The 72,089-nt window shown below is 43.7% G+C and overlaps 1 protein-coding gene across 2 annotated transcripts; it reads right to left on the bottom strand.

The window, feature by feature from the left end:
* Positions 1-24,113: 24,113 nt before the first annotated feature.
* DIRAS2 (DIRAS family GTPase 2) lies at positions 24,114-58,217 on the bottom strand. Of its 2 annotated transcripts, none has more exons than XM_083187641.1 (2): positions 58,088-58,217; positions 24,114-30,927 (listed from the first exon to the last, which is right to left on the bottom strand). In XM_083187641.1, the coding sequence occupies exon 2, from the start codon at positions 30,887-30,889 to the stop codon at positions 30,290-30,292; it is 600 nt and encodes a 199-aa protein (XP_083043767.1). In that variant the 5' UTR covers positions 30,890-30,927; positions 58,088-58,217; the 3' UTR covers positions 24,114-30,289. The 2 variants fall into 2 exon arrangements, with proteins under 2 accessions (XP_083043767.1, XP_083043757.1); XM_083187631.1 differs by lacking the exon at positions 58,088-58,217 and adding an exon at positions 57,780-58,028.
* Positions 58,218-72,089: the final 13,872 nt, after the last annotated feature.

Genomic DNA, 72,089 nt, shown 5'->3' on the forward strand with positions numbered 1-72,089 from the left:
CTGATTCCTAGAACATTCACCAGTAAGCGGTTACTTAATGTATTTTCAAGCCTGGGTATTAAATGTGTGATAGGAACCAGGTTTAACCCAAATTGCAGTAATCCTGAAACCAGGGATGGAACTATTGAGTGGTTGTTTAGGTACAAAAATATAATTTGGGCCCTCCTCCTCCACTCCAACCTTAGTTCACAATATGCTACACAGCATTTAGGCGACAGGGAGAGGGTGACAGTATAATGCAGGGGAAGGCAGAGGGTGACAGTGAAAGCAGGGGTATGAGAAGGGCAGGGGTAACCAGTGGATGACAGATAGAGGCAGAGGGTGACAGCATAGAGCAGAGGGAGGCACAGGTTTTAAGCACAAGGCAGGGAAGCAAGGGGGGCACTGTGTGAAGGAAGAGGCAGAGTGTGATAGTGTGCTGCAAGGAGGTTGAAATATAGAGTAAGACAATGACAACAAAAGGCAAGGGAAGCAGTGGGTGACAGCGGCAGGCAGGGAGGCAGAGGGTGATGGGAAGCAGTGGGTGGTATGGAGAGGATGACAGGGAGAAGCAATGGGTGGCAGGGGTACAAGCACAATGTCCCGCCTAGTGCAGAGAACAGGGGACATGTATAGTGGTAGGGACAGGAACTCAGTGGTCTCTACTCTGTCTGTGCACTTTGTGAGTTCCAGGTGTGAGCTGCCTTTAATTCAAAGAGCAGTGAATGTGCAAAAATGTACAGGGGTGTATTATTTAGATGCAGTATATGGCTGTGATCTATAATGCAGATAGGTTGGCATAGGTTGGCAGAACTCTTGCAAAGTACATTTGGGGTCGATTCTGGATCACATGCAGTGGATGGGCAGGGTTTGTGCATGAGCATTTCTGCGCCTGTGCAAACACTGACTGCGTACAGCCGCAGTGAATAATTCACTCGCCGGGCCATTCGCAGCAGGGCAGGAGGGACGAGACAGACAGGGGACGGTGGCAGTGCTGGGCCATGGGAACACCCAGCATTTTATGGGCTTCCCCATGAAAATGCTTTAAAAAATATGGCAGTGGACCACCTTCTGGCACAGCAGCCAGTCTAGTCTCAACAAATGAAAAGGAGACACCACTCCTAAAAACCATATATCCCACAAAGTACAAATGGAGACACACTAGCGCTGATAATATATAATGTTACTTCCCTTTTAACAGGGTGTTTCCAGAAGTTCCTCCCAGAAATCACGATGTATCCTCAAATGCAGGTTTTCAAGTGTTAATAGTGTCCATGCAAAGAAGAATACATAAAATACAAATGGTGAAGTACGTCTTAAACACAATTCTTCTTTTTCCACCCGTGTTTTAGAGTATAGGTGTTGATTGCCCTTCCACCAGAATTGTGAGGGAAACGTGATATGTACCCAACTCACATTAAGGATAAGTAGATAAAACCTATCAAGGTATCTTTTGGTGAGATCGTACCCCAACTCACAATAGGGAGACGTGATTCTCTCACAAAAAGGTATCTTTTATAGGCCCCACAGGAATGGAGATATGATGCATACCACAACTCACTCAGGAATAAATATTGCCGCTCCTATAAAGGTTTCTTTACTTGTCACACAGCATGGTTTCAAAAACAGGGGTCTTTAATACACTTTTCTCCACAAACAAAATGACAGTTAATATCGCCAGAACTCCCAGATTTCAGATAGGGCAGATATAAAACAAAGTCTGCAACCTGGTAGAAAATCTGGAATATCATCCCAGGGTGTATATGACAGAGAGCCACAATCGTCCAATCTGATTCTGGTTACTCCTCGTCTGCTCCAACGCATTTCGACCCAAAAACTAGGATCTTTTTCAAGGTGAAAAAGATCCTAGTTTTGGATCGAAATGCATGGAATTTAGTTAACTTGTAAAGGTTAGTACTTGCATACTGTAGGTTTGTGATGATGATGAAAATGTTGTTTCATTGCAGTTGGTAAATGGCATAGTCATAAAACCCAGATTCAGACATGCAGGTATGCAGAGGTGAGGTAATGATCCAAAGAAATTAGCAGGCAACCTGACTTTTGGCAGAAGGCCAGCACCAGAATCCTTGAGGAGATTGACTGCTGGCATCCTGAATGTAAGTATGCCAGGTGGGTTACTGTTAGTCCAGGGGAGGGAGGGTTAGGGTTAGGCACTTAGAAGGGGGTGTTAGGGTTAGGCACTAGATGGGGGTTAGGGTTAGTATGCAGGATAGAAGAGTTAGTTGGGCAGGGGGAAGGTAAGTATACTGTCATGCTCATTGGTATGTGCATCGCATTACTTAGGATGTGCACCGAAGGCAGAAAAAAATAAACAGCAGTGGGCAACCTTGGCCGTCCACTAGTACAAAGAGGTGGCTGGCACCTCACAGGCAAGAAACCACTCACGTACAGTAGTAACTGCAATCCCCCCCCCCCCCCCCCCTCACCACAGCACACAAAGCGCCATCCGGTAAATAATGCAGTCCTGATCGGGTGCCATGGAAGAAGGCAATACTTGGCGATCACTGCAGCAGGTGATTATGAGGAGGGTGCCAGGTGTGCCTGGGCACACCAGGCACCATCCCTGTGGTCGCTATCCCATCTATCAGGATGCCAGTGTTGGTATTCTGATGACTGCCATCCCCACCGCCGGTTTAATCGTACACATCCACTTGCATGCTGGGTGCATTTGAACTTTGGCGGGACAGCATTTAGCTGCCTAGCAAGCAGATCTGAATCAGGCCCTACGTGATTTAGTAAATCATTAATCAATTTAGTGATTTCCCTTTCTTGAAAGGAAAACCCATTATCCAGCTTCAGAACAACTGGTTAAATATGAAATGGCAATATGGAAACCATCTACTATAGAAGTCATTGATAAAATCAGACACAAAAGAGCATTAAAAGCATGAGCTGTTTTGTATTTGGAAACACCCTAAGCCTACCATTGATCGTTAACCAAATATTCCATTGACTGCTTTCAATTTACACAATACGGTGACTTCTGTCCTTTGTTATTCCTGCAGTGTTTGAGTTAACACAAATAGTACATCCATTATGTTTTGAAAAAAAGTTGAACGTAATAAGATGACTGCAATTAACTCATTTATCCTGTCTGCCAGTGCAATAGTGAGATAGCAGAAAGACCTTAAAGGTAATCCTAGGCCAGACGCACATTATTTCTTCTTTGCTGAGGATGAATCCAAGCATAGAAAATAGAATGAGTCACAGACCTTTCTGCCCACAGTATTATCTCTATGGAAACCATGGTTGCCAGGTGGGGATTTTTGTCATAGTTCATCACAATCACAATCACTATATCCAATTTAAGAAATCAAAGGGGAAGAAAGAAGAAAATGTTATGTATCACAGTGATATGTGACTCTTATATAATATTATATTGTTTACCGTGTCAACTTGGCAATAGCATTATCGTAAACATCTTTCACATTAAAATTAGCAATTTATATCTATAATGTATGATCAGGGTGAGGCAGAATTGTTAGTGGTACTTTCTAACTTGGCCTATATGAAACGGTTTTTGATCCATATGTGTAATTATGGGGTTTAATTCAGTGAGGATCACAAAAGCAAAATCTTTTTTTAATGGGCAAAACCATGTGTACTGCAGGTGGGGCAGATGTAACATGTGCAGAGAGAGTTAAGGCCCCCATACACTATGCGATTTGGGCACAAGTTATGGCGAATCGGGCTGGGAAATCAGGTGAAATCGCATAGTGTCTGACAACCGATCTGATGCTCGATCACATGCGCAACATATTGGAGATCATATGTGCTGCACATATAGGGTGACATTCTATGGGATGAGATTTGCGTTTTTTTGCGTTAATTAGTAAAAAAAATGGCGATATCGCATTTTTCCTTCAAAACGCATATTTAATAGGATGCGCTAAGGGACAGAAATCGCATATTATGTGCGTTAATGCATGCTGACCAAAAGTGCAAGATAAATTCGCATTTTTATCGCATCCAGATGTTTTCGTAAAGAAAAGTACCGTATTTATCGGCGTATAACACGCACAGGCGTATAACACGCATCTTCATTTTAAGAGGGAAATTTCAGGAAAAAAATAAGGGTAGCTCAGAACTTTTTTGGTTAAATTTTTTTTTATCAGGGGTTAATGCTCGTTGCCAAGGGGGGTTTATTCCCGTTGCCAGGGGTTCTAGCTCGTTGCCAAGGGGTTAATACGTATGTGCCCACCCCAGCCACCCGCCCGTACGCTGCTGTTGCTGCCCCTGCCTTACCCTGCGCAGAGAGAGACAGACGCTAGAGTGATTTTTCACTTCCAGCGTCTCTGACAGGGAGCACAGCTCTGCAGCCGCGTTACCAGGAAGTGCAGAGCTGCGCTTCCTGTCAGACGCTAGAGGTGAATTATGACTTCTAGCATCTGTCTCTGTGTGCAGGGGAAGGCAGGGGCAGCCGTAGCTGACGGGCTGGTGGCCGGAAACATAGGCGCACCGGCAGCTATTGCAGTGCTGCCGGCAGCCTAGTGAGAAAAACATGGCTTCTTAACATTATATCGGCGTATAACACGCATACATCATTTGCCCCCTATTTTCAGGGGGGAAAAAGTGCGTGTTATACGCCGATAAATACGGTATACAAATCGCTTATTTAATGCAATGCGTTTTCGCAAATCGCACTTTTAAGCTGACTAATATTCGCCCTTATTTCAGACCAGGTTCTGTTTGGCAAATTAGCCAGAACCCTGCACAGATCGCAATGTTTTGTGCAGGTTTCTGGTGTAAAAAAAAAACGGTTAAAAAAAAAAAAATGAGTGCGGGGTCCCCCGCCAGAGCATAACCAGCCCCGGGCTCATTGAGCCGGTGCTGGTGACATAAAATCAGGGTCCCCGACAAATAGGGGTCCCCTTGATTTCATGAAACCAGCACCACGCTCAAGGTCCGGCGCTGGTTCCCAAAATACTGGGGACAAAATGACTAGGGGTCCCCCGTATTTTAAGAACCAGCACCGGACCCAACCAGCCAGCAGGGTAATGCCACAGCCCGGGGACACTTATTATATAAGGTCGCGCGGCCAAAGCATTAACCCCCTGGCTGGTCAGCATGGGCAGGGGTCCTGGGGAAGTGGGGATCCCCCCAATGAAGGGGTCCCCCCCCCTCCAGGACTTACCAGCCCATGCTGATAGTCCGGGGCTGTCCCCGATGCCCCTGGGCGGTGGGCATCGGGCTGATGGATTGTGTAAAAAAAAGAAGAAAAACTATTGTTTTCTACTGGCGAACTATGAGTCCCAGCAAGCCTAGCCCGCATGCTGGGACTTGGAGAACCACAAGTCCCAGCATGCGGGGCATTAAAGGGCCCGCTGGCACTTGTAGTTCTACAGTACAAAAAATAGTTAAAGAAAACACACTGACACCCTGAAAAATAAAACTTTAATACACACATAACACACACACACTGATGCTTACCTACCTTGAGCCCGTAGGTCGGTCCCTGGATCCTGGGTCCGGGCTCCGGGGCCCCAGGGCAGAAGAGTCCGGTTCCGGGGCCTTGGTCCTGATTCCGGGGCTGGTCCGGGGTTCCGGGGCTCCTGGGCTGAAGAATCCGGGGTCCAGGATCCGAGGTAGTCCCCAGGGGTACCTAAGGAAGGAAATCCTACTCACCTGGTCCCTGGCGACGACCTCGGCATCCTCTCCGGCAGAAGCGCTGCTCCCATCTGGTACCCGGCTCACAGGACTTACACAGGCGCAGAGATGTTTCTTCCTAGGCGTCTCTAGTCATTAATGGCAGATACTACCGGCAGGTCACAGGGTGTGCCATGGGGTCCCCTGTGGCACCGTCCTTTCCCAACGCCTTCATGTGGGAGGTGGAGGGCAATTTATTCTTGACTAACCCTTTGACCACTCCATCTGTGTTCTTATACTATAGGTATATTGACGACCTCCTGCTTTTTTGGCAGGGAACAAAAGAAAGTATCAGGATCTCGGCGGGTGTTATTCAAACCACCTTATTTGCAAAGGCCACTGATCGAAATACACTGTTAAGCCATGATAGCTTTCACCCTATAGCTACCATCAAGGGGTTGCCATACTCCATACATACGAGAAAGTCGGCTCCTGATTGGCCAGAAATCATTCTGAATACAGACGCCGAGGAAGAAACATCTCTGTGCAACTAGAGCAGAGTGAATTAATATGGTGGCTGAAAAAAATGAAATAATATTAAAAGTTGGGGAAGAATGCGGTTAGGGCAGCCACCATATTAATTCACAGAGTATTCCATTATATTTGTTTTCCACATATCATGATATATTTTTTTAGTCATGTCTTCATTATTTGCAGTTTTATGTCATTGTTGTACTCATGTTTTAATATGTAACGCTCTTTCATTTCCAGCAGCCGGTCTGTCCCGCTACCAGAAAGTGTCTACCATCCAGCACAATACAGGGATATGCGTCTCACGTCATCTGCTTAAGGTATGGCTTGCGTTCCAAGCAGTATCCAGGAAGTGACGTGACGGTACAGCCAGTTCCGGTGCTATGCGACACCGCTGAGAACGGGAAGCCCGCGCTGACTGATTGGAAGGAGGGGCGGTATCACTCACCTTACTTAAGGTAAGCCTTTGTACTACACACTTGTTCACTGCTTTATATCACCTTGACAAAGAGGCGTAAGCCTCGAAACGTTGGTGTCCTGACTTAATACAAAATTATTTTAAGAAGACCTCGGAGTGCCGCCTATTTCTTGTGTGTCGATATCGTTTATGCCTGGAAGGCACCGGGGCTGCTGTCGGGAGGGGAGAGTGCCGGACCGCACACTACAGCCTACCAATTGAACTCCCTCGAGTTCCCCGGAGTCAAGGCACCCCCGCATTGAAAGGCAACGTCTTGCCTATTTCGGTGAATTACCCACCACCCTCACCCTCACCTGCACGCTATCAATCTACACAGCACGGTGAAGTTCAGCGGCGGCAGCATTACATCTGCATCAGATCACTGGATGTCATCCCCGCATATTACCACCTCCACCCCCATGGATAGAAGCACCTCAGTCAGCATGAGCACTCACACCCCAGGGTTTCAAGGTCTACCCTTGGATAAAAAGGAACATTTCAGTTACTCAGAAGATGAGACAGCGAAATTACTTTTTGCACAGAGCCTCTCAAACATGGAAGATGGCCCAAATTCTGAGAATTTATACCGACAGTGGTATAAAATAAAAAAAGTGAAGTAGATTTTCTCCTACATGGGATATCGCTATCAGACTATCTACGTGACAGCATGATTCCGCGAGGATTCCGAATCCGAAACACCCCCACGATAGGTCGACATAATGTCGACTTCTGCAGGAAATGGATGGGAATCTTAAATAAGTGTAGTCATGACCTTATGGTCCTTGTCGTGGAAGAGTCCGGCAGAGAATTGCAACTTGCTCAGGACCAAGCAGCCAAGTTTGAAGCTGAGTACAAAACATCCCTGATAGCAGACAACAGTCAGGACTGGGTTAACAAACTCCAAACCCAGATTGATATGTACCAAAAACAATTAATACAGTTCAAACGTAATAAATACCAAGTGGTCAAAGAAGATTACGAGCACAACATGGTATATAGATGGCTCACTGGTACCTCATCAGAACGCTCCTTTAATCGCTCACAAAAATCACGGCCGTTCCGACATGCAAACAGCTCCACGTCTAGACACACTGTACACTCATCAAATAGTGACAGTGATTTCATAGTGGAATCGGATGCCCCAGATTCAAGAGGCCCTTTAGGCCCAGCTACCAACAAGAGAGCAACCACCAGAAAAGCAAGCGGCCGACCACCCGTAGGGGAGGCTAACACGCGAGGAGCAGCAAGAAAAGCAACCGCAACACCGAGTCAATAGTGTATAACCTATCCAAGAGAGAATTCACGGACACTGAAATGCAGGTGCTCAACCATGGGCTATCTTTTGTACCCACCACCAAACACAGTGACCTCAAGTGGAAAACCGAATTACACCGGTTTGGTCGCACTCTTAGATTGAAAGAATATTTTCAACATCAATCGTCCAATTCGTCCAACCCTGTACCTGCCCATCATGAGTTCCTGAAAAAACGTAGTGCCTCCACATTTGACCCTCCATCCCATAATGCGTCTATTGCTTCATATTTGAGGTTATTGGATGATTCCATCTCCAGATACCACCTAGCACCCCATCCGACCCATGAGAACCTGAACAGATCTCAACAATCAGCCCTCAAACAGTTGGGAGAATATAAAGATGTAACATTCAGACCAGCAGATAAGGGCGGTGGCCTCATAATTCAAGATTTATCTGAATATAAATCAGAAGCATATAGACAACTCATGGATGAAATGACATATGAACTGTTATCAAGTGATCCAACTGACACGTACAAAGCTGAGATTGATAATATTCTGGCCAAGGCGGTGGAAGAAGGCCTTATTTTATCAAAGTTATGTGAGGCATTGACACAAAAATCCCCAAGGGTACCCATCTTTTACACGGTCCCTAAAATACACAAGTCCCTCTGCAATCCGCCAGGACGTCCCATTATCAGCGCACCAGATTCCATCTATATTCCGATTTCACAGTTTTTGGACTCCATTGTCCAACCCATCATCATGCAACAGCCATCACACATTAAAGATACCACTGCATTCTTGAATGCCTTATCATCTCTTACATGGGTACCAGACGGGGCCAGACTAGTCACCATGGATGTGGCTAGTCTATATACCAGCATCCCCCAAGAGCATGGTCTAGCAGTGATGAAAACATTTTTGATGTCACAGAATATGCAAGACATCCAATTAGAACTGTTCATGAAATTGATGGAGTTAACACTTACAAAAAATTACTTTTTGTTCGATGGAAAGTTTTTTCGTCAAAAAACTGGGTGCGCGATGGGCAGCCCGATATCGCCATTTTTTGCGAACATCTATATGTTCCAAGAGGAACAGGAGATGTTCTTTACAGATCCAGTAACATCCAGTAAAATCCTCATCTTTAACAGATATATAGATGACCTGTTCATGGTATGGGATGGCAGTGAACTTGAATTACACCAACTAATCAAGAAGATCAACTCCAGGCCTTCAACCATCAAACTTACATACCAGCAATCCACCAGTGCTATTCATTTCCTTGATGTTATGGTCAAAATCTTCAACAACTCTATACAAACAGAACTATATGTCAAACCTACGGACAGGAACACGACTTTAAAATCCAATAGCTTCCATCCATTGGCCCTAAAAAAATCGTTAGCCAAGTCGCAGATGATGAGGGCAGCCAGAATTACCAGTCAACCGAATCTACTACCAGAAGTTCTGGACACGTTTGTCACGAAGTTTGTGGAAAGAGGCTACCCACTAGAACAACTACAAAGTCAAAAAACAGAAGTGTTAAACATGGACAGAACCATGTTATTGACCAAGTCCACAAAAGTGGCTATCAACAAAGATGATGAACCGATGCCATTCGTCACCAGATTAACGCCTGCCAGCAAAGTACTCCCTCGAGCAACTCGGGCCCTTTGGCCCATTGTCAAAACTGACAAACAATTAACTTGTTTCCAGAAAAAACGTCCGATGCTTTGTTACACCAGAGGGCGCAATATTAAGGATGTGATAGTACACACAGATATTACAGGCTTTGATCATCATAGACCGGAGGCACAAATTAACATCCTTACTAAAGCCAAAGGATGCTACAAGTGTGTCAAATGCACTACGTGCTCAGACATGAATAGGGTCCATTCATACAGGGGTTCTAAGACCTCTAGTTGTATCCCCTATGACCTCCACCCATCTAGATGCATAGCCAGTAAAATATAGCTAATACAGCTTTAAAAATATTATGGTAATAATTACTATTTCTGCCCTAACCGCATTCTTCCCCAACTTTTAATATTATTTCATTTTTTTCAGCCACCATATTAATTCACAGAGTATTCCATTATATTTGTTTTCCACATATCATGATATATTTTTTTAGTCATGTCTTCATTATTTGCACAGTTTCTACCATCCAGCACAATACAGGGATATGCGTCTCACGTCATCTGCTTAAGGTATGGCTTGCGTTCCAAGCAGTATCCAGGAAGTGACGTGACGGTACAGCCAGTTCCGGTGCTATGCGACACCGCTGAGAACGGGAAGCCCACGCTGACTGATTGGAAGGAGGGGCGGTATCACTCACCTTACTTAAGGTAAGCCTTTGTACTACACACTTGTTCACTGCTTTATATCACCTTGACAAAGAGGCGTAAGCCTCGAAACGTTGGTGTCCTGACTTAATACAAAATTATTTTAAGAAGACCTCGGAGTGCCGCCTATTTCTTGTGTGTCGATATATATATATATATATATATATATATATATCTCGATGAATCAAATAGTATATATATAGTCATCTTTACCATAAAGTCAATATGGTAATGTAGGAGCCGGACTGGAGGCAAAAGCCTGGGGGTAGGCTCCCCTGACAGGGTTTGGAGGGAGCTACTAGCTAGACAGTCATAGAAGGGGTGTCTAAGGAGAGGGTCATAGGGGGAGGGGCTTAACGGGGTGTAGTAAGGGTATATAAGCTGAGTGCAGGCAGGAAATAGGGGTCACTGGGAGATTTTTCTGAACAGCTAAGCAGCGTGGCATCTCCCATGGCTTCCCCAAACGCTGATGCTGAGGTATCTGCAGCGCTGGCTGCCCTCAGGGAGGCAGCAGGTACCAGAGGGACAGAGTGGCTGCAGCAGCAGATGTCAGGTCTGCTGGGGGGACTGGGAGCAGCAACGCAGGAGGCTGCTCCAGCGGGCGCACGGCCTCGGAGGTCCAGGCCTCCGGAGCGCTTCAGCCCATCTGTGTCCCCCAGGGTTCAGCGCCGTTCAAGGAGCCCCGTCAGGGACCCTCCAGGCCAGGCTGCGGGCCGGGCACCTTCCGCCCGCAGGACCAGGTCTGGGAGGAATCCTACATGCAGGCGGAACCCTCCGCGTGGGGGGGATCCCCCCACGTGCGCGAAGATCCGGCGGTGCGTGGTTCTGGACCGGGAGCGGCGGGGCATGCGGGGCATGCTGCTGCCCAGCGCGGGGTGAGTCGTGCCAGGGGGGCAGACGTACAGGCTGCGGACCGCAGGCCTGGTACACGGAGCGAGAGACGCACAGCTGGCTCCGCCCCCAACGCGGTCGCGCCGGCTGGTGCTGTACCTGAGGGTCGAGATGACAGGAGAAGAGAGATGGCAGCGTCTGCAGATGATGGAGAGATACCTGGTCCTTCCCCATTGGCTGGGAATCGTCAGGACACTGGACCTGCGGCTGCTGGGTTCACAGCCCCCAGGCAGCCTGGTGAGTCTGTCTCTATGTCTATTAATGCTTTAGCACAAAGTCAGGGGGGGGGAGGGTTAGCCCTCCAAGGGGAGATGAATAGGGGCTTTACTGAGCTATTGAGTGGTTTTGCAGATTGGTTGGTGGGTTTGCGGCAGGGGGCGGGGCCGTCGCCGGCGGCGGCATGGGCGCCACAGAATTCGGGCACACCAGCTAACATTAGTGTGCCAGTCAGTAGTAGTGTGCCGGTTAGCAGTGGGGCGCCGGTTAGCAGCGGGGTGCCGGTTAGCAGTGTGGTGACGGTTAGCAGTGTGGTGCCAGTTAGCAGCGGGATGCCGGTTAGCAGTGTGGTGCTTGGGAGCAGTGGGCCAGGGGCTGAAGGAGGTAGTGTGGTGACGCAGGAGGAGAGTGGAAGGCTTAGTGACACTGCAAAAGGGGAGGTGTATGTATGCTTTGAGGGGCCATTGGGGGCACACCTGAGGCAGGAGGTGAGGGAGAAGATTTGGAAAGGGGAATACGTGGATATATTTTCACTGCTCCCATTAGAGCGTTTTAATCTGGATAGGCCCCGCAAGGAGGAGAAAAAAGAGGAGGAGGAACGGCGGCGGTACCGGCTGATACCGCGGTCATTCACGAATTGGTTACAAGCCTTTGCTATTTTAGCCAGCGTGATTGGGGATAAGGCACCTGACAATTGTTCAGGCTTATTTTGTTACATGGATGCGATAGGGGAGGCATATAGGGTGTACGGGGGCTTGGCCTGGCTCAGGTATGATGAACAGTTCAGGCAGAGGAAGGCGGTTCGCCCCAACATTCGTTGGGATCATAAAGACATTGCTTTATGGTTGAAGGTAACGGCCCCCATAAAAAGTGGGCAGCCCTTTCGTGGGGATGGGGGGGGGGCCGAGAGAGACCACAAGTGGGATGGCCGTGCAGAAGGGGCTCTGCTTTGCCTTTAATGATGGGGCATGCCGGTTTGGAGCAAAATGCAAATTTAAACATGAATGCTCCTCCTGTGGAGGGAACCATGGGGCAAATAAATGCTTTAGAGGGAAGTCACGAGACGGTAGTTCCAAAGGGGGCGACACCGGTTCGGCTGGAAAGGATGCTGGGTTATCTGCGTAGGTATCCTGACCAGCAGACAGCCTCCTTGTTGGAGGAGGGGTTTAGGGAAGGTTTTAAGATACCTTCTGATGTGCAGGTTTCAGGGAGTTTTAGGAGGAATTTGAAGTCTGCTAGGGAGCATCCTGAAGTGGTACAAGAAAAACTGCTTAAGGAAGTGCAGCTGGGTCGTATGGCGGGACCGTTTAAGGCGGCACCATGGCCAGATTTGATAGTCTCTCCGTTGGGGGTGGTGCCAAAGAAGGAGGCGAACAAATTTCGTCTTATTCACCATTTGTCCTTCCCAAAAGGGGCGTCGGTCAATGATGGCATTGACCCCGACATATGCTCGGTGGTGTATACATCGTTTGACGCGGCTGTTCAGTGGGTGAAGCGGTTTGGGAAAGGGGCCATGTTGGCAAAGACGGATATTGAATCGGCATTCCGTTTGCTGCCTGTTCATCCAACTAGTTTGCGTTTGTTGGGTTGTTGTTGGGATGGGGAGTTTTTTGTTGATCGATGTTTACCGATGGGGTGCTCCTTGTCGTGTGCTTATTTTGAGGCCTTTAGTTCCTTTTTGGAGTGGGTGGTTAAGGATGTCTCTGGGTGCAGTTCAGTTATTCATTACCTAGATGACTTCTTATGTATAGGTCCTGGGGGGACCGGGGTATGTGACTTATTGTTGAGGACTGTTGAAAGGGTGTCGGCAGACTTTGGGGTCCCGCTTGCTCCAGGCAAGACGGAGGGCCCTGCGACGGTGATCAGTTTTTTGGGTATAGTCATTGATACTGTGAATATGGAGTGCCGCTTGCCTGAGGAAAAATTGTTGGGTCTGAAGGCCGAAGTTAGGAGGGCGTTGCTGGTGAAGAAAATTAGATTGAGGGAATTACAGTCCTTGCTGGGTAAGTTGAATTTTGCGTGTCGCATTATGCCGATGGGCCGCATTTTCAGCAGGAGTTTGGCAGCAGCAACAGCAGGGGTGGTACTTCCTCATCATTTTGTCAGGTTAGGCAGTGAGTTGAAAGGGGACTTGCGGGTGTGGGCATCTTTTCTGGAAACCTTTAACGGCAGGGCCTTGTGGATGTCAGACACTTGCGTGGCCACAGAGTTGGACCTTTTCACAGACGCTGCTGGGAGTGGCGGTTTTGGGGCTTATTACCAGGGACATTGGTGTGTGGGCCAGTGGCCGGAGTCTTGGGTGCAGAGAGGCTTGGTAAAAAACTTAGCATTGCTGGAATTGTTTCCTATTCTGGTTGCAGTTGTCGTTTGGGGTGAACTGTTCCGCGATAGGAAGATTTGTTTCTACTGCGATAATTTAGGGGTTGTCATGGCTATCAACCAATTGTCGGCATCTTCACCGCCAGTGGTTACTATTTTGCAGCAGTTGGTATTGGAATGTCTGGCTTTGAATTTGTGGGTTGTGGCCAGGCACGTTCCCGGTGTCTCTAACGGCATTGCGGATTCTTTATCTCGTTCACAGTGGGATCGTTTCCGGGAGTTGGCGCCAGAGGCGGACAGGGAAGGGACCGGGTTCCCCAGTCGGCTCTGGGCTCTGCTGGACGGGTAGTCGATCAGCTCATCAGGGAATCCTTGGCCCCAAATACATGGTCGGCATACAACCAGGAATGGTGTAGCTGGATAGAATGGCGTGAGGTAGTAGGTCTTAGAGAGGAGGATGATGAATTGGCTGTCTTGTTATACATAGGCCATTGTAAGGAGATTGGTTGGTCAGTGGCAAAGATCACGCGCTGTATGGCAGGCTTAGCTTTTGGGTTTCGTGCAGGTGGGAGGCCTGATGTCACAAAGAATTTCCTGATTGCGCAGGCTTTAAAAGGCTGGAGGAAAGGGCATGTAGTGCAGGATCAGAGGAGGCCGGTGTCCTTCCAGTTGTTGCAGAATATGGGCAGTAAGCTAAGAGAGGTCTGTAGTTCCAACTTTGAGGAAAGGTTGTTTGGGGCAGCTTTTTCGCTTGCCTTCTTTGGGGCACTGCGGATTGGTGAGCTCGTGAGTCCAAGCGTCTCCAGGCCAGGAGGTTTGTTAGGAGAGGATGTGGATTTATACGTGGATAGGGTGGAGCTAGTGGTGAGGAGGTCTAAGACGGATCAATTAGGGAGGGGGAAGAAGTTAGTTCTTTTCTCTGTGCCGGGCTCGGAAATGTGCCCGGTGGCTCGGGTACGGGTATTTAAGGAAGTCAGAGTGGGCAGAGAGAGGGATCCTCTGCTGATGCATGTGAATGGGTCCTTTTTATCTCAGTTCCAGTTCACTAGCGTGTTCAGAGCAGTCCTGCGGACGTTGGGCCTCAAGGGGGAGGACTACGCGGGTCACTCTTTTCGCATTGGGGCCGCAACTGAGGCTGCTAGGATGGGTTTGGGAGATGAGATAATCAAGCGTATTGGGCGGTGGGAATCATCTCGTTTTCGTTCCTATGTTCGGTTAGGTGATTGTTGAGGCTGACGGTGTTCTTTCTATTTCAGGGCATTCCCCGTGCCTGATTTGGATTCTAGGACATTCATATGTCTTTTGGGGAGCTTTGCGGGCTGATGTCAGACCGAACGGCCGCCAGCTAGGTTTGGATAGAGAGGAGGCAGTGGTTCGCTGGCTGGGCAAGCGCGGTATGGTATGGAGTGGAGTGTTGCAGGAATTTCATCGTTTTGTTCGGCTCGATAGGGCTCCCGACATACTAGTGTTGCATGTGGGAGGGAATGATCTTGGGGGCAGACCATTTAGGGAGTTGATACGGGATATCAAGTTTGATTTCTTACGTTTATGGGCAATGTTCCCGGAAGTGATCACGGTTTGGTCGGATATTGTGCCGCGCCGTTATTGGAGAGATGCAAGGTCGGCTGACAAGATCAATAAGGCACGGATAAAAGTCAACAGGGCAATTGGGCGTTTTATGGCTAGAAACGGCGCGGTGGTGGTGAGGCACAGGGAACTCGAGTCTGGTACCGGTGCCTTTTGGAGAGGGGACGGTGTGCATTTGAACGCTGTAGGGATAGATGTGTGGTCCTTAGGACTACAGGAAGGAATAGAAACAGCGTTCCGGATGTGGGGGGGTCGCCCGGGGTCAAGGGTTTAACCCCGTGCTTGGTGGCGGAGGGGGGTCCTCGAGGTTGGTGGCATTGAGGCTTAATTATGCGGCGGGGAGGGCCCCATGAGGGGGCTGGACTCCCCTGGGTGAGATTAATTAATGAGCACTGGGTGTTGACAATTGGTGCCCTCGAGCCAATCGCTATCGGCTGGGGGTAACAACTCCTGGAAGTGCTCAGAGGTGTGGAGAGATTTATTGAGGGCCTCGGGGACCACCTTCCGTGGGAAATGTTTTGGTTTATTGTTAAATTTGTATGGTTTAAATAAAGATGGCTGCTGTGGCCAATTTTATCCAACAAGAGAGTTATGTCATTTGTGGGGGGATAATTGGGCACAGCGATTGGACAATACCCTGTCATGTAGGAGCCGGACTGGAGGCAAAAGCCTGGGGGTAGGCTCCCCTGACAGGGTTTGGAGGGAGCTACTAGCTAGACAGTCATAGAAGGGGTGTCTAAGGAGAGGGTCATAGGGGGAGGGGCTTAACGGGGTGTAGTAAGGGTATATAAGCTGAGTGCAGGCAGGAAATAGGGGTCACTGGGAGATTTTTCTGAACAGCTCCCACCCACCCTCCCTAATTTTATAGTTTTTTAGGAAGAATTATTGATAGGATGTCTTTTTGTCACAGTGGCCTGTGCGGAGGGGGGTCCTCGAGGTTGGTGGCATTGAGGCTTAATTATGCGGCGGGGAGGGCCCCATGAGGGGGCTGGACTCCCCTGGGTGAGATTAATTAATGAGCACTGGGTGTTGACAATTGGTGCCCTCGAGCCAATCGCTATCGGCTGGGGGTAACAACTCCTGGAAGTGCTCAGAGGTGTGGAGAGATTTATTGAGGGCCTCGGGGACCACCTTCCGTGGGAAATGTTTTGGTTTATTGTTAAATTTGTATGGTTTAAATAAAGATGGCTGCTGTGGCCAATTTTATCCAACAAGAGAGTTATGTCATTTGTGGGGGGATAATTGGGCACAGCGATTGGACAATACCCTGTCAAGACAAATACATATTTATTTGATATTAAAATGCATGTATTTTCTTCAAATTCGTCACAAATTGTTAATATGTTGTCTTATGAGTCATTACAATTTGTCATTTGTTAATCATAAAAAATTATCAATTTGTAAACTTTTTTAATATAAGATGATTAAGTACAGTAGTTAGAGCTACAGAGAAATATTGTTAGAAAATTTGTATTTAAACATTTCTCCCTAAGTAATACTGGGCATTGCCCTTTAAAAACCATTTAGAGCTTACTGCCAATATGGATGAGAAATGTTGATACGCTAAATATAAAAAAGAAATCTGTTGCGCAGGTGGCAAGCAAGTGTAGTCACAAAGGAACAGTATGTGTTTGTGAACCGATTCACCACACAATATCTGTAGAACACAATCAGGATGCCAGCATGAGGCTTGCTGTACAGACACCCTGTAATTCTTTCAGTAACAAGGATGTGTGAGGGTTTGCTAAAAATAAAAAGTTGGTATGTTATCCCTTTGGTCATCCAAAGATAGGAAAAGCTTGCGCCAAAAAAATTATATTTAAAATTTAAATGTATAGGCCAGGGGTCCTCAAACTATTTTGCTCTGGACCCCATCAGACATTAAAAATAATGACAGAACCCTAGCAAGTTACTGCAGAAGGTCATCACATCACATGTGTAGTCAGCAGACAGCACATACATCACAGCATTGTGGAGGCACCAAATGATGGCAGGGGTCTCTGAAGTAACAGACAATTCAACAGATTTTTCAGACTCCTTGAATCACTGACTGAGATTAGAAAAGTCATCAGCCTGAAGGTCAGCAACATGGAGTCGCGACCCCATGTCGCGCCCCAAAGTCGGGACCCACTTTGGGGTCAGGACCCACAGTTTGAGAACTACTGGTATAGGCTAAATAGTCATATATATTGTAATCTAACCAAATTAACCATGTTCATTTTGTATGACCTATTAAAATGTGCAAAAAATGTATAATTTCAAATTATTGGGGGTAGGGCGCCAAAAGGGATCTGTGCTGCATCTCGCAGGTGATTTCCACTAAGGTAAACAGGGACACATCTTTAGCAAGTTTATTCACCACAGATCAGACTGCTAGGAAATGGGGACTCTCTTACAATATAACCTGTATTCTAAGGAGAGAAAGCTGGTGGGATGTTATGCAAATACAAAAAAATATTTAACAATCTGTACAATTTGTTGTATGTAGGGGGCCATAACAAAAAGTCTAATCCAGGGTCAGCTAGTGAGATCTGGGATAGATTTGCATGCTCCAAAACTTAGGCCTCTCTGGCACTGTCCTTGACAGGTTTACATCCTACATCACCAACTGATCCTTCTCAGTATCCGCCTCTGGCTCCACCTCACCACCTTCCATCCTTCCTGTTGGTGTCCCTCAGGGCTTTGCCCTTGGCCCACTTCGGTTTTCCCTGTACACCTCCTCACTGGGTGCACCCATTCACTCTTTTGGCCTACAATTCCACCTCTATGCTGATGACACACAACTCTACCTCTCATCTCCTGATCTGCCCCCACTGTCCTTTCTTAGGTTTCCAGTTGCCTCTCTGCCATATCCTCCTAGATGCTTGAGTGCTCTCTCATGCTCAATAAGGATAAATCTGAACTCATAATCTTTCCCCCAGCCAAAGTAACACTCCATGCTAATATCTATGACACTTTTAACAACACCATCATCTCCCCTGTTCCCGAACACCGCTGCTTGGGTGTCACTCTTGATTGTTCCCTGTCATTTGCATCCCACATCCAAGCTCTGGCGCATTCCTGTAGGTTCCAGTTAAGTAACATTGCTTGCATCAGGCCATTTCTCTCCCAAAGTACAACTAAACTTATCAACCACTCACTGCTCGACTACTGCAACATTCTCCTCACTGGCCTTGCTCGCTCCCATCTAGCTCCACTCCAATCTGTAATAAACTCTGCAGCTAGGCTTATCTACCTCTCCCTCTGCTCCACTTTTGCCACAGCCCCTTTCACAAAATCTACATTGGCTCCCTTTCCCTTTTGGAATTCTCTTCAAACTCCTCACACTCACTTACAAGGCCATCTCTATCCCACAGCTCCATACATCTCCAACCTCATCTCCCTTCATACTCCGTTCCGCCCTCCATGGTCGACCAATGACCATTGGCTCTCCCCTTCCCTGCTAACTGCTTCCCATGGTCAAGTTCAAGATTTTGCCCGTGCTGCGTCCCTTCAGTGCTCCCCTGCTCCATTGGACTGTACCCGACATTACAAAGCTTCAGACGGGTACTGAAAACCCACCTATTTATCAAAGCGTACCCTCCTGCTGCATAACCTAGTCCTGAGGCTGCTCTCCAACCCCCTACCTCATGCCTTGACCATCTCTGCTTTGCTTACATTCTGCCATCAGGCCACCTCCCACTTGCTTGCACCTCATGTTATCTTTCTGTCTCCTTTTCCCACTATATTGTAAGCTCTTCAGAGTAGGGCCCTCCTCCCTCTTGTCGTCATAGCCCTCTTCTTCTCACAATTCACTTACTGCTCTCTCCTACTCAGCGATCATCTTTTCCCGCATAATCCTGTGCTGGTAAATGCTCAACTCCTGCCTATGGCTGCCAGCCCATAGTAGTATACTGACTTCTCCCTCACTAGATACATCTAAGCAGTATTGCATATTGTATTGCGGTGTTCTTTGTTACCTGTACTTATTTTTGTTATTTTTTGGGGTAATTGTTTCCTAGCACGGTATGCGATGCGATATTCGGGTAAATAACCCAGAATGTACAATTAAATATTGCATAGCATCGCATGGCAGCAAATGGCATGCGATGCAATGTGATGCGATTTATAATTGTACATTTTTAAATGCACCACCATTGTCAACGCCACCCCCACTATCAACGCCAACTCGAAGCGTGGCGAGCGCAGCGTGCCCCTGCGGGGCGGCGGTACACGTCCTCCGACCTTTTCATACCTCCACTATCCATGTTGGTGTGGAGTCGACTATAGTGTGGCGAGCGCAGCGAGCCACCGAGCCCGAAGCGTGGCAAGCGCAGCGAGCCCCGCGAGGGGCCGCGGAATACATGTTAAGTAATCCGCGTCCACTCGCGGGGCTCGCGGGGCTCGCTGCGCTCGCCACGCTTCGGGCTCGGAGGCTAGCTGAGCTCACCACACTATCTAAAATCAACTCCACGCCGACGTGGATAGTGGGGGTATGAAAAGGTCAGAGGACGCGTACCGCCGCCCCTCGCGGGCTCACTGCACTCGACACGCTTCGGGGTGGCGTTGATAGTGAGGGTGGCGTTGACAATGGGGGTGCATTTAACATTGTAAGCACCATGGAAATGGGGGGCGCCGTGCTAGGAAACAAGTACAGTTTTTTGTTATAGGCTGGCGTGATGCATCCTTTACCTGTAGTTGCGGGATGTGCTCCCGAGTTGCAGACCCGCTGCAAATCGAGATGGCAACACAAGCGTGCACAGCATGGAGGACAGAATCGAAAGCGCATCCTGCAACTACAGATAAAGTGTGCACCATGGGAGGATGGGATGCCAGTCTCCTGTGCCACCACCCTGTAACACTGACTTAGACTCTTTCCATCTGCAATCATAGCCTGAGTTACGAGTGTTGTTGAACTATTGCTGCACATCGTGCAGACCCCCCCCCCTCCACCTCCTCACATTGCATCTACCTATGTTCACACCATGACACACCACTCACTGGTATTCAGTCATTAAAACCTATTACAGGAGCTACTAGCACAGGTCTCACCACCCACTCTCTCTCTATATTGTACCTTAGAGGTTTGCCTCCCTCTAATAGAGACCAGCAGCTCTAGTGACCGTTACCCCACCCCCCACTACCTTGCTTTGAAAAAATGGGCAGACTCACACAAAAATCCCATACCTCAAGAACTCGGAGGCGATTACATTTAGCCCCAAATCTTGCATTTGGTCATTTCAGTGAAGGTTCCGCTCTTTCATTCAGTGACCACAATTTGTCATGGTGTATACATAATTATCTTTTGACATTCTATATATTCCTAACATGGCATAGAACGTTCCCTATTTTGTGTCTTGAAAAGTATCCTCTATTGTCATTTTTTTTACTTGTTATTGTTAAATAGTCCTGTAATTTGTCAAAAAAATCATATTTGTTCTTTTTCAATATAAGGCTATAAAAATCAATATGTACCTGTTGCCTCCTGGTGTGGGTAATTTCTTATTACCACACAAGTCTTTGTGTATAAAACTGTGGCCTTACTTTTTCCCTTTTTATTTTGCTTTTATGCAACAATCAAAACCCATTATGGTTGGACAGGCTGATTGTATGAGATCCTTTGTCTGGCCCTGATTGTGCAGTTCCTATAAGCTTTTTGGGTGCACCATATGAATGCCATTAATATGTCTCTGTATCCTCTGCCTTTACAGTTTCCATGAGCATTATCAGCTTTGTTGGGACCCAGTACTGGTAGAGGAGTGTGACAAACATGTGGAGGTGTGCCTAGACTCCTTCTTTGAAAAATGAAGAAACAATAGCCTATGTAGCCACGCTCATCTATACCGTTGGCCGGCCATCCTGGCTTTCTTGTCTCACCATGAGAAATGTCCTGTTACGGCGCACTAAGGCGTAGTATGGCGAAAGCATGCAAAAGTATGTAATTGCACTTCTTCGCAGGTGGGTGGCGATTTCTCCAATAATGAAAAATACATTACAGTGCCGTGGTTGGATATGTGAAACGCCATTGCCATTTTCCAGCCACCTTTGCTTTCACTTACTTGTGTACTGTATGCCGAGCATAGCTCCATATTGTTGGGCTCCTTCATGGCCAATAGTCTTGGCCCACCTCCAATTTGTAAATATTCTATGTAGCACCGTAAGGGTGGGCTAAGCTTGAAATACCCCCATTGAGTCCCTGGGTCTGAATGATAGACTATATACAATAGCATGTTTAAAAAATGGTGGCGGGCAGAGACCATAACTAGAATTACAACAGCATTCACATTAATACAGTTTTTAATACAATAATATTGTATAAATTGTGATAAACCTCAAGCGTAGCCCCAAGCACCATTGGAATTTACCAGCCGCCTTATTACAAATGGTTCCCGCAAAAAATCGTTTTGTTTTGTACCACTTTTCAATCAGGCAGTCTAATGTTCAATGCAGCTCTGTGACATACTGTACAGTACTGTATAGTAACAGCAGAAATGAAAGCATGGGTGAATGAGCGATATGATCCAAGAGAATTTAAAGCAACCGGCCATGCATCCATGTGGAAGGCAGACTGTGCTGTACTGTATGCTTACATTCATAGTTATTGTGCATGATATAGATGTATGAAGCAGTGATAAAGAGGGAGAAGTGGCCCATGGCAACCAATCAGCACTGAAGTAACATCTGTAATGTGCATAATATAAAATTACACAGAGCAGCTGATTGGTTGCCATGGGCCACTTCTCCTCTGGCTCGCTTCTCCTCCCTTATCACTGCTTAATGCATCTATCCCTGTAAATGTTGCATTTTTAGTATCATATGGAGGGTAAATTAATTTACTAATCCATTATAGAAGGCTGAGAAATGTTCGGTTCTCCTGTGTAGATCACTCCTCCCTTGCAAGGATATGTGCTTGACTAATGGATTTAGAATGTAAGCTCAGGAGCAGAATCCTCTTCCCTCGTGTGCTTTTCCTTCTCTTACTTAAACCATCTTCGATATCACCAAATCCTGCAGTTTTATACCAACCTGATACTTATTTCAGTGTTGTCTACTGATGCAGCTATGTTTTTGTACCCTGTACTCATTCTTTATTTTATTAAAATGTAGGACACTGTTTTGAGTATTCGTAATTCAGCACTGCAGATCCCTTGTGGCACCATATAAATAAAGGATAATATTAATTGATATTAGAAACTTTCCAGTTTTGTATATCATGGGACTGGATATAATGCTGCTTATAGACAACAGCCCACCTTTTAAGCTTGGAAAATGAAGCACATCATTTACTGGTACAGGTTGAGTATCCCTTATCCAAAATTCTTGGAACCAGAAGAATTTTGGATAATGGATAATTCCGTATTTTGGAATATTTTTATATTTGAATGAGGTATCTTTAGGTACAGTATCTTGCATTTATGCTGTATAAACACATAAAACACATACAATTCACACAAATATATTTTATTTGTGCATGAAACAAGGTTTTAAAACATGAAACAAAGTTTGCGTCCTATTTTAGACACTGAATTTGAATGCCAACCAATCATGTCCTTGCACATATTTAGTGCCAGTTACCTGTTATTTCCCCAGTAGTGCCAGTTACAGATGTCCCAGGTAGGTTTTTAGCAAAAAAATAAAAGGACATTTTGGAGATTATGGTTTTTGGATTCATTTGGATAACGGATATTTGGATAAGGATATTCAACCTGTAGTCCCAAATTGTTAGTTTATATTGATGCTCATGAGTAAACTGTAGCCCATTCTTCAGCAGTGATATAACGTCCATCTTCAAAATGCATAATCTCATTGTGCTGCAGGTCAGTTCTATAAAGAAATGTGAATTTTTCTCCCAAATCTGTGCGCCAATAATGATACAGATGAGCATCTGTTGCTTTAAAATTACACTCCACTGATTTCTGCCTGCACTGGAGCACATTTCTTGCAAATATGCTCTTGTTTACCTATTGTGTGGATTTCTATTTATTTAATTAAAATTTGAACATTCTAATTAGTCCCTGCCCAGGGAAGCTTACAATCTATATTCCTTACCACATGTACAAGCACATACATTCATTCTAGGGTTAATTTTGTTGGGAGTCAATTAGCCTAATTGAAATGTGGGAGGAAACCGGATGACCCAGAGGAAACCCACGCAAGCAAACTCTGCACAGCTAGGACCATGGTGGGAATCAAACCCATGACCTCAGTGCTGTGATGTAGTAATGCTCACCTTTACACCGTCCATGCTGCCCAGATACAAATATATTTAGGGTGAGGTCTTGCTGGAGCTTGGCATTATGTGAAGCAGGGCAACCTTCTGGGACTTATGTTAAGTAAACATCAATTATGTGCACCCATATATATCTTCTGTCTTTCACAGCACTATCTGCACTTTTCATGCAGCACAAGCCCTGAAGATAAAGCCGCACCGGCTTTGAAACGTCGGCAATGCTTGTATAGTTCTGACACTATCTGTATATAAAAATTGGATACTTTGTCTACAGCTGATTGAGTGCCGCCTGTTTCTTTGTGGGTCCCTCCTGGACTCTCTAAAGGACTGTCAGGATTCCAACATCATAAATATAAGTATGGGTATGTGGGTCCCTCCTGGACTCTCTAAAGGACTTTTGCTCTGTGTGTATATATATATATATATATATATATATATATATATATAATATATTACCCGTCCATCTTCTTAACCAGTGTCAGGATTCCAACATCATAAATATAAGTATGCGTACAGAAGGACAAACCACAAAGCCAAAGTATTTTGTGGCAATAAACATGACACTTATTAAATTAAAAATATAAACATGTTCTTTTTACAATTTACTGTGGTGACTATATTTTTTTTTTGCAGTAGTTTTTCTAGTTCCTTGTTAAACCAAAGACATCTTATACAGCAGCTAACATTATAATAATTTTCTAGAAACAGGAAATTGTACTTTAAAGCTTTATTCTTGTATGAGTCTTTAAATTTATAACAGCACTGGAAACATAGAAACATGTAGGCACAGATGACTTTTAATCTGTATACTGAGTAAAATAGATGACATTTCAACAATACAATCTGAATGCTACCATGTAGTATAATAAATATCATGCTCTTGTGTTAACATTTTAAATTCATCTTACATGTTCAATATATCCAATGGTTTATGTACATAATAAAGACCTTGTGTAGATTTGCATACATTCCATAAAGGGAAAAAACATAAAATATATTAAAGCTGTATATTATTTTATATTTTCTACAATTTATTGTCTTTACTACCAAAATAAGCATTTTGTACCAATGATAGCATAACAATCATTTTGACCAGCATACTCTATGCAAAAAGTACTCAAAAACTACAATAACCATACAAGGGTAAAAAATATGATAGGATTTACCGGTTCATATATAATATTGCTTAGTGGCCTTGCTTGTATCCATGCAAGACAAATATATAGATGGCTTTACTAATTGATTTGATTGCGAATGAATGTAATTGTGTATGGATGTCCAGAATCTCATTATTATTTTAAATGGTTAATCTTCTAAAAGCATGAATAAAAAAATATACATAAAATATATAAGTTATGAATCCCGTTGAAACTACTTTCATCATAAAATGTTTTGATGCATTTTTACTTTTGTTAAAGATCTGTTCTTCAAACTTTTACATATTTATTTACATAAGTGCTCCAAAGTATTACAAATCCTTTGTATTTACTAACGATATTACATAAATGATGTCAATTTTGCTTCTGCTTTAGGGAAACATAATAGGAGGAACTATCCCACGTGAAAAAAGTGTCATAAAGTACAAACTGATTTGGAAATATTAAGGATAAAATTACCTTTTATACAAATAAGACTAATGTAGTTACTTAAGTATTTCGTACTTTGCCCTATTGCATATTACATGGGGGTGGAGCAGGTTTGAGTATGATGGTGCATATAACACCCATTAATATTTTGCTATGGGGACCATACATTTCTAGTTATACACCAGGACATACTGTAAGATATTTACATATGTAAGTTCCAGAATATTATATTATGACTTATACAAATGCATACCTCCCAACATTCGTTTGGGAGGGAGTCGGGACAGCTTGCACGCAGCTGCCGCGACGCCACACTCCCATTTTCACCGCTGTGGGGCATGCTCAGCAGCTCCGTGAGCTGCTGGCTATGTCCCCAGCCCCTTTGGATGCAAGAATAGATGCTGTGCTTTTGAGAGCACCACCAACCTAGCACCCTGTTATGAATATCTTATGTTGGTCTTTTCTAGATTATAACCTATATCTACCATTAATTGTATCTGGCCTGTGACATTCCTTCCAGTTATTGTAAATCGCATGTGCATAGCATCTATTCACGGAGGACAGGGAGGGGCTCACAACTCCCCCTGCTCCCCCCCCCCGGGACACTGCCGGACACTTGAACGTCCTAAAAAAAACGGGTTGTTCCCGCGATAAGCGGGGTGGTTGGGAGGTATGACAAATGGCATGTGAAACAAATGAATCCTTATTGAATGTGTTATACAGACATATTAAGACGCAGTGAGAACTGCAGGAATTGGAGCCTATGCAGATTTATGCTCTCTTTCACCTGGAGAGGCAAGATGGTGTAGGGTAGGGACATTCTAACCGAGACTGAAATCCGTGATTGCTTATTTGCGTATTTGTGAACACATGTAGACTGTCAAAGTGAAAGTATACACTTATGAACTGTGTATTACTTATGGGTGATCAAGGACATTTGAAAATATACACTAATGATGGCAGTCACCAGCATTTGCAAACCGCTTGTGATTGGCCAATGTGAGTGCACCAATAACACAGTGCTTTCTTTATTGCTTGTGGATATAAAAAGTTTATCTGTGCATGAGTTTTTACATGCAAAAATGTTATATCATGAGAAGGAGAGTTGTTAGAGCACGAGATGGAGAGTTGTTAGACCATGAAATAGAGAGTTTAAAGTATTATAGGAGACCAGTGGTTCTCGAACTTAATACTCACAGACTCCAAACGGTTTCCAGGTCACATAGCTGGGCACAGGTGTATCACCAACTGTCACATTTCAAAGATCCACAGGTGACCTGGAAAATATGAACTGTGTGGGGTCCTGAGGACCGAGTTTGAGAACCCCTGTAGTACTGTAGACTAATAGTGAAGGTGTATTTGATAAACAAAATAAACTGTTAAAAGCTTGAATGTTAGGGTATGTGACAAATACCAAACATAAAACAGGTGTAAATGCTAATGAGCTAAATTGTGCTAATGAGCTAATGAGACCTACACATAAGAGTAGCAACAGTGCACATGAATACAATTTGGGGGTTTTCAGCAAAGTTGTGGCCAACTCTCCATCAGCCTCATGATGATAAGTCAATTCTTTTGGCCAACAAAAAGTCATTTTTGTATTTGGCAAAGAAATAACTGGTGAATGACAAATGCCTTTTCTGGTGTGAATTTTACCCTTTAAGGAACAGAATAACAGCAAGTTAGAAGAGCTGAAAAGTGCTTCTTATTAGTAAAATAGTGTTAGAAATAGCTAATGCATGGTATCTAAGCACAGCTGTTTCTTGAACCTGTCCATTAGGGTAGTTATGCTGCAGAAAAATAGAGTAGCCATTAATTGGTAACATTTTAAAAGTACCACAAACTTACCATCTGTTGCCTTTTATAATATAACATACAACAGAACAGTTCTCTAGAGTCAACCTATCAAGTGCTAAATGATGACTAATGTATCCGGAATATAGAATTCTGTTAAATGGTTTAAATCTAGCAATAGTTTTTGGAATAGATTCACACTACAGGTATAGGCCTACTGTAGCAACTTTTTCCTCATTGTGCTTTATTAGATCTCATACTACTAAACAGAGCTGTATGCTGTATGCTGAATGCCATGCTACAAAAGTTTTTAAATAGTAATAATTAGTATTTATTACCTACTGTGATCATCAGTTTGTAGCAAAGTATTTTTTATGTCTGTGTATTGTAACTCCAGAACGTTAGTAAAAAAAAATTGTGTCTGTAATTTTTCAAAGTGTATGGATTTGCCTCCCGTGTACAGATTTAATATGTCAACACCAAACCAAAAAATAACATTAATAAATTACTTTAATTTACCGTTCTACTGCTATCAGCTTCAAGATGTAGTATATTAAAAATCATTTTATTTCATCAATCATCAAACTTTACCATATGTAAATGTACTGATGGTAGTGCTACTTATCATTATACTATGATAGTGCTGTCCAAATGGTGGAAGTAATAGTGACATCTTTTACTCGCTGCAGTACTTTCAATAGATTAACTAGCAGCTACTGAGTTACAGGTATGTATTCACTACATGAAAGTGTTACCACTGGTTGAAATCACCCGTGGCTTCATCAGATGAAGACATGAGACTTCTGGGTATTTATTATGGGAATCGTGGGATTGTCCCAAGCAGTGTAGAGGGAAGACTAGCCAATAGAGAAACACAATCGAAGTAAGGACCTGATATGCTATCATAAGAATTTATAGTTGATATGTGATGATGCAAAGGAAAGTGCATGGCAGACTATTATACAGTAAATGAGTCTTTTCGGTTAGAGGCAGGGATATTATGGAAACAGGACTGAGGTAGTTATGCTAGCACGGGTCGTTATAGCATAGCAATAGGTCAGTGATGGTCATGAGACTGTTATACTATTTGAGTGGTATATGGTGACCATCAGGTCGCCATGCTGAACATCAGATTGTGCATAATGGTCATGGCCATGGTGCGCAAGAACCTTTTTTTCTGGGCACATGGCATTTTATTGTCTGCATTAGCTTGTGCTTTGTAACATGGGCACAGGAAAGTGGTTGCCATGTACAGTAGCTGGTAGGTTGAGTCCATATATTTACTCTTTTACCGCACTTTTCATTAAGGGGACCAGCTATACAGATCCTATGTACGTTCTAACTGTTCATGCCACAAATGACGTTTATTATCACTGTACCTTATACCGTGTTATAGACAACACACTGACTATGCCTATTTTCTTTTTTTTTTTTTTGTGCCCCAAGCTATAAGGCTTCAAACAACGCAGCACGCCAAAAAGTTGGACAGCACTGTCATGTCAGAAAGTCTATACTATATTATTCACTTCATTTACTTAAATCTAATTCTTGATGACTTGGCAATACAGAATGACACAAAATGTTGCCAGCCAAGGTAAACTTAGACTGATATATCTAGCCCTTAATGGCCAGTCTAGCAGCTCGCAGTAAGACAAGGTTAATGTGATGATGCTAGCATTATACATTTAGGAAAATAACAAATAACCCTTTCCAGACACACAGTAGGCATTGTACAGGAGGCAAATTGTAGTGTCATGTTCTAGCTAATAACCTGTTATGGTACTTCCTTTAGTCAGAATTCGAATCAGATGAGTACAAATTCCTACAGTCGTAAATACTTAAAATATATGTACAGCAAAATGCAGGATTTCTTCAATGTATAAAATGCATGTGCTTTTTCCCATATATTTCTGTTGAATTTTGGAAAACTAATAATAATAATAATAATATTGATAATAAATAATATATATAATAACGAGGATCAGAGCTGAAAGACTACAGTTTTGTCAACAGCTTTCTGTATTATACAGTATCGGAAGTATTTTACAGTATATCTGAATTGCATGTAAATAAAAAGTTGCACAGTTACTTTTTCATTACATGCTAAAAAGACTTAAGCCAATATTCAATTACTGTACCTCTGATAAATGATCTGGGGTAATTTAGCACCACAGGGCTATTTTAATAGCCAAATAAGACGGCTATCAAGGATTTTGTTTCACCTGATTGCCTTTTTTTTTTTTTTTTTTACATCCAAATTGGTTAGCCCATCCCCCCCCCCCCCCCCCTCCCCCAACTGCGAAACATCTTGGAAAATACACCCGTTGGTTTTTCGCTGGTATTTGAATATTGGCCTAAGAATGCTCTCTGAAGTAAAGCCAGTCGTACAATGATCAAATAGACAACAATAACATACCTTAGGGGAGATTTAGCAAATCTTCGGTGAGAGATATAGTGGGGAAGTTTCTTATATCCAATCAGCTTCTGTTGTTATTCTAGACTTAGATGTAAAATGACATTTAGAAGCTGATTGGTTGGTGTGGGGAAGTTTTTCAAGTTACTTTATCTCTTTACAAAACTTTATAAATCTCCCATGTGGTATTGGTTAATTTCCACAATTTACAAATTTGCAGTGATATTTGATAATGATTTTTTTCAAAATACATAGGAATTTTATCTGATTACTAGATTGCAGATGGAAAACAACTGCTATCCGCCTGTGTACGGCCATTTTATGACTTCACTAATAGACCCCAGTGATGACTGAAGTGACCTGTTGGTGTGCCCGGATCTGCTCTGTATCTGATGACTAGGGATAACTACCTGACCAACCGTATTGCTGGCTTTTCACCAGAGGTTTTCCAATCCCTTTAACATGTAAGAAATTGGGAGAATCTAATCTGGTATGTAAAAAAATTAAATAATAAAGGAATATTATAAATGGGACAAAATCATGTTTCCCTGTTATATATTTATAAAATAGATCTTAAAAATGGATTAAGTTGCTGCTCATATTTGCTGTCATGCATGAACGTTACAGATCACATATTTATAATTTGCGCTTAATATTTCCTCAGTAAAGCCAAATGTATGACCAGTTGCAAAAGCTGAAACCCTGTGCTTAAACATTACACAGGTGTCTTATTTTATCTTGTATTCTGAAATGCATGTTTATTGCATGCAATTTTATATATTCAGTCTGTATCTATTAAAAAAATGAATCTACATTTCCTACATAATCATCATTTATAGCAAATTACATGCTGGAAATGATCATTTAGTCCCTTTGGATACCAACCAATGTGGAATTGAAATGAAATTGGAGCTAAAATATTTAGTTCTAGGGAATGGTACTTCAAACTCTTTGAGGTGACCTGGGGAAATGATGTTCCATTTGCTTATAGGTGATATATTAGTGCATTTGCAAGTGTTGTACATGCTGTTTGTCGATCTTCTGCAGTGCTGCTAGAGTACAGAACTACTTCATTGTACTGACATTAATACTGCTTCACATGACTACACATTTCCCTTTCAGCTTTTCTTTCCGTTTCTGCTGCTTGCTCTTTTTGCCATCTATTTGAAGACTCACAGTCCTGCGTTTCTCAAGGTTTAGAAGCTCTTGAAACAGCTCTTTCACATTGTGGTTCATCTTGGCAGATGTCTCCATGAAGGCACATTTCCATTTTTTTGCTATTGCTTCTCCTTCCGTGCTTTCAAGTTCCCTGTTATGGTTTTCGTCACTTTTATTTCCAACCAGCATGATGGGGATGCTCTCTATATCCCCTTTTATCTGGCAGATCTGTTCATAGATTGGCTTCAGTTCTTCCAGGGACTGCCTACTTGTGACTGAATAAACCAAAATGAAGGCATGTCCTTTGGATATAGACAGACGCTGCATAGCAGGGAACTGGTGGCTTCCTGTTGTGTCAGTGATTTGCAAAGTACATATACTTTTATCGCAGCTGATCACTTGTCTATAGGTGTCTTCAATGGTCGGTATGTAACTTTCTCGAAATGTGCCTTTGACAAACCGTAGTACCAGGGAACTTTTACCCACTCCTCCAGCTCCAAATACCACCACTCGGTAATCATTACTTTGTTCTGGCATTTTTGCAGATGGTTAAATGCTTTTCTTGGGAAAAACACCTAAGATAAAAAAGATAGATGTATTATTATTTTGCTCTTGTATTTTTTTTTTATGCATTTCTAATAACAGAAAAAGGAAACTTCCAAAAGTAATAAGTAAGAAAACACAAATCAATACACGCATTTCACCTGTAGATTACGATGTAATTAAATAACACTGAAGCAATACACATAGGTATCAATTCAGCTTTTGTGAAAATGAGAGACAATACATTTCTGCTACATCCTGGCTGCTCCTGTAGCTTGCGAGTTACCATCTCAAATGTAATTATTTTCTCTTCGATCACATAATAAAAGAAGGTTATTGATGGAGCCCCTCTCATTCAGCTGGAGGCTGGCACTTTAGCCATCGGAAGGGGGGTGCGAGTGTCTCCGACAGAGCTCCCCGTCAGTCCCCGCCACCTCCCAGCCAGTCACCGTTAGTCCCCACTGCCTCCCCGCCCCCCCCCCCCCCTCAACCCTGCCCATCAGATGGAGCAGCTCCCATTGGAGCTGTTCCAGGTGGTAGAATCGCCATTCCCCTGCCGTCACGAGCCTACGCTGCACCGCGCATCCTGTTCCATCGGAGCTCTACGCCACCCTCAGCAGCATCCCCGCAGCCCGCCCCAGCTCCCCCCGTTCCCCGGCCATCTCCCTGAAGCAGAGATGGGCATGGAACCCCCCCCCCCCCCGCCATGCTGAATGAGAGGGGCTCCATCTGTACATATTATCTTGATATTATCTTGGCACTCTCATTAGAGCATTGGTTTAAATACACCCCCCCCCCCCCCAAAAAAAAAAATATATATATATATATTTACTTTTATTTACTTATTCAAGAGGTTTAAGTTCCTACAATGAAAAGCTGTATTAATATTCAGTTCAATATTTTGGACAAAGATAAAGAATACAGTAAGAAAAGTGTTAATTCTTAAGTATACATTTCATCAGCCACCTAGACTTTTATGTTTGCAACATTTCAGTAGTGTTTTACCATTAACTGAGCTATTTATAACTTTCCCTGACAACCAAGCCACTAACATAATGTTTAGAGAAATATATATTATGGTTTCCATCTCTGAATCACGGGCATAGATATATAGTGAGAGCAGGGTCTGCCATTCCTATGGGACCTAGAACTGTTGATGCCCCAGGCCATACAGTACATCTGAAATTAACTGGTACGCAACTGTCTGGCATGTTGACTGACCTTATAACTTACTTGTCATCACTCATATAGATGGTTGTGTCTGTCCCACCCTCTCAGTAATGCCCCACACTGATATGATCCATCTCCCATGTTCTAATTTCACCACCACAGGCACAGTTTTATTAATCATTGAGTCCGGCACAGTCAGAGATTAGGTTTCTCCCTGATTACATCTCTACCCCTTTTCTGCTCCCGTCCGTGGCCACGTCCCCCTGCCTCATTGAGGGCAGGATTCTCTAATCTAAATATGCAGTAAAAACCCTGTTATCAGACTCAGAGTGGATGGACGGGGCACCCACGCCGCCCCGAACGGAATCCTGCTGCCTCGCGCCTCGCTTCCCCCCCCCCCTCACAGTGCTGTGCTGCCCGGACCTGTGACCTCCTCCTCCCTGCACTGAAAATCCTCTTCTGGGTGCAGGGAGGAGGAGAGCCCGCCCGCCTGCAGCAGCACAGTATAAGCTGGGTAAGGGAGGAAGGGGGAGCCGCTGGCTCACCGCAAAGGTCAGCTCTTAACGCAAGAGCTGTCCTTTGCCATAATTATCGCATATGTTAGAGCAGGGGTGGCCAAAACGTTGATTGCGATCTACCAGTAGCACGCAGAGCTCCTGCAGGTAGATTGCGATCGTCTCTTGAAGTAATGCAGCTTCTGAAGCCTGAGTCTTTCAAGAAAAGAGAGGCTAAGCGTTCCCAGTAATGCAATGCGCGGCTGATGTAATGACATCATCCGTGCATCCACACGCTAGTGTTCTGCATGTCAGCGAGGAGCTTGCTGGATCTGCTAGCAGCACCCCTCTACCTGCGACCACCACTTCAGCATCACAAGCCCCTGTACCTCAGCGATCAAAGGGCAACCCCCCCGGATGTGTACTTAAACCCATCAATTACCGCCCTCTCCAGCAACTTGCGGCACCCTGCGATTATGGGGAGGCGCCATACGGGGGCTTGCAGCTGTCACTCCACGGCTATGCTGTGCCCTGAGGACATGCTGGCTGCTTTATAGAAGCATGGACAGGAATGATTTTGCTGAGCAGCATTACCCTGTGAGAACCCCTCATGTAAGAGAGCTGTCTTCATTGAACATATGTCAGCTGACCACGGGGGGGATGGTTGGACTTTGCTGCCCTGTCTGGGTTTATATGTGATAACTAAGCCTGGGAGCATATGTGCCTAGCCTGTTTACATATGAGTCCTGCCTATGTATGTCTGTGTGTATATATACACCCTGTGCCTGCTTGTGTATGTAGTGTTCATTCTAGCACCCGCTATCTTTGAAAACCCATGCAGTTCCTGTTCCCTACCTAGGGTGTCACTGTCTGCTGTGGTGTTTCTAGCACAGGTTTGGTTTGTATATCAGTGCTGATATACAGACAACAATGTGCTAGAAGCACTACAGCAGATAGTGACACTCCAGGCAGGGAAGAGAAACTGCATGGGTTTTCAAAGATGGCGGGTGCTAGAATGAACACTATGTATGGGCACTGGCACATGTGAGATTTACAATTAGGCAGGTTGTTTTGCACTGATAGGGGGTTTCTGCATGGGGGGTGCTGTCTGCGCAGGAGGGATTTTGCACAGATGGGAGTTATTCACATGGGGGGCTGTTATGCTATGAAAGGGGGTATTCTGTACATGGTTGAATTGCATGGGGGTGTGTAATTGCACTGGAAGGGGAATATTTTGCACAGGGGGAGCGCCGGTAGATCACAGGTAAGTTAATGTACAAAAAGTAGATCTCGGGTTACAAAAGTCCGGCCACCCCTGTGTTAGAGCATATGCGATAATTATGTCAGCGGTACCCAGTGATGTGCGGCGGACGTGGGGAGCGGATGTTAGAGCATCCCCCCCTGAGCTAGCTGCCCTCTACCGGAGAGGGCAGCCAGCAAGTAGGTAAGTATGGTTTTATTTATATATACTTTATATATAATATATGAAATTTTCTGTACCTCATGGGAAGTATAATGACATGTTACAATGGTAGAAATTCATTTTACCTAAAAGTTTTTAAACTGTAAAATATTTGCTACAGTATGTATATTAATTCTCCCTTAACGCCAAGCTTGACAATCATTGATGGGAAAACGTAGAGTGATTTTACTTTATCTAGTTCATAGTTTGTCATGTGTTATGCTATAATATTCATGAGTTATTCCCATAGGTATCAATTAATCCTTCCGACTCTGCCCTCCCCAAGCCTTAGTTCACTGTATACAAAACACAGCAGATGTTAGGTGCTAAGAATACCCTAGTACTGTATGCATAAGCCCTAGCCACATTGCATTAATGCAGAGACGTGTCGATGTTTAGTGTCTACTGTATAAACAGATGGATAAAAGTTTAACAATGAATCATGACTATGAAAGGATTATGTAGTTATTCTGTTCTTTCTTGTGACAGATTTCTGTGAATCATTCAGGATATTCAATTCACTACATAAAAACAGAGCAAACAAAAACATTTACTGCAATACTCACTGTACAATATTTGCCATACAGGATATGTTCAGTGTATAGAATGAAAATGACTATCCTACAGTATATAATAAAAGGCTAACACCGCTCCTCCTCTGAATGGGGTGAATTCTAGCGTTTTGCGAGTTGTCGGCCACTAGATGGCACCCAGCAGGACAATTTACGAAGTGTTACTCCATTCAGGTGCACATAGCCACTAGCACTGACATCACTATTATGGTGTACTACTGTCATTTTGACAGGCTGGTAACTAGTACTATATGTTGCAGCAAATTATTATTATCATACCTTTGTGCACAAAAATCAACATTTTTTGAAAAATGTGAGAAGAAGGCACTGGCATCTGGTAATATAACCAAGTATCTCACATCCACAAATGTTAGATAATTTAATTCCAACACTGGTAAATTAATACTCATAGGGGGCAATTCAGACCTGGTTGCTAAGGTTCGAATCTGACTCCTGATAAAGGCATGACATGCAGACAGTGCTGTTACCTTCCTGCCAAATACTACAGGCACCACCAGTGGCTCAATGCTGTTATACAGTGACATGCAATGACAAACTGCAGTGAGCCAGGGAAACACTAGGAGCAAAGAATGCTGAGGTACTGTAGTAGTGTATTGATATTTTCAGACATGGCTAGAACAGGTATTCAGAGGGTGGATGCTTTTATAAATCTTACATAAAGTGTGGGCCGAATACTGTCATCTTTTTCCATAGAAAAAAACATTGCACAGATAGGATGGAATGCAGGTAGATAGATAGATAAATAGATACAGTAGATAGATAGATAGATAGATTTGCAAAACTTGCAGAGGATGCCAATACCTTGTTGCCAGCTCCCTGCCTCAGTTCTAGTGAAGTCACTGGTGGCTCTTTATATCTATAAGGATGTGTGCATGTGGGGAAGCAAGCCGTCGTCACAAAACAAGTGTGACATATGTTCAGCATTTTATAGCCAAGAGCTTATTAGCACAGTAACTAAGCACCAGTACTGTAAATGACCATGACTGCCTTCTCATTAGTGTGTGGGTAAATGGCATCGCTGAAATGCAGCTCTCACAATATAAACAAAACTGCTTTGAGGTGTGGCTTACAGTAGGTATAACATGGTTAACAGAGCTAAATCAAAGTTAGAAAAACACTGACATTATTATTATTCTTGTTTATTTATATGGCCCCACAAGGGTTCCGCAGCGCCTAACAATACATAAATGAGCAAAAAAACAAATAACGAATGACAGTACAAGACAATTTAGGACAAGTACATGGTAAATAACATCAGGGGACAGGACACTGAAGCAATTATCAGGGTGGCAGAGGTTTATATATTCTAAGAAAGGCACATGAGGAGAGAGGGCCCTGCTCGTGAGAGCTTACATTCTAAAGGGGAGGGTAAGACAGACAGGAGTGACACAGAAGGGGTAGCAGTGAGCATAAATAGACTGTTAGGATGAGAGATGGTTGGGTTTTATGCTGGAGGGTAGGAATATAATCAGTTCAGTCTTAGACATTTTAAGTCTGAGAAAGCGCTGGATCATCCAAGAATAGAGACAGTTGGAAATTAGTGAGGATAGACGGAGAAAGATCAGGAAAGGAGAGGTAGAGTGGAGTATTATCAGCATAAAAGAGATATTTGAAGTCGAGTGAGCAAATGAGCTCACCCAGAGAGGGCGTATTTAGAGAGAGAGGAAAAGAGGACCAAGAACAGAACCTTGGGAGACACCTACTGACATTGGAAGGGCAGGACAGGTGGAGGCATCAGAGGTACAGCTTGGCGTTTTCAAGTCTGACAGTGCAAATACTGTCAGACATCTTTATACTACCAATAAAAAGTCCAGCACATAAACATTATAGATTTTCGCGGACAGTTTTTTGAGGTAGTGGGAGTTTATTGTCAATCCCTGCTCTGTTTAGCAGAAGATTAAACACTATCACAGTGTCTTGTCATGGAGACAGATAGCTGGGGGCATAGCAATCAGCTCACAGAATGCAGGCCATGCCCCCACAGTGATAAAAACTGGGGGCGTGAATAACGTTTGAGGAATTGTGTGTGGGGGGGTGGTCTTTTAGAGACCAAACCCCTTTTTAGGATCTAGTGTTGGCATTCTGCGACGTATTTCCCAAATGTTGGGAAGGGTACTGAAGAAGCAGTTATGAGTTTATCACTCAATGTAATATACCTAAATGTAAACATTTATAATGTACATATCTCCAGCACATCCAATTCATGCCCAAATTAGCACATCTCTGTCCAGCTAAAGAATAGCCATTTTTAAAAGGGGCGCACCTATTTCCACTTTGGTGTCCAAAACTCGTGGTGTTATTACTAACCATAGCTAGTTACCTTAAAGTACAGTTGTTTGAACACTATAATATGTTTGAGTAGCATTTTATTTACAAGTACAGTATTCTAAAAACACATACACTGTATGCAATGACCGATCTTCACAGAATGAAGGGGTTGACAACATGAATTTAGGTAAGCAGCACTTCACGGGGAATTATGTCTTTAAAGGCATCCATGCACAGGTCCTATTTGGTCTGATTTCATCTGATTCCGGTGGATCGGGCCGAAATATCGGATTAAATCTTAGGGTTATTTCACACGCTCCGGCTCCTGCCGGGCGGCGAAACTCTGCATGGCCAAGAAGCCGTGCTGCACACAGAAGTTTAGAATGGTGGGGATGGCCACAGCCCAGCAGCCGTCCCTTTCAGTGGTGATATCCGGCCGCAACCGGGCAGCCGGGCTGAGGCCGTCCAGTGTGAATGGACACAATAATGTCCATTATTAACTTCTGTGTGCGGCATGGCTTTTGGCCGTGTGGGGTTTCGCCGCCCAGCCGGAGCCTGAGCGTATGAAATAGCCCTCTTTAGAGGTCAAATATGATTCGAGTTCCCATGTATATCTCATCGGATCCTGTAGATCATACTTGTAGCGTGTAATAAATTGCATGCAATTTATTGTATGTAGAAGAACTCCAGGGGAGCTGCCGGGGGATTCCTCTTGAACTCCCCCCCGGCAGCTCCCCTGGAGTTCTTTTACATACAATAAATTGCATGCAATTTATTACACGGTATGCAGAGTGTCAAGGACACCAGTCCTTGGAGTCATCCACTCAGCATGTCCAGCACCACAGACCAGCAGAGCCACAGCATTTACATATTAGTGTAGGCTCGGTATGCAGAGTGTCTTCTTTATTTCAGTGCCTTGTTTTCACATTCTTCTCTCCTTATCTGCTGCACCCCTTCCTCCCCCTCCTACACAGGTTCCCCTGCTGATCACTCTCTCCTCACCCATACATCCACTGCACCCCTCTCCTGATTACTCCCTCCTTACATCCCCCCTCTCTTACCCTCTATTTCTCTCTTCCCTGACACTCTCTCTATCCCACCCCTTTTCTCTTCCCTCTTTCGTCCCCTCTCTATTTCTGACACCATCTCTCTCCCTTTTCTCTACTGGGCGCATTCTCTATGTAAATGGCACTACTGGGGGACATTCTCTATGTAAATGGCACTACTTTGGTGCATTCACTTTGTAAATGGCACCACTGGGGGGCGTTCTCTATGTAAATGGCACTACTAGGGGCATTCACTATGTAAATGGACTAGAGGGGCATTTGCTATGTAAATGGCACTACTGGGGGGCATTGGATATGTAAATGGCATTTCTGGGGGGCATTCACTATGTAAATGGGAAACCAATCAGAATCTACTTATTTCATTTAGCACACTCTAGAACAGTGATTTTCAACCTTTTTACCTTGCGGCACACTAAATAAGATTTAAAAATTGCCATGGCACACCATGAGATGCCTACAGGGCAAAACACTTTGGCCCCCACAGGAAAAAAAAACAAACCTATTGGTCCCCATATAAAAAACAATCACACTGGTCCCCACCGGTAACAAAAATAAAATACATTGTCCCTTTACATGAAAAGAAGAGACCAGTAAATAACAGTTGAACTGGTGGTGGCTGTAAACTGGTTTGGGCATCTGGGGGCACACTTGAGAACAGCTCAAGGCACACTAGTGTGCCACGAGACAGTGGTTGAAAAACACTGCTCTAGAAGATAATAGACAGGATCTGATTGGTTGCCCATAGCAACATCTCATAGTATTCTGATATTAGTAAATTCTGATATTATTCTGATATTAGTAAATTTCCCCTACAGGCTTTCATAAATAAGCAAGAATCCTTATCTCTGGTGAAAACAGTCTGCTGGAAAAAAGGGCTTTTGGCAATGTTATAAATGAACCTCTAGGGCACATGTCTTCAACCTGTGGCCCTCCAGATGTTGTAGAACTACATGTCCCATCATGCCCTGACAGTTTTGGCATGCATGTTGGAACATGTAGTTTCACAACATCTGGAGGGCCACAGGTTGAAGACCCATGCTCTAGGGGATAGTGGGGGAGATTCTCTAAACTAAAAATGGTAAAAACCCTGTTATCTGCGTTTTTACTGCATTTTGGGATAGGTTATCGCGACGGGGGTCATCGCCAGAAAAATCTAGAAATGCCCCTTAGAAGCCTATGGGCTTCTACCGTGACCCACCGGCGCCCCGCACTGACCCACCGCCGCCCCGCATCGACCCCCGCCACCCCGCACCGACCTCCCCTCACCTGTGTCTGGGCAGCACAGTGCTGTGCTGCCCGGACCTGTGACCTCCTCCTCCCTGCACTATGATCCTCTTCCGGGTGCAGGGAGGAGGAGAGCCTGGCGCAGCAGCGCCTGGTAAGGGAGGGAGGGGAGAGCCGCCGGGACCTGCTGTGACCCACTGTCTCCCACCGCAAAGGACAGCTCTTAACGAAAGAGCTGTCCTTTGCCATAATTATCGCATATGTTAGAGCATACTGTATGCGATAATTATGTAGGCGATGGGGGTGATGTGCGGCGGTAAGGGGGCACGGATTTTAGAGCATCCCCCCCAATGTAACTTATAATCAGACAGATTCAATTAAGGTATGAGATCATTTTGATTCTATTTCCGCACAGTGCTGAAAATTGATACTAGTAGTTATCAAAAACACTACATCGTAATTGTTATCCCTGTAATGTACTTGAAGTACTGTATATTGTAGCAGGTTTCTAGAACTGTCTCCCTTCATGTATCCTGGACATAATCTGTTTACATTTTAAGTACAATCCACAAAGTGTAATAGCGTTAGAGACACCAGATGCTGTTTTGTCTTGTCTGCAAATCAGATTCATCATCACCTTTCTCCGGCATACCTGACAACATATTGTAACTTGTGACAAACAAGAAAGGGGATTAACACACGGGCAAGGACAGACTGATCATACCGACTGCATTAAAATATAACACCCCAGTGTCTGCAATAATACTCCCTCAGTCTATAAATACCTTGAATTTATCTGCAGTATATCCAACAGCAGCAAACAGACTTGATTGACACAAAAGTTAATAGAAACTGCATTACAAGCTTTTTACAATAGTAAAGGTCAGTCCACTAGAAGAGAGGGCTCGTGAGGACTGCGCAAGAATGTAAACCTACAGTAGTTTATAGTTGTGGTCAAACTGGATTACGAGTTGTCATAAATAAAAAATGGGAAAAACAAATAGATTCTTAGTACCAGACTCTCAAAGCCATGGACCTACTGTATATAAAACTGTGGTCCTTATTCTAGTTCACTCTTTCTGACAAAATCCTTCTTAGATGGACAAAACCATGTGCACTGCAGGGGGGCAGCTGTAAAATGTGCAGAGAGAATTAGATTTGGATGAGTTATTTTGTTTCTGTGCAGGGTAAATACTGGCTGCTTTATTTTTACACTGCAATATAGATCTCACTTTGAAGTAAAACCCCACCCAAATCTAATTCTCTCTGCACAAGTAACATCTACCCCACCTGCAGTGCACATGGTTTTGTCCATCTAAGAAGGATTTTGTCAGAAAGAGTGAACTAGAATAAGGCCCTGTATTATTTGTACCTTTAATTACATATGTAATCTGTGTTTCCGCAGTACATGGAGCTTTACATTGTACTTAGGCACATCCACACACAAAAAAAAAGCTAAATGATGTACAGGTAATTCTGAGATTTACTGTAGTGTGTTTGAAAAAGTGACCATAATTTAATTTATACAAATCTTCAGTGTTTTAACTCTCCTCGCCCTATGCCATCAATGGGACCAAGTAATGTTAATAATGACATTAAGAATATGTAATGGCCACCCACTAAACGGTTACGGTATAGACCAGGCATAGCCAATTTTTGGCCCTCCAGCTGTTGTGAAACTACAAGTCCCATCATGCCTTGTAATAGTTTTGCAATTAGGGAATGCTAAAACTATGGCATGGCATGCTAGGATGTGTAGTTTGAACATGCCTGTTACAGATGATAGACAATGTCTAAGTCAACATTCACTAGGTTAACCACTATTGATCAACAGTGAGTAGGTTGACACCAAAAAAGGGTCAATGTACATATGGAGCCGACCTGATTTAGCCCTTTAATCGGATTTAGTAATACGATTACTCTGCTAATCCCCTACTGTATTGTTCTATATTTTGTATTGTAGCTGAGAACAATAGGCCTTGTATAGCCATGGCTCACTATGGCTATCCAGATATGGTTAGATGAGGATGGCTCCATCTGTACCTTAGGTCGACACTGGCAAAAGGTTGACACAAGCTTATGATCGACATAGGCATGTGGACAGTCAAAAGGTCGACATGAGTTTTTCATGATTTTTTGGTGTCATAGTCCGTTTCTATGACTACTTGGATAGAAAAGTGTGAAAAACCACCTTTTAAAAAAAATCATGTTGAACTTTAAACTGTCGATCTTGCCTATGTTGACATAAGCTTGTGTTGATCTAAGGTACGTCAACCCTGTTTAGGTGCCGACCTAGTCACTGTCGACCATTAGTGGTGGACCTACTGCCTGTTTACCTACACATTGTCTATCTACTGACTGCATAACCCACTTACTTAGCTTTCCCCTATTCCCCAAATCATCTGGATTGCACTAATGCAATCTGCATCACCCTGCATGTGAGACAGGGACATGGTGACATGATTGACATGATTTACATAATCAGGCCCACTGAAAACTGCATACTGATGTAAATCAAGCCCTTGTGCAGCAGAGGAACTGGCTAATGCAATTCCTCACCATATTCCCCTGAAAAGGTAATAAGCCTGTCCCCCCTTGCAGCATGTGTTCGCACGCAGGGCCTGCGAATGGATGTTTAACATAAACATCCATTTGTAGCCTGTGGGTGGACACCCACATCAGTCGATGGTCACCGACGATGGTCGTCAGGTTACTTAGATTTGCGTGCACCCTCGGGAGGAAGTGACTGGGCAGCTGGCATCCGGTGATGTCAGCTGCCCACCCAACGTCACGGCTCGATTACCATGGGAATAGCCAGCATTTACATTAAATGCTGGGCATTCCCATGGGCGTGACTATCCGCCACTGCCCCATGCCCCCCGGGCGCAGCCTTGGGTGCGTGCACCCAGCGAACAGTTTGTTCACCGTGGCCGCACACACCCGGCATATGCACATGCGCAGAAATGTGGCTGCGCATGCGCATCCACCAAACGTCGTCCCCATGCGACCGAACGCTGGCTGCGACCTGCCAGAATAAGGTTCTCTGTTAGCCGATTCCTTCTTGTTGGTCAGCATATATATATTTTTGCTACAATCAGCCAATGCTTTGCTGACCATTACTATAGATTTTTTTTTTAAAATAAACGTTATTTTTCAAACTCATGTTTGAAGATGCATAAAATATTGTTTTTGTTTTTATCTATAAAAAGCAAGTTCCCAGTTTATGTTGTAACAAACTTAAGGTGACCATACACTGGTGCGAATTGGCCTTTTATCACCCAGTTCTGGTGGATCGGGCAGAGAAATCGGGTGAAATCAGGCACATGTTACAACTGCCCTACCTGCAGTGCACATGGTTTTGGCCATTTGAGAAGGAATTTGCCTTTGCGAGTGAACCAGAATAAGGTCCCACTATATGATGTGGGTACCCAGTGACATCGCCTGCGGGAGGAGCTGGAATTGGCAAGGGCCTACAGGAGAGGTGGCAGTGGCCATGCTGCATTTACAGCATGGTCCTATCTAGCAGTGTTTTCTTCCAGCGATGCATGCAGGGCTGACGGAGAATGTCGCTTACAAATCGCAGCAGCGCACATCATCAACATAGCAAGAACACAATAGATGATGTGCCCCAAATGTCAGTCTGATCCCCTGGAGCTTTAGAAATGACCTAAACATTTTCAGCGCAGTGCACAGGCTCTTTAAAAATGTAAGAGTCTATCTCCGAAATGGAATGGGTTACAGCAAATGTACGCAGACCATTTAAAAATATTGGCTTCTGCTTCCCACTTCTTATTTCTTATTTCTCTGTTCAAATTCATTATTGATTTGTAAAGAGGGTGCCAAGGATTAAAGTGATATACAATACTACTAAGCACTGCAGAATTTGCACTTGTAGGAAGAGCTCAATCAGCAGTCACCTAGAATGTATTCAAGATAAAATGCAATGCAAAGAAAAAGAACAGTTAATGGTTTATTTGGTATGATATGTTTCAGGAATTCTGTTTATGTTCTGTGTTTTATTTTGTCAAATTCTAACTGAAACCTAAATAGTTAAACCAAGGTATACATTTGGGGAAATTTACTAAGATGGTCTATTTCAGAAGAGTTCTATTTAACATTGAATGTTACTATGGGCAATCATTCAGATCATCGTAGGCAAACGCAGGGGGGGTTCTGGTTGCCTGGAAACCCCCTGCCTCTTGGCAAGTGCCTTAAATGATGAAAACAATAGCACTGGTACTATATATATAATATGATTATTAGAACTGCCGCCACATTTGTGTTAGGGACAGAGCAGAGCTGCAGCACATGCCCAGAGTACCAGCTTCTTCTACTACATTTACCGTATGTCTGGATCTGAGCCCTTAAACACCGCAATGGACCAGAGAGCAGCTGCCAGGAGGAAGAGAGAGGAGCCATACCATGAATTGGTAACTTGTGAACTTAGAAAGTGCAGTACTGTTTCTATTATATTTCTGTATTTAAATGTTTGAACCATCTGTACTTTTATATATTAATACTGTTATCCATACAGTATCCAGTTTATAAAAAGACCAATATTCAGGGCTTTTACCACTCCCCAGACTCCCGTTCTTACTCCAATGCACTGCATGTGGAAGATTTTGGATTACATTTGGAAACCCCCCTCTAAACATCCTGCGTTTGCCACTGATCATATCTATTATCTTGTAGAAGATGCTAAATAAATAAGTCGATTCAGATTGGTTGCCCCTATCTCCCATTGTGTTAAAGGTACAAGCCTCAAAAGAGTTTATTTTATCTTCTGCAGGGTGAATATCCAAATTATTCCAAAAAAAGGGCCCTGGATAGATTGCAGTTTGTGGCACTTACTAATCCTGGATTACATGTCTGTCTTGTTAAGAGTATTGGATAATGAATTAAACACATAGTTCCATATATGATTTGTTTATTTGTCAGAAATAGCTAGCCTACCGTATATACTCAAGTATAAGCCGAGTTTTTCAGCCCTTTTTATTTGCTGAAAAAGCCCCACTCGGCTTATATTTGGGTCAGTGGCTTTAATCTTGTAGCCGCGGCTTAGGGAAGATGGCCGCGGCTACAGAAACATGGCCACGGGCCTCCTGCATTGAGGACATGTATGGTGCAGGAGGTCTGGCCATTACAGAGAGGAGCAGGGCATCGCCGGCCGCAGAAGGAAGTCAGCGGCTGCCGCGCACCCCCCTCCCCCCGTGGAGCCGGTCAGCGGCACACTCTACCTCCCTTGAGCACTGCAGTTTGCCACCGTCGAGCAGGGTAGCAGCGGACACACCAGGAGAACAGCGGCGGCTGTGCACCCTCCTCCCCCGCCTCCCTGTGGAGCCAGACAGCGCGGCAGCTGCAACCCCCCCAGTACAGGGGATGGAGATCAGTAAAAGCTGAGCAACCTGTGGTGTCCCATGCAGAGGGAGAAACCTGTGGTGTCCCATGCAGGGGAAGAAGCCTGTGGTGTCCCATGCAGGGGGAGAAACCTGTGGTGTCCCATGCAGGAGAAGAAGCCTGTGGTGTCCCATGCAGGGGGAGAAGCCTGCGGTGTCCCATGCAGGAGGAGAAGCCTGTGGTGTCCTGTTATTATGTAGGGGGAGCAGCCTGAGGTGTCCTGTTATTATGTAGGGGGAGCAGCCTGTGGTGTCCTGTTATTATGTAGGGGGAGCAGCCTGTGGTGTCCTTGTATTATTATACAGGGTAATTTACCAGTAGCTTCTGCATTTCCCACCCTCGGCTTATACTCGAGTCAATAAGTTTTTCCAGTTTTTTGTGGTAAAATTAGGTGCCTCCGCTTATATTTGGGTCGACTTATACTCGAGTATATACGGTAAGTAGAATTGTCTGGTGATAAGTAAAGTAGGATACATAATGATGAGCTGGTATGTCCAAATTGCACGTGAATGTGAGATTGATTGAGGTATTGCCAAAGTGGGCAAAGTGCGAGCCCGTATTTGTAAAAACAGAAGACGCGGACAAATGAGACTGTGGCAGATGAGATGAGCCAAAACTGACTGATATGCCACGCGGTGAGCTGTACATGGGTGGCAAATTCTTTTGTCACAATGATACACATACCGCATGCCAGAACCTCTGCATTTGCTCTGTACGCCATCTTGACATATGCCGTAGTTAGTAGGCAATTATGATCGTTGGTGCACTTGCACAGTTCACCCTTGTGCCAGAGGCGATTGCAGACACTGCACACATAGCCGAAGGAATTGTTTATAGAAATAGCTTGGCAAACTTTTTGTCTGCGCCAGAGTAGCGCGACAACGCTGCTGGTTGCTTCAGTAACAGCATTGAAGAGATCCATGTTCTAAGCCTTGGAGAGAAATACAGTGAAAGTAGATATAGATGGAGATGTATTATACTGACATCACATGGATCATACCAGCACTCTTCCCACTTCTTCTATTTGCGAAAATTAGATGTACTGTATGATTGAAAACTCCCCTCTCATGTGATTCCTGGCAGAACCCAACAGCCCACAGTGTTTCTCCTCCAGGCTTGCTCCACTGGGCATACGGAAGATCTTGCTGTTATAACCATATCTCTCATGCACCCCAGAGCTGTCCTTGCTGTGGTAAATAAGTAACAACCCCTGCACCTGTTGAAATCAATAGCTGAAGGTGTGTAAATGAGCACTGAGCGCCCCTGTCAGTTACCACTCATCTCTACAGTAATACATGGGGGAGAAGAGACATCAGTGCACAGCAATGCATGCTGAAACCCCCACTCCCGCATAACAGCAGGTTGTTCATCTACCCCAAAGTACTGGCCAGCCAGCTCCAGTCAATTTTCAAACACAGATGGTAGTAGTAGTACGTTTATTTATAAGGCGCCACAAAGTGTCCGCAGCGCCGTACATAGCAAACAAAAAAAAACAAATTACAAGGTAACGTACAGGGTGTGTAGAAAGACACAGTATAAATAGGGGTATAGCTGGTAGAACTAAAATCAGCATCAGTTCAGAAGTAGGTGTCAAAATAGTCAAGGAGACCGAAGATGAAGTAGAGGAAGGGAAGAACAGGACAGGAGCACAGGTGAGGTAATGAGGTAGGGTGAGTACGTGAGGAAGGAGGGCCCTGCTCATAAGAGTTAACATACTAAAAATAGGTGGGTGGACGAACGAAATACAATAGGATAAGTAGGAACGGAGGGGAACGGAGGCAGGATAGGAGGATCAAAAGAGGTTAGGAGGAGGGATAGGCTAGTCGAAAAAAGTGGGTTTTGAGGGAGCGCTTGAAGGAGGTAAGGGAATCAGATAGCCTGATGGGTGGCGGGAGGTTGTTCCAGTGCAGGGGGGCAGCGCGAGAGAAATCTTGGACACGGGAGTGGGAGGAGGTGATTAGGTGAGAGGTCAGTCAGTGAGAGGTAGCATGATAGTTAGGAGCTGTTAGGCTGGAACTTTGTCTCTGCCCATTGAATCTGTCTCCAAGAATCTAGAGACCCCAAATTTCTAATTGTGCATAGCAAAACTTATAGATGTTGAAACATGCTTTGAACCTTCTTGGACAATGGAATTTGTGCAGGGACAGAAGTCTGCACAGGTCTAGGAAAGATGTTTGGCAGAATAAGGCTTTCTTGCATAGCATTAGGGTCATACCATAACCCACAGCACAATGTCCTGGTGGCATCACTGCACCATGTGTACATCTGACCAGTCTGCTGGGAACCGCAATGGATGATGGAGAGGACACTGGAGCACATTCTCCATTGTGGGCTGGCACAATGGAGAATGTGCTCCAATGTCCTCTCCTCTTATTTACTATGTGGGGCACAACGGCATCTTGTCACCTGCTCAAGCGAAGAGAGGACCCAAGAAGAGGAGTAGCTCACTGTGGGCGATGACTTGACATGACTGCTAGATTCTCAGTACCTCACTAGGAAAGATATTACCACTGCACTCATGCTCTATGTTGGTTATATTCATACTATGCTAATGAGCCCTAGCAGCACCGCTCCCATTGCCTGGGATGCAGTATTTGGCAGACAGATGGACTGCCATAAATTGGATATTTTGCCACTCAGAACTATTATTGACCCTGGATTGATGATTACAACATAGGGTCAGCTGGTTACTCATTGTGCTAAAATGCAGTAATGGGAAGCTGTGAATGAAGTGCATTTATGTTATACCCAGATAATGGTCAAATGCCATTGTGCCACATCTATCCTGCAAACTTCTGCTACTTGTATTAAGAATACGGTTACTAACTTATGTAACATCATGCAAACTCTTATCACAACTTCACTTAATTATAATTAGGACTCAGTGTATTTGTAGGTCACAATAATCCAATAACATGAATAATCTCATAATAATAAAGGCAGGAAATCAAAAGTGAATATGTCTGCAATCAGATAGTTACCATAAATATTAAACCCTATTACAATGTAGCAGTTTACATATACACTAAGGAGTCTAAGAAGGGGGAGAAACCCCCAAAATCTAGCAAAAAGGGTTCTTTTTGTCTTAGATATAATAATATTCCAGCCGGCCAAAGCACCCATTGACTATCTCCGGTGATAGCGTCTTTTTATTTTTTTTGCCACTGGAAGCTGAGGCTGTATTCCCAGAGCACAGAACATATGTGATCTAGCAAAAGGTGGATCATGCGTGTGCAGAGGTGGCCAGGACTGACCGGCAAAGCAGTGCCTTCTTAACATTGCCAGGCAACATCACCAGTGAGGTGAGCATCTCTCAGAAACCAATATCAGTGGCAGATGAGACTCAAATGTGAGATGTTGGCAGTAATAAAACATAAAGGCAGCACAAAAAGACAACATTCCTTGGCTTGTTACCTGTGCCTATACCAGTGGGGTGGAACAGAGAAAATGACTCCAAATCAAAGATATCAACCAATATGGGTAGACAGGAGCTTCCTTTTCACAGAGGGTACTAAAATATCTATGTATGACCATATCAATACAGTACATCCTGTTTGGCAGACCACTGCAGAAGTGAGATTTCCTTTTGCAGAACGTAAGAGTCCTTAGCTATGCCATATACCCATTTCCTCTCCGCAAAAGGAATTGACTAGCAGTCTCTGGTTATCTTGCTACACTTTCACTCATACGTGAAGTCCAATTAGAGAGCATTTGTCCCTCCTAGAACATGTCATGTTGGGAAATATGCATAGTAAAATATAAACCTCCCTGCCTTCCACTAGGGGCGGGATGTACTAAAGGAAAAATGCGGTAAAATCCCAGTTTTACCGCATTTTCCTATGTACTATTACCCGGCCGCACGGATTTCGCCGGGCAGGGTATCGCCACCTTTGGGTGGCGATACTCTATAGAAGCCTATGGGCTTCTTTTCACCGCCCGCCACCTCGCCGCAACCCCTTCGCCTCGCCGACCCTCCTTTACCCCTCCCTTGGGCTTACCTTCTTGCAGGTCCTCCTGGACCCCGGAAGGTAAGCCCTTCCTCTCCCTAGCAACGCAGCCGGACGTTCTTCCGGCTGCAGGGGGAGGAGGAGGCGCTGGGGACAGCCTGCTTAGCTGTCCCCGGCGTGAAGGCAGTTCAGGCGGCAGGGAGGAAACGGAGACCCCCCGCATCGTGAGACTCTCATGTAAAGTAAAAACACAATTGCTGCCAAATGGGAAAGAGTATTTGAAGCGTCTCCATTGCAAATTAGTATAGAATGTAACGCAAAAATTAAATAGGGCAATACTATGGAACATAACTTTAAGAAGGGCACTACAATGGGGCATAATATTAACTATGCAATAACATGAGACAACATCAAGAAAAAATACCTAAAATGAGGAATAGGGTGGCACCACAGCAGGCTGTTTGGCCAAGAAAAAATAGCCTACATTCCCTGGGGCACTACTATGGGAAATAGCATTAGGGCACTATGGGTACTAATAAGGAATATAACTATGAGTCAACTATGGGGCACAACATTAACTAGGGCTCTACTGCAGGGCACATTAGGGCACTACTATGGGGCATTACATTAACCAGGACATTACTGTAGAGATATCATTAATTAGGGCTCTAATATGGGGCATATAATGAATAACCTTGCAGAGAGAGGTGTCTCATAGAAGCATTGGGGCCTCTTCAAACTGTTGCTATGGGGCCCATAATATTTTGTCTCTTCCCCTGACTATAGCCATCTGGTATTATATAAATGTATCAGGGTTATTTAAGTCAGCTCTAATGCCTTACAATAACCAACATATATGACTATTAGGAACCACCTCAAACACAGGTTGCAAGTCATGGAACTCTATGGAGACTGATACAAAAAATGACATATTTCAGTAAAAGGGGTACATTATTCTGCTATTTATAATACATAAGTGGCACAATGATACAAAGAAAGATAACTACTGTATATGAAATGATCTCATATCAACGTGTCTTTCCTTCCACAACAGTTCTATATTTCAGTGTGGAATCACTTCATGAGTCACATTAAATAAGTGATAACAGAAGTTATATATAATAATGGCAGTGATGTCAGCCTCTATATATAAGAGGCGACATCACTTTTTACCAAATATAACTAGTAAAAAATGTACATACATCCACACCACTTGTGTATTATGTATATGGAGTCATAATAAAACTACCACTACAAATAGCAAGGTATACGGTTGTTAGGTCGACAGCAGTAAGGTCGACATGAATTGGGGGCAACAACTGATCACTGAAGGTTGACATGAGCCAAGGTTGACACATGGGAAGGTCGACATGGGCTTAGGTCAACATGTCATTAGATTGACACTAGCATTAGGTTGACATGGGCTAGGTTGACAGTCAAAGGGTTGACATGGGGTTCTTCACTTTTTTTAGCGGAAATGTGCCGACAGGCAGTATTTCATGCCTGACCATCCACTAGGGCTTGGTGGGAGAATAAAATTGTGTTCCGAGCATAGCGAGGCACTGTGAACGAAGCATGGCGAGAGCAGTAAGCCATGAGAGGGGGCACGGTGCACCGATACGGTGTCCATATCGACTGTGTCAACATTTGGGTAAAAAAAAGTGAAACACCCCACGTCGACCTAGCCTATGTGACCTCATGCTTTTGTCGACCTAATGACATGTCGACATACTCCCATGTCGACCTTTCCATGCATCGACCTTGGCTCATGTTGACCTTCAGTGGTCGACCCAATGCATGTCGACCTTAGCGCTGTCAACCCTATGACTCATACTCCAATAAGCAAGCCTGTGCTTTTTCCACTGATCTATTATATCGTAGATTAATCCTATTATTGTTATACGATTATTTATTTTTGGATTTAGTTTTACACAAACAAACCGTGTCATCTCAGATGCTGAATTTACAGCATATTAAAATAAAGGACTATTACATTCACATGTAAATACAAACTAATCACTCCAATTTAAAGACTACATATTTTTGTCAAAGGTGTCATTGAGTACTATCATAGAGCCCGATTCAGACCTGTTCACTGGGCTGCAGGTGTGCGGAGCCCAGCGATCTGGTAAATACCGCACAACCAAGCTCCCGTCCCCCACCTCTTTGTGAATGCATTTGCAGCCGTGCACATAGGAGGAAAATCCCTTACCACCGAATGATATTTCCCTAGTCTAGACTTACTCAGCAATGTGAAGGCCACAGGGAGATGGAAGCTGCTGCTGACATCGGCAGCCCTCCCTACCGAAGGTCAGGCAATGCCAGCATTCTGCCCCCAAACCCCCGGGCGCTGGTCCATCACCTTGCGTATGACCAGTGAAGGATAGCCTTCACATTGTCCATACACAGGGGGAACCCACTCATGTGTACTGCAGACTGTGCGCATATGCAGCCTTTTGATTAACGGACGTGCTGCGAATTCGCAGCCATTCGAATGGGTCTGAATAAGGCACATAAACCTTACAAATGTAATATAAAGTATGTTTCTCACACTTCCCTTCTGATTTTCAAAAGGGCACTGAATAAATGTTTTTGGTTTTTTTCAGGCTATCTCCTTTCTGACAAACTTGCACCTACCTGTATCTCACTCTACTCACTGATACCCCATTCACACCAGAAGCAAATCATCAGGTTACTGCTTTTCAACCTGGGAATTTGCTGAATAACCCAGGCTCTTTATCAGGGTTGGAATTTAAGACCCAGGTTGACAGTGGCGTAAGTTTGTCCCAGTCGCCCGGAGGCAAGACAAATGTTGGTGCCACCGTCCGATAGGTAGATAGATAGATATGTGAATAGATGATGCCAGCGCTGCAATTACCACAAAGTATGGCTGTGAGAGTGGAGGTTAGGGGATTGGTTAGGGTAAGGCTTCTGGAAGGGATAAGTTAGGGTAAGGCTGCAGGAGGGGAGAAGTTAGGGGATAGTTTAGGGTAAGGATGCAGGAAGGGAGGTTAGGAGAGATGTTAGGGTAAGGCTGCAGGAGGGGAGAGGTTAAGATAAGGCTGCAGGAGGGGAGGCTAGGGTTAAGGGAGAGGTTAGAGTAATGGGCCCCATACTGTACATCAGCAATCACAATTAATGGATTTCCAGATCCAGGGATTTGTTGGCCAGATAAATGGATTTTACAATCTATCTGACTTGCCCACACAGATTTTTCCATCTAAAGATTGCATCTTCATATCTGGAAATTGCCCAATCGATTGTCATTTCAGCTGTTCATAATGTACAGTAAATAGATGAAGAAGACGAATTGGGAATGCCCACACATATAAAAAAGATCTGCAGATAATACCAGATTATTAAGCATGTTTAAAAATCTGATTAAGCAATCGATTGGCGATTTTGATTGGGATTGCCAAAAGGGGGAGCCCACACATCTAAAATTAATTTTGGCAATCATCTCCATATCTGAAAATTGTCACAATTAATTGCTGATGTATGGGGCCCTTAAGGCTGCAGGAGGAAAGAGGTCAGGGGATACAGTAGGTTAGGGCAGGGATTCCCAACCACGGTCCTCAAGGCACACCAACAGTGCAAGGTTTTAGTGATATCCAGGCTTCAGCACAGATGGTTTAATCAGAATCCCTCAGATACTAATTAAGTCAACTGTGCTCAAGCCTGGATATCTACAAAACCTGCACTGTTGGTGTGCCTTGAGGACCATGGTTGGGAATGCCTGGGTTAGAGTAAGGCTGCTGGAGGTGAGAGGTTGGGATAGGCTGCAGGAGGGGAGGCTAGGGTTAAGAGAGAGTCTGTAGCCCACTCCCTGCTCCTCCCCTGCTCTGTATAAGCTCCAATATGTGGGCAATCTCACTGACCTGTGTGAGCCATAGACAGGGAAAGTAGCTCCTGGCTGTGGCTGGTGGTAGCTGCTCACAGTGTTGGGTCTCCTCCTGTGCCTGCAGGGTGCTGGCTGCTGGAAGCTGCATTGCGTGCTGTGTGCTAGCTGGGGGGGGTCCCATTTACTGCTGCTGCTGAATATGTCCAGAGGACAGAGGAGCATGTGCTGGGCTCTCCTCCAATCAGAGCTCAGCATATGGTTGCTCCTCTGACCCCACTGCAGTGCCTCCTGGGATTTTTTTAACCAGTAGTGCACTGAAGATTACTGTGTGCTGCCCCGACCACCCGGAGGCTGCAGCAGAGGTAATCGCTGGCAGAAGATGATTCCCTACTGCTCCTCTACTTCAGGAGGGAGGGAGGCAGGGGCCGCTGCTGGTCTGTGAGTAGAGCGGAGCCGGAGACAATGGAGGAGATGTGCCCCCTCTGAGCAGACACCCGGCGGCAGGTGACTCCGTTGCCTCCTGCAGTTCCGCCACTGCAGGTTGACCCTTTAACACTGAAGAAAAACTTTGGTTATTCAGCAAATTACCGTTTTAAAAAGCTTTAGCCCAGTAATTTGCTTCTGGTGTTAATTGGAGTCAGACTGCACCTGACAAAATGTCCCGGCACTCAAAAATGCTGGGTAATTGCCAGGTCAGCAGTGTGAAAGGGGTATGAGAAGCCTTGCTGGGGAACACAATTTTCCAATAGTTTGGCTGGTCCTAAATGCAGCTGCAGCGGACATGTTAATGATCCATAACTATAATTCTGACCATGTTTACAATTTGTATATATGATTATCCTAAAAATTAATAAAATTGTATTGGTATGGTCTGTGAAGCTTGAAGTATTACTTGTAATGCAGGCTAGATACATTGTTGTATACATCCACATTCAAAAACAAAGTATTACAGTATGGGCAGTGGCTGAACTTGTGACAGATGGGACCAAGAACAAAAATTTACTTTGGAGTGGGGAGAAGGGGACCCTCCTCTTTCCTCATCCAAAGAGCATCAACTTATTCTATGACATTGGGATACTGGGGGCAGGACAGATTACAACATGTATTAAATCAGTATGACTCACTATGCCACCAGCTGCAGGCCCTTCATTATAACGTGACTGCTGAAAAGCCATGACTGCACCGCTGGTTGTTCTGCCACTGAGATTGGCACAGTTTAAGTGGCATTGCCTATTTAGAGAGTTTTAAATACATGAATTTTCACATGCTCAGACATAATCGAAACCAGGTGTTTGCCTATTCTTTCAATGGGATACTACTGAACTTTCCAGGTGCTCTTTATATAGCAAAGTACATTTTAGGTTCATCTTTAAAAATATTCAAACACACAATATGTTTGATCAGTGGTGTATCTATAATGGGTGCAATATGAACCCACTTTGGAAATACTTACCCTCTGGAGTACCGTGGTAGCAGCTGAAGCGCTGCAGAAATAGCTGGAAAAATGGTGCGGCTGCCATTTTTACGGAGTTCTGGGCATGCGCAGTGGAGTTTGAGTTCTCTAGTGCTCAGACTCCGCAGCGCAGCAGAGGTTCACGCATGCGCAGTACAGACTGAGCACTAGAGCACTCAGACCCTACTGCTCCCGGTGTCGCTCTGGGCAGAGAGGAGGGGGCCAGGCTGAGGTGGCTGCACACGGGCATCCTCCTCTCAAAAGATGCTCCTGGATATAATATATAATAATAAATAATAATAATAATTCTAAAAGAAACCCTTGGTGTCTCCTCACTCTTTTTACAGATGTAGATGACTGCAAATCAAGAAGGTAATCCTAAAGTTTTGGTAAGATTGACTTGTGGTGTTTTTGTCCGTGAATTTACAGATGGGTCCACAAGCCTGCAAAAGTGAAGTACCGACTGTCCCGTGGCAAGTCCCAAAACTGAAATGTGTATGTCTGCGGGTGTATTTGTGCACAATAAAATATTACACACCTTTCATTTTAATTAATGACCTTTAATATGTAATCATGTAGTTAGATTAAGCTAGTTACTGGTTATGAGCAATCAGTGCTGTTTCTAACTAGAGCGATATTAATGCAGACTTTAAACTAATCCAGGTAAGTATATAAGTATAATGCTGCTTTCAGACCGCAAAACTGGCTTTGACCAGGTATTTTAAAACGTTTCTAAAAACGTTTCTAAAAACGGGTCTGCCAGCTAAAACCCCTTTCACACCGCATGTCTTTAAACGTATTTCAATGCAGTTTGAACTCGTTTTAACCCATAGAAAACAGTGGATAAAAAAAAACCGGGTCTGAAACGGGTAGGACCCTGCTTTATTACCATTTAGAAATACCAGTTCAATAGAACTGGTAAATTCACTCTGCACCTTTCAGACTGCACAAATTACTGTTTTAAAACCGCAAAATAACGGGTAAAAAGTGAGGTCTGAAAGGGGCATAAGTATTTTATGCTTTTAATTTCTTTAAAAAGAAAACAAATATATTGTAAAATATGTTGTTTCCTTAGTTTGTTTAAAACAAGAAGTACTAGTCTACATTTAAAATGTACTTTTTTAATTAGTCAACTGATATAACTGCTTATCTGTGTCTGTAAAGTGCTTTGAATCCTGTTGGAGAAAGTGCACTTACTGTATAAATTAAATTATTATTATTATTATTATTATTAAGCCTGCATTATAAATGGAGATCATAAGAATAACATCAAAGGGGCCTAAAGGGAGCAGGATTTGACTGTGCATTTGTTATATTAATATTGAAAGCAACATTTCTAGGTACACAGGTCTAAGGGGTAACTGCATATCTGAGCCTTGTTAAATCGCCTCTGGTAAACCAAGAATTTAATCTGTTTGTTTTATTATACGCCTTATACACTGAGTCAAAAACCCGGGTTTTTGCCTCGTGGACCCGGGTCAGCGTCAGTGTAAAAGGGGCTAAAGGGCTAAAAAAAACACAAGTCCATTTCCCTGCAAATCCTACCCTGGTCCTGACCAGGGGGGAACACGGGGAGGACCTGGGTGAGGGGCATTGTAAATGTGTATGCCATGTCATCAGATCCGGCTCCTGTTTACAGCAATGGGGGAGCCCAACCTCCGGACCACAGCATACTGTAGGGTCAGTATGGAGGTTGGGTGGGTGGGTACACACAGCCTCTGCTGCTGTCTGCTGTACTGTGCAGACAGCAGCGGAACCGGGAGGAGGTGAATGGATGCCAGTGTGCGGCATCCATTCACCTCGCAGACAGGGAGGAGGGTGTGGGCAGTGCACAGAGATTGGAGGCAGCCCAGCAGCTTACCTTGGTGCTGGGCTTGCCATCAGCATGGAGATCGAAGGTCCCGGCGAGGAGATCGGTGGTCCTGGTGCTTGGAGATGATGTCATTTCCAAGTGCTGCCCCCATTTACACTGCGGGTCGGCATCGCAGTGTAAACGGGAAAAATCCTGTATCCGACCCGGATTGGAACCATGTTACAAATACTGGGTTGGATCTGGGATTTTGTTGTAAAAGGGGTATTAAATATTTTAGGGTCATCCATCTAGGTACTGAATGGGGCTAGTTTGTACAGTTTATAAAATTATACACTGTTTCAATAATAATGTTATAATGTCCTCACATTAAAATGTTGTAAAGCAGTTTAGCAATTATGGAGTCACAATTTCTATCACTGAAGGTAGTACTGTTGGGTGGATGATCTTCGTGACCATTGTTCACTGTGATTTCACTCATTTTGATATCTTGAACCATTACGTACAATTATTACTATTTAGTTATACCCTAAACACCTGAAACAAACAGAATCTGCAAATTAACTTCCTATGATTTCTTCCATGTAAATACTGGTAAAATACTGTATTCTTATTGAGCACACATACTGTATGAGTACCATTTCAATACCTGTATTAATTGAATACGCTATTCCTTATTTCACTGAAAGACAGTGCTTTAAAAATATACTGTGTATCCGTTTGCTTATATAATGTAAAGCCTGCTGATTGATGGTTCTTTATAGTATATAAGAATCCGAGATTATCTGATTATCTAACTTTAGATGGCAGCCAGCTCTACATCACATGGGAGGTTAAATATCAGAGTACTGTATACTGACTGCAAATCAGCTGCAACAATACTGTATATGTCAGAGTGCTATTGCTTTTTCTATACACATTACACCACAACCCACAGGTATCACAAAATGTCTGTTAATTACCCCAGAAAGCATTTCTATATTCTTATTTCTCATTATATTATCTCTTATTTATTACTGTACCATCTTCTGCATGCATTAGAATCATATTAAGTCTTTCTTTCATGCAATATAGGATTTAGAGTGCTTGGCAGATTTCCCGTTTGTGGAAAGAAAGCATCAACCATATTAGACTTTAAAATTTAAACCATTTCCTATGTTTTAAGAACTGGATATATTTCAGCAATGACTGACACTATTAGCTACTTATTTTACATAAGTATTACCGTAACTTGAAACAAATTTTTTAATTAAAACATGCTTATTTTTGTCATAATGCTATGGAAATTGCAGCTGTAAAATTTTGCTTATCACCAAATTAAATTTGTTTTTTATTTATTTTATTTTGTCTGTGTGTATTCTTAACCATTTACTGCCTTTAGCTGAAAATGAGGGCGCCAACTGGTTTAAAGGATGTGGTGTTCTAGCATCTCTTCTATGAATCACCACAGATAAGAAAATCAATGGTAATGTTTAACAGGAGTCCCATATCAAAGGCCAGATTTCCTCCCTATAACATCCCATACCAGCTATGCTGTTATTCTTCAAAGTTTATAAAACAGAGCAGAGATGTGTAATTGCGTCCCTAGTGCAAAGTATTGATTCTAAATCAGGATTATAGTACATTAACTGAAAATATCCTCCACACAACTAAGAGGGATTTGTCTTTTAATGTTGCTAGCCTGCTGAGTATACATTGCACCAGCAGAGAGAGAGAGAGAGAGAGAGAGAGAGAGAGAGAGAGAGAGAGAGGCTGGAACATCTTTATTATCTCACCCTATGTAAAATTCTATAAGAATCAGGTGAAACAGATCTCTATGAGCACAAAGGCACTCAGTACTGTGATCAGCCTGTACATATTACAATATTCATGAATGTACAATATGCACAGAACTCATATGATGTATATACTGTAATTGTCTCATATACTGCCCACACCTACCTACTCCATGTGATACACCTATTTCCACCCCAGAATCCATCGCCTTACTAGTATATGGTATTCAGCACCCTTTAAAATGTTGATTTCAGTGCCACTGACCTTAATTCTAAAATTCTACTAGATCATTTTATTTTTTATTATCACTATTGTTAGTCAACACTAAAACAGCATTGCGCTAGAAATGTACATTGTATATGGTAAAATACAGGAGAATTACCTGGTCAAGAACAAATCGGCAATGGAGATCTTCAGATTTTTGCTGTCATACTACAAGCAGGGCTGCCTTTTTAATCTGGATCTGGGTGGTGAGGAGCTGTCCCTTGTGTGACAGATATCTGCAGCTCAATCTGCTGCACTGTGTGAGCCCAGCTCACTACTGCTGCCCTTTGCTGCTTGGATGTGCTGTGTGCTTCTTGCTGTACTCTCTGGCTTCTCTCTCTCTCTCTCTCTCTCTCTGTCTCCCTCACTCCCCTCCCCTTTTGTCTATTACTGCCTGGGCCTTGGTTGTTGCTTTTGCCACAGTACCTTGGCTACAGTCTCCTTCCAGCCTCTGTACGCGATCAGGGATGCACTGGCTCCAGCCCCTGCTTCTGCTCCTGTTTCTCTAATGGCGACTGCACAATCAAAGAAGCCTTTTAAGTGCCACCTACTGAATGCTGATGTGAAAAGGATTTTTTTTTTTTTTTTAGAAAGACTTGGTATTTCTTCTGGGTAACAGGTTTAGAAAAAATATAGCTTTACTGTGATGAAAAATGTGAAGATCTTAAAAGTACATAATGTGCAGTGTGATACAGATTGCCGAGAAAGTACAGATATAGTGCACAGCAATGGGTTTTACAACATGTTGTAGATTTTGTCCTAAAAAGTGTGCTTTTTTTATTATTTTCCAATAAAAATAGTATTAGTTATATAACCTATGCCATGCAGTCTGCATTCGGAAAGACTACAGAACTATGAGCCTGATTCAGATCTGACTGCTAATTAGAGAATTTGCAAATTGAGCGATTATCGAAAGACTGCGGATCGAATACCATTCACATTCAAGGTGAACGCAGTGTGGCCGGACTTTGACTGACAGGAAGATGGTGTTTGGGGGCGGAGACCTGCCAGGTTTGTCTGGCAAACTGCAGACGTGCCCATGCGTTTTCGAGGAGTGTCTGTGGCATCAGAGATGACCACTTCCAGTCTATCTCAGTCGTAGATTAGTGGAAGCCTCAGGCTGGTCGATTTTTGGGGAATTACACACAGATTTGCGATAGAATAGCGATCCATTAGAAGTTCTCTCACCACTTCATCAAGGGACTAGGAGGAGGGATGAGGAGTACGCGGTGGCTTACTCCTCGCAGCCCACTGTTAATTCTCACAGCAGCGGTCAGGTCTGAATCAGGCCCTATATGTGTGTGTGTGTGTGTGTATATATATATATATATATATACAGTCCACAATGACCGGCACTCCCTAGACGTCCATCCAATAATATCTGACCCGGTGCCTTCCTATTAGGAGCAAGTCCTTTGGATACTGGTTTGTAGGCAAGAAGGTGGCACTCCAGGATTTGGAAAAGTGAAAAAGCAATTTATTTGCTGTACAAGTCCTCCGACATGTTTCGGGCACAATTCGCCCGTCCTCAGGGATCAAAGTACAAACATTTTGTGACCGTATAAATACAGAAAAAAAGCCCACCCCCAACAATCATTAGTGAATAAATTGTACTCACCTGTGTTCCCCGGAGTCTGGCTTCCCGCCTGGCCTCTCACGCTTCCTAATGCCGAGGGAGACGCTGGGTTCAGCGCTTCCGCACTGTCTGCGCTTTGCCCTGACGTCATCCCGCTTCCTGGCCGTCTGCGTGTCAGATGCCGGCAGCCAAGCCTCGCTCTGGTTCCCACAGGTTACTATGGAAAAAATATACAACAAAACACAACATTATAAATACTGTGCAAAAGTGCTTAAAACCCGCTGATGCGGTACATAGTACCCATCAACTCAATAAGACAGTATATTCTACTGAGTAGTGCATAAATCAATAAATAAATACAACAAACCAATACATATAAATAATGCTGTGCCATTGTGAAGTGAATCAAAAATACATAATGAAAAATTAAAAACATGCATAAAGAACCATATAATATGTAATGTTAATGAATTAACACTTAATATACTTTTAAATCTATAGATTTTAACCTTTTAATCATTGGCTGGTGCTGATAATATATTTCATGGGTAGGTATCCATTGTGTTTTATAAGAGATGGTAAGCCTACAAAAAATGATGCAATCCCATTTGCTCGTTTAAGCCTTTGGGTGAGATGGTATCAAGATGGAAAATCCATCTTGCTTCTGCCTGCAGAAGCATCCTACTTCTATTACCACCCCTTTTGGGGATGGGGATGTGGTCAATAATTTTGGACCGAATGCTGGCTATGCTGTGTCCTTTGGTGACACAGTGTCTAGCCACTGGCTGATCACTGTCTCCTGAAATCAATGCGTGACGGATGGCCGAACGATGGTTGGCCATCCGTTCTTTAAACTGGCATTCTGTCTTGCCCACGTAGAAGAGTCCACATGGACAAGACAGAACATATACCACATATCGAGTGCTGCATGTTACTGGGTATTTAATTTTTATTTTACGCCCTGTGTGAGGGTGAGCGATGGTATTACCCACCAGCATGGAGCTGCAGGTGGTACATCCGACACACCTGTAGCACCCAGCTGGTCTGCTTAAAAAATGTTGCGGAGCAGCTTTCTTGTTCAATTCTGTACAAAGACCTGTAAGGTCTTTGTCTGTGGAGATGATAGGCCATAGCTTTTTGACCTGTTTAGTCACCTCCTGACTGCCATTTGCATATTGAGTAACCCAAGGAATTTTATCTGTAACATTTTTGTTTTTATCAGTGGGTTTAAGGACCTCTTCCCTACTGGTGGACATAACCTTGTTGCGGATTTTATACAGGTCACTCTGTTTATAGCCCCGTTGTTCAAATTTAGTTTGCATATTGATTAAATCGATGTTTGCTTTTTCCTCGCTGCTGGTGATCCTCCTCACCCTCAACATCTGCGAGTAGTAGTCCTTAAACCCACTGATAAAAACAAAAATGTTACAGATAAAATTCCTTGGGTTACTCAATATGCAAATGGCAGTCAGGAGGTGACTAAACAGGTCAAAAAGCTATGGCCTATCATCTCCACAGACAAAGACCTTACAGGCCTAAAAAATAAAAGGATTATGCCAGCATATAAGAGGGGGCGAAATTTGGCGGACATTATTGTTAAAACAGATATCACAGAATTGAACAAGAAAGCTGCTCCGCAACATTTTTTAAGCAGACCAGCTGGGTGCTACAGGTGTGTCGGATGTACCACCTGCAGCTCCATGCTGGTGGGTAATACCATCGCTCACCCTAACACAGGGCGTAAAATAAAAATTAAATACCCAGTAACATGCAGCACTCGATATGTGGTATATGTTCTGTCTTGTCCATGTGGACTCTTCTACGTGGGCAAGACAGAATGCCAGTTTAAAGAACGGATGGCCAACCATCGTTCGGCCATCCGTCACGCATTGATTTCAGGAGACAGTGATCAGCCAGTGGCTAGACACTGTGTCACCAAAGGACACAGCATAGCCAGCATTCGGTCCAAAATTATTGACCACATCCCCATCCCCAAAAGGGGTGGTAATAGAAGTAGGATGCTTCTGCAGGCAGAAGCAAGATGGATTTTCCATCTTGATACCATCTCACCCAAAGGCTTAAACGAGCAAATGGGATTGCATCATTTTTTGTAGGCTTACCATCTCTTATAAAACACAATGGATACCTACCCATGAAATATATTATCAGCACCAGCCAATGATTAAAAGGTTAAAATCTATAGATTTAAAAGTATATTAAGTGTTAATTCATTAACATTACATATTATATGGTTCTTTATGCATGTTTTTAATTTTTCATTATGTATTTTTGATTCACTTCACAATGGCACAGCATTATTTATATGTATTGGTTTGTTGTATTTATTTATTGATTTATGCACTACTCAGTAGAATATACTGTCTTATTGAGTTGATGGGTACTATGTACCGCATCAGCGGGTTTTAAGCACTTTTGCACAGTATTTATAATGTTGTGTTTTGTTGTATATTTTTTCCATAGTAACCTGTGGGAACCAGAGCGAGGCTTGGCTGCCGGCATCTGACACGCAGACGGCCAGGAAGCGGGATGACGTCAGGGCAAAGCGCAGACAGTGCGGAAGCGCTGAACCCAGCGTCTCCCTCGGCATTAGGAAGCGTGAGAGGCCAGGCGGGAAGCCAGACTCCGGGGAACACAGGTGAGTACAATTTATTCACTAATGATTGTTGGGGGTGGGCTTTTTTTCTGTATTTATACGGTCACAAAATGTTTGTACTTTGATCCCTGAGGACGGGCGAATTGTGCCCGAAACATGTCGGAGGACTTGTACAGCAAATAAATTGCTTTTTCACTTTTCCAAATCCTGGAGTGCCACCTTCTTGCCTACAAACCAGTATATATATATATATATATATATATATATATATATATATATATATATAAAATCTAATTTCTAACTATCTGTGTAAGTGTTCATTTAATACAGGCAAACTGTGTAATTGTTTTCAGCACTGGACAGCTCTATGTGTACCTTGTGGTGCTCTAAAATAAAGATGATTAGTAGCAGTAATAGTACAGGTAATAGTAATATTTGTTCTGCACAGATGGTGTAATGGTTAGCATTACTGCCTCACAGCACTGAGGTCCTGGGTTTGATCCCCACCATGGTCCTAACTGTGCGGAGTTTGTATATTCTCCCCGTGGTTGTGTAGGTTGATCGGTGCATTCACAAGACATGGTAATATGAAATAGAAACCCAATTGATCCTTCTCTGGGGAGATTTGGGGTTAAAAAGCCCATAGACTTGTATAGGCAACAGATGGATTGTTTATCAGGCACAAGCTTTGGAAAGTTATACTTTCTGGAGCTTGCAGCCAAAAGGCACATCATAGACCCATAGAGTTGTATGTATGTCTAATATCTGCTGCAAACGTTTTTAATATACAGTATTACATACTGTATCCATACTGTATGTAGTGTTACTAAATTCAGAAAACTGCACTTTTCTCAAGTATTTCAGCATTTTACACATGAAAAAGGTCGTGAAAGCAGTACAGATGTTAAACTTTTGGTTCTGCGCTTAGGCCGCCACAGGAGTTGGTAAAGAAGGAAAATCCCAAATCCTTCAGAAATAACAACACAGAAGAAAGAGGCTTAACAGCTATATGGAAGTATATTTAAGTATAATTTTTCTTTGGTCTATTTATCACCTCCTTTTACCACCTGTATATTTCATCACATACCCACACACACTGGGTCCATCTGGCACCGTTTGGAGCTGTTAAGCCTCTTTCTTCTACATGAAAAAGGTCGACATACAAGACTTGGACAAAAGGTCGACATTGGAAACATTGCTGTGGGAATTTTTTTTTTTTAATTGTGCCTGTCGACATGGCTTGCTACACTCGCCATGCTTCATATGCGGTGCCACGCTGCACTCAGCACACTATTATATTCTCCCTCTGGGCGGGATGTACTAAGCTAAAAATAAGTAAAACACCCGTTTTCGGGGGTTTTACAGCATTTCCTAATGTATGACTGTCTGGCCGCCGCATCACTGCATAGCAGGGTATCGCCACCTCTGGGTGGCCCCCCTCTCCCTCTACCTCTGGCTTACCTAGCTGCAGGAATTCCTTTCGGCTGCAGGGGGGAGGAGGAGGCGCCACGGACAGCCACGCTGAGCTGTCCCGGCATGAGGGGAGGAGGAGGCGCCAGGGAGGTGATGGAGACCCCCCCCCCCACACCACATTAAAGGTATCGCGGGGGGCCTCTGTCACTGCACTGCGATTCCAGCCACATATGTTAGTACATATGCGCTGGCATTGCGGCAGCCAGGCGGCGAGGGGTGGTGATGTATATTAATACATTCCGCCCTCTATGCCCACTGGGATGGTAAAGTATGACCAAGTCAAATTTTTTTTTTTTAAATTCTGAAAATCTCATGTGGACCTTTTTCCATGTCAACCTTTTGTATGTCGACCTTTTGTATGTCAACCTTTTTCATGTGTCCACCTTTTGCCTGTCGACAATTTGTGGTTGACTTATTGACTGCCGACCGTTTGCTTGTCGACCCCATCCCTTTCCTACATAGGTGGATTACTATATTTAAGAGACACGTATGACTCCCACACTTATTGCACTAATAATAATAATAATAATAATAATAATGAATCTTAGGTATACTACATAGGTTACAATGTAAAAGATAAACAATAGATGGATATAAACAAAATGAAAACTGACTACCCTCTGCTTATATAAGTGTTGCACATCCTGTACATGAACGTTACAGGTGAGGCAGCCATCTTAGGTGCATTAAATAGGTTTTAGTGAGCAGTGTGAACAATTTGCTTTAGTAAAACATACAGTAGGTAGTACAAAACAGTTAAAGAGGGGGAGGAAAAAACACACAGGACACAGCAACTTGCGTAGAAAGGGACAATGCAGGGATTATAGAAGCAGAGAGAATGGACCGCAATAGAAATATATGGAAAGCAGCTGGTAGTGGTACATAGAATAATACAACAGATGCTGTACTATTTTGCCCTTCTAGACTGCCCATATACTGTACACATACAAACACTTACTGTAGATACTAAGGTTCAATTTTGTTGGGAGCCAATTAACCCAACAGCATAATTTCGGGTTGTGGATGAAAACCGCAGAGGAAACCCAAGCAAGCATGGGGAGAATATACAAACTCCTTACAGTTAGAGCCATGATGGGAACATGGAAACCTCAGATTAATAACATATGAAAATTAGTGAGGACAGATTACTATTAGTACAACACAATAATAATAGAATTACTAGGTGAAGTTGCAGGAGGGTGGAGTATTAGAGTGTAAAGCGCAGTACGGATGGTGTACTGGTTAGCGTTACTGCCTCACAGAACCGATGTCATGGGTTCGATCCCCAACATGGCCCTAACTGTACAGAGTTTGTATATTCTCCCCGTACCTTCTTCTGGGTACTCCAGCTTCCTCCCACAATCCAAAAATATACTGGTAGGCTAACAAATTAATCCTAGAATGTCTGTATGTGCCGTCTTAATACATTGATAGGGAAGTAAGTTACTCCTGACTATTAAATAGCTTTAGTTTGATCCAGGAGGTACTGTAAATGGATTAGACAATAAATAATGAATTGCCAATGGATGATTTTTAACAGTCAAGTCCTATGTTTAGGTTGTCTCCATAAAACATTAGGGTACAGGGGGTGAAAATTGCCACAGACAGACCCAATTCAGACCGCTTGGTGTAATTGTGCAAATCTCTGAATCTCTAAACTAAATGGTACTCACACAAATTTTAGCTGAGATCAAAAATCCTGTAGTGCTCCTTTGTTAAAAGAAGTATCCGGCAAAGGTACCAGAAGTGGTATGGTATGCAGGTTCCGATCACCCCACTGATTCCAGCAGTGTTACAGGCAGCATTGGTGTTCCAGCTCCAGACAGGAATAGCAGAAAAAGCATATTCTTTTTTATACAGGACCTACTCTGTTGCTCCTGAGAGTTAGCTGCAGAATGATGGGGAATGTATGCTAGGGTCCAGGAGTCTAGGCAAGAATCTCCATTCTTCTATTCCATTCATGGTGCCATCTCAGAGAAGTTTTTCAACTACTGTAGATTTAGTGAAGGAACGTCCCTGCTATACAGTAGCTTCAGTGGTCTGCAACCAAAAATATGCTTAAACTGCCATTCACATACTGTAGGATAAGTTTATTTACAAATACATACTCTAGATCCCATCACCAAAGATAATAAGGCATATTCTACAGTATGTACACTGCAGCTGCGAACCAGATTTATTTAATGAGCGTGCTGTAATGAGAAAGGCCTTAAATAGAAATAATTAGATGATTGAAAGTTAACTGGAGATAGTTTGGATGAATTATAATGAACTACCTTGTGTAGAAGTAGTCTTTATAGATGATGTGTTCAGCAGGAACACTTTCTTCCTTGTCACTGGGCTGGCCTGCTGCAGCACATCTAACACCACTTCTATTTGTCTCTACAGTTTCTAAAGTCATTTCACAGGAAATTCAGCCAACATGTGCATCCAGTGTAGCCTGTATGCGCCATGGCATGGAGCTTACTAAGGTGGTCTGGAACTGTGCAGAAGAAATACAGCACCAGTCTTCTGAAGCCTGCTTGATAATGGAGGATAATGCTGTCTTGGGCATCATTATAGAATTTCTCAGAAATGGTCAGCTGAGTTGATTCCCGATTACTTAGAAGGCTGTGACATAGTAAAAACATCAGTTTCATTGATAACATCAGGGGTTGGCATCCTCTGAAACTTGTGCTAGAAGTGCATAGGGGAAGGGGCCCAAGACTGCACACCCTGAACATGTGAGGTGCTACCTGCTGAGACTAATGTGATACCATGGGGTGGTTCTGCTGGGCTGGCTTGGGGGTCCTGTGCCCTGGACTTGTCCCAGTGTTAAGGACTTGTCCGATAGAGGTCACCTGGGCGCGGTGGACAAGCCCTTAATAATGGCCATCATTATGCTAGGAACCTCTGAAATGCAATACAGCAATATTATTAATAGGTTTAGCAATTATATTTAGTGTGCACCTTTAATCTCCTCCTCCTGCTTGTGCTAGAAGTGGCATGCTCAACAAGTTTTAGTGCCACTCTGAAGTTTTAAGTAGTCCCCTTCCTAGAATGATCTGCAAGCCAATACCTGTCATTTTTTGAACCCAGCCTGTAACATGGCAGGTAGGAGCTGATTGGCTGACTGTTTATCACTCTCCATTTTATCACTTTTGAAGCTTGATACATCTGGCCCATAGTCCTAAACAGGAATCAGTCTGGACATATATTGGCTGCTGAAGGAGTTTGCCTACTGCAAATACTTCCCCCAACTATCATGTGCCTCTAATACTGCTTCCCAAACCCAGTTGACATGTCCATCTATTCTACTGTTACTTCTTCAATGTGACATCATGTGTCCCCATTATTACTGCCTCCAGTGATCAGTGATGTGTTACTACTACTACTCCCCCAGTTATCTTGCCCCTACTGAGACATCCACCCAGCTACCAGCTGTGACCATGCTGAATTTTGACTACCATCATCCTCAGTTGTAATGTCCTGTTCCTTATATTAATACTACCTCCCATCTTTAAGCCTGTGTCCCTACAACTACCTTAAGCTACTATAAAATTGTTAAAAATATATTATGGGGGCATATTTAGGAAGAAAAACAGATGTGCAATTCTCAGATTTTGTGGAGGTTTAGAATATGCTCTGTAACAGTGAATAAGATATTGTATTGATGTAAAACTTCAAACCTGCATGGCTGGACAACTAGCATGTCATTTGACAAGGAGCCTGAATTTTGCAGAATGGTGTCATCTCTTCAAAAGTCACAAATTGCTTGCGGTCTCCAAGAAGGGCAGGCAAATCTCCTGGAGTCAGAGTCACAGCCCCTTTGCACCTCCCTGCAGCCGTCTTTGAAAGTGGGAGGTCCACGGAGGCCAATCATGCGATTCCCACTCCCAAATATGGCAGCCAGTAATTACTGTATGGTTGAAATTAGTCACAAATCTGTTCATCTGAAAGTACTGTACAAGCCTATTCTGCCTCTTCTCTTGTTTCCATAGATGCACCTGTCATGATTAGCATTTGTATGCAATGTGCCAAAGACTAGTTAAAAAAAGGTATCACTTTCCCATACACAGGACTACGAATCGCATGGAGCTGTACAATCACACCTCATCAGAAATATGATACTGGCTGACAAGCTGCCACCCATAAACACCTACTACATCTCCATTCTCACAAAATATGGCACATACTTACAGTACTTGGAACTCTGGTCATAATGGGTGGAGTTTGTTTTGTGAGTCAGCCCATCACTTCCCGCATCTCCGCAGTAACGAGTAGATGTGTCCGAGAACGCAAGGGGAGAGAAATTAATTATCTCCCCTTCGGAAATAAAAGTCAGTCTAAACTGAGTTCTATTTCCATATTAGTCCGCCAAAGAGGGGGTAGCAGGCAACTGCCCATCTGTGTTTTCAGGGGAACCACCCGCGTTTTCATGGGGATGCCAAAAAATGGATGGCGTTCCCCTGCTCCGGCCCCTGTCTGCCCCCCTCCCCTACCCGTGCGAATGTCTCAGCGGCCATGCACATGCGTATAACCACTCATATGCATGTACAGAGCCGCACCATTGGTCTCCGGCATGAATACGCTGGGGACCAAATGATGTTGAATCACCCACTTTGTGTACATGAAACATTTAATGATTTGTTGTCCTTCATTAACATAGAGAGACAAATGTTGGCTTTGTTAAAAAGTTTGTGCTATTTGGTTTTTCACCCATACAACTTTCTGTATGTAAAACTGCAATAAAACTTTTATTTTCTTTTAGTGATCACCATTAGCATAACAGAAACTGCAGAGGAGGTCGTTGGACAAATCACTGGAAAATTAATTAGGCTAATTGGATGTGGGATTGGATCAGTGATAAAATTCCTGCCAACTATTTGGTAATTTGTTTGTTCTTGAATAGCTATTCATTTTAGATGTTCAGTTTAAAGAATAATAACTTTCTTCATAAACAGCAGACTTTAAGATTAGTGCTTTAATATGAGTTAACGCATTTTTGAGAAATAATTTTTTTTATTATTTAAAGGTCAGTCCTTTAATGCCACAGTGTTTGCAATACTAGTCTAGAACATTTATTTTAATACGGCATAAAACTATTTTTGGCTACATATAGTATTCTGAAAAGTGACGCAATATTTAGTGGATTCCAGAGGTGATGCATTACTGATCATATGCACTAAAAATGCTGAGACTGCATACTGTATATTTGATTTAATTGTATTTATTTGTAGTTATAGGGTGACATTTATTAGCCTGCAAGCTACAGCCTGTGTGTGACTTCGGGGATATTCCAGATCCTGAAGGATTCGTGTCTCGATGCACAAAGTAGCGATGTTCAGCACTTGACCCATTCTGCACATGCAATAATGGATCCTACTACACAGGACACAGTATGGCATCAGACTGTCACTGATAGACAGTCTGATGCCGTTTGGGGGTGGCCACAACCGTGTCACCTCCATTTAGACCAGATCCTGCCTCTTACAAGTATGGTGTGGCAGTGAGGACTAGGATACTGGGAAGAGAGAGCTCTGGTAATAGGTAAGTATACTTACTGAACCCTTATTGGGGTTCCCTCTATCAGGATGCCGGCGTCGGTATTCTGACCACTGGCATCCACACTGCCAGTCATCTGTATGCATTCCAAAAGAAAGCAAACTGCCATGTATCTATGCTTGCTAGCAATTATATCCTTTTAAAGAGCCCTCCAGGATGGTTACTGATGACTATGTGAATAACCTGTCTACTATGCACAGCCTGCCAGCAGCAAACTACACTGTGTGCCTCACTCAGATGGCTGCATGGATGGTTTCTCCATTGGCAGGTTGCACCATGTATTGATATGTTCATGTGTGGCGGGCATTCCTGGCCTTGGTCCTCGGGGCGCAATGGCAGTGGGCCACAGTGCAGGGCTTTTAGGGGTCAAGGGTGCAGGTGGAGGAGAGAGAGGACTACTTTGCCCATTCTCTCTACCTGCTGCCTTATGTCCTTATCTTCAGGTCTCCTTACCTGCTCACTTCCTGCTTTCAGGACTTACCTGCACCTCATGTCACCTGTCTGTCTCCTCCTCCCTCTAGACTGTAAACTCCTTGGAGCAGGGCCCTCTTCCCTCCTGTTCTCACAGCACTCTTCTTCTAATTCAATGACAGCTCTCTTACTCACCTACCAACTATACCTGCATTTCTTCTCACTCACCTCCCTATATCTCAGCTGTATTGTGTACTAAGAATTGTACCGTTAATTGTGCTCTGTTTTTGTTCTTCTGTTGCTGTTATGTCTAGTTATGTCTTGTTCTGTGTACCCTGTACTGTTCTACTGGCTACCTACGATCTGTGCTGCTAGCCAAATATGTACCCCGTGTCACCCCCATAGTGCCCTATATCTGTACTGTTTTATTTGTCTACCTACAGTATCTGGCTGGTGCAATCACCATGTGGCGCCACTGAATGGCTTGCTGGATGTATGTTCCCCTTGTCCGTGTCCCTCATTAGAATGCGTCTAGTGCATATCTGTATGTGTGATGTATATCTGTACTGCCATTGTTGCACCTTCTGATAACCCTTTGTTATCATTCAGTATGTAAATTATTTTTAATGTCTGTAAAGCGCCTTGAGTCCTGTTGGAGAAAGTGCGCTATATAAATAAAACTTACTTTCTTACTTACATACACATTTTTTTTCCATATTACAACTTGTTTGTAGGTCTTGTTTTGTACTACGTTGCTGAACTATTTCTCACCTCATTCTTTACACTGAAGTGCTTAATGTCCAAATGAAAGCTCTGTCCCATTTCCATTGCACTTATCTGTGTTAGTTCAAGTGGAAGCATTTCTTCATGTGCAATAAATCTCCAGCTGAACTGGCTGCATTATTGTCACAGTACAGTACTGTATCTTTTCATATGACTCTTTCTGGAGCTGCAACTCCAATTATCATTGCCTGTTTCATATTGAAAGTTTTATGTTGTCCATCAATGTTATTTCTCAGAGTTGCTACCATTGTCATTACAGATTTAGAGGGGTATTCAATCTTCGGGTCACGGCAGACGAGCTTGTTCGCCTGCCGTGACCCAGTCCCGTTCTCGGTCAGCTCGACCGAGAACATGCAGGCGGGATTCAATGTCCCGCCTGCAGCGGGACGAGAAGGGGGCGTGGCCGCGAATTGCGGCCGGGAAGAGGCGAGCTGCAGCCGGCAGCTCGTCACTTCCCGGCTGTTCTCGGCAGAACAAGCCCGACAGCTAGAGATGTCGGGCTCATTCTGCCAGGAAACCCTGTTCAATGCTGTCGGGGAAGACAGCATTGAATAGGGCCCGTCGAGCATCTCCCCCATGGGAGATGCTCGACGGCGATTGAATATCCCCCTTAAAGGCTGTAATATATACTGTATAACCTATTGTGTTGAACTTGTCATATTTTATACATTTAGATCTATTTTACACATTTTCCATTAGTGTTATTTTGTTTCTTCCATTGATGTCTCCTGTGTTCAGCATATCCCCACTCCTTGTGTTGCGATTGTACTGGTTTATACAGTACCTTTGAAAAGATTATGCAAAACATATACTTTAAATATCATAAATGAAATCCTGAAAGTCCCAATATATACTCTTATTGAAGCATAGTCATATGGGAGGTATGTAGCTACTTGTAGTCCCAAAGTGGGTACAATATTAAGAGAGAGTGGCAAAATCGTTGAAGCAAACGAAACATTAGTTATCTGATGCTACTTGGTGGGTGATTGATGAGACTGGGGTTGAGCCCCTCTGCTTAATACTGAATAGTACTGGCCATTAATTGTTAGTCTAATGCACTTCTCACCATCAGCACAACAGCATTGGATCACCAGGTGGGTTGATTCTGGGTGCGCATTCTGAATTAACACCACCACTGCCCTGCTGGCACAGGTGACACATGCAACAAAAAAGGGGATGCCTGACTGAAAGGGGTTTCCTTGTGGGGACTCTGTTTCTGTACTATGCTGCAGCACCCGGTTTCTATCACTGCAGGAGAGCCAGCACTTCGGTGTCACCCCTTATATACTGTATATAAGGGGGTGTTTTATTTGATGGATAGGCCCCATATTTACTAATGGCTTATAGAAATGGAGATGTTCACCATAGAAACCAATCACATACTAGCTATTATCTTGTATTATCTTGTATATGGTGCTAGATAAATGATAAGTAGAATCTGATTGTTTACTTTTCTATACCTTATAAATGTTTGACTCGTTTCTTTTCTAAAGTGATTAATGATTGAAATGTCAATTTACTTTAAAGTTAGACGGTTTTGATTCACATGGAGAATAAACATTAAAAGATTATCGTCAATGTCTGTAGTATAATATGTAGTATAATATATACTGCACTACCATTAAAAAGTTTGGGGTCATTTAGAAATGTAATTATTTTTGAAAGAAAAGCACAATTTTTTTCAATGAAGATAAGCGGACCTGAGGAGCTACAAGTGTGTTGACACTTGCACCTCCTACCTGAGAATGAGGGAATCCCCAATGATGTCAGTCAATGGGGCTTTCCTAAGCCTATCAGTAACAGGCACCAGGAGAGCTCCACACCTGAGGATGTGGACGGCTCCATAGACGCCCATGTTATAAATTAACATGTGAGTCTATGGGCGGTTTTCACCATAGATGCCTATGTTAAAGTTTTAACATGGGCATCTATGGGGTGGAAACAGACAATTCAGGCAGACAGCAAAGTCAGTTGGGGTCAACCACTAACTTGACCTCAATTAACTTTGTGGTCAGTCTGAATTGCCG

Source organism: Crinia signifera, chromosome 1 (genome assembly GCF_055691185.1).
Source record: "Crinia signifera chromosome 1, ASM5569118v1, whole genome shotgun sequence".
In the NCBI taxonomy this organism is placed as follows: Eukaryota; Metazoa; Chordata; class Amphibia; order Anura; family Myobatrachidae; genus Crinia; species Crinia signifera.

What these genes read in the sequence shown, in the direction of transcription:
- DIRAS2 (XM_083187641.1), bottom strand. Translation starts at nt 30,889, where the DNA reads ATGCCAGAACAAAGTAATGATTACCGAGTGGTGGTATTTGGAGCTGGA.